The following is a 72089-nucleotide window of genomic DNA, read 5'->3' as shown; positions in this document are numbered from 1 at the left end:
GCTATTGATACTTGATCACCACCATAGGTGAGGAGCATTAAGTTATTTTATCTAAAACCAAATGTGAGTAGCATCATCATCATCATCATCATCATTCTGACATTTAACACCTCACACAAGGGAAACAGTTCCAGCCATTGTATTAGAGAGATTAGTGTGACACATGTTCAATAATGTCGCACGGCCCTCAAATTATGTAATAAAAATTGTATCCATTGATAGGAAATATATTTCAGGATCCTAATGAAGAAAGTTATTGACTTGGTTAAGGAATTGTCACAAAGCACATCAGTTATGTTTCTTTTGAAAATGATCTATATATTTTATTCTACATTGATCTAAGATCTAATCAACAGGCAGAAACCGGTATCCATTATCAGAGAAAAACCAAAGGCGTTTGCAGTCCAGCTGTACACCAAACCTCCAGAGAGCCACACCGGTTACTGCTTCCCCGAGGTGCGTAAAACCCCCCTTCTCTGTCTGCTTAGTTTTGTGCCTGAATTATCTCGGGTCAGAAGAGAGCTCAGGGGCTGCAGAGGGCTTAGGATAAGTCAGAGTGACAATTAGCGGAATGACACATCTTGACATGTCAGACCTCCAAACAGCCACCAATGAATCATAGGAGCTTGTCCAGAAATAGCTGCCCCGGCCTCAGCAACAGAACAGCCAAACACCCGCGTTGACTCCATTTTCGCACGCCCCAACTCGGAACATTATCATTGGGTCGTCTGTGTTCCTAGTAGTGGACAATTACAGTATGTTGAATGGTCCTGTACTGTTGCTCTGAAGGAATGTGCAGTTCGTACTCCACAGCTCTTTGGGAAGAGCACGCCTCAAACCCCTCTGGTGTGTAAGTACCCTACTGATGTGAGCCAAGTGGAAATGACCACTGTATATTATTCACAGTACTAGACTACAAACAAAGGGCTCTACCCAAGGGTGAACAATTGGGCCAGATCTGAAAAGGTGGCCCCCAACTCCACAAAACAAGGCACCACACATCAGAAAAGAAAAGAAATATTATATCTGATGACGTTGTTGTTGTTAGGGTTCACTATTGTTCCCTCTGCTGTGTTCCACATTTTTTTTCGTGTACGAGGCTGCGGTAAAGGACCAGCAACAGGTTTGTGTGAATGCATAAAATTCAAGGCAGATCCCACAGGCGGCCGTCACGCTGCGAGTGTGCCACTGTGTTTTGACTGGCGGAAGTAAACAAGGAAGGAGGGTAAGATTATTTTAAGATTGTTACAGTATTTGTCCATGGGGCTTTATTCAAATCAGTTTGTGGAAGGCAAGCTGTCTCCAAGGTCCCCAAAGGCAAAATGTGAGGCTCTCATTCATGAGAAGGTCTGAATCAAGGGGATGAATTACAGCAGACAAAGGTTACCTAAACAAAAAAGAAAAAACATTTTATGGACACATTAACTCTTTAAAGGAGACATATGATTCTTTTCCAGTTTTTCCCTTTCCTCTCCTGTTATATGTGTCCTCTCCCCGACAGGAAACACTGCTCCTGAACCTCCTAAAACGCCTCAGCTGTTGTCCGGCCAGTTATAGTCGGGTACGCCCCCCAAACACAACCAGGTAAAGCTAAAGCAAAAGCAAAAGCGGAGGCCGACATTTCCTACATGCGCTGGAAGCGATTGACCAATCACAACAGAGTGGGCCAGCTGGCCAATCAGAACAGACTGGATTTCAACTGGAGTGGGGCCTTAAAGAGACAGGAGCTAAAACCAAGCGTTTCCGACAGAGGGGGAAAGAGAAGCTGCAGGAATGGACATGTCTGAGGAAATGGATGTGTTTACTGAACATTAGAGCATGTAAACATTTTCAAGTAATAATCCAAATTAAAATGATCACCTGAATATGAGAATAAAATGTCTCCTTTAACTCATATTTTAAGTACCCCTACATCTACAAAACGCATTATTTACATGAAACGATCTAGTGTGGCTGAATATATTGATAGCTTGTATATTTTAAATGCCATCCATATCCATGAAGGTTCTGGCGCGATGCCAGCCGACCAGGGTCCCGGTGCCTGTGTGGGTTTTCTTCGGGTACTCTGGTGTCCTACCACAGTCCAAAGACTTGCAACGTAGGTTAACAGGCAACTTTAAATTACGTAGGTGTGAGTTTGAATGATTGTTTGTCTCTGTATGTCAGCGCAGTCATACACCGGCGACCTGGCCAAGTGAGAACCCCGCCTCTTAACAGCTGGCTCCGAAAAACTGAAATATCTTTTACCAAAGTAAAAAGTGTGGTCAGGTGCATCTGGTTTGCTTTTATTACTCTTGCGAAGTGTGTAGAACTTAATCTCAGTGAAAGTCCAGTCAGTAAGACTGTCTTTTTGCGCATGGCTTCTAAGTCACACCCACTATCTCTCAACTCACCAGCTCAATCTTGTCTTCATCTAATCGCGACCTGACAAACTTGCCAACCGCACATAAACTGCCAGCTCTCTCTTTCTGCTGTCATTCAGTTGTCTTTCGGACACGTTAACATTTAAAGACCCACCTTCACTACCTCAACGTTGAACACCATCGTTCCATCTGAGCAGAAGTCTTCCTCTCCTGAAGACGTCCAAATCTCAAGCTTCATTCCTCATCATCATCAGCACCGGTGTCTCAAGGCCCCGGGGGGATTTTCCTTCACCTTATTCATTGGACCCCTTCTCATGGTGATTTACTTCCTGCCTATTCTAGTCTGTTCCTCCTGTTCGCAATAGATTTATTTTTACTTACATTTTCACATTCTCTTTTATTCCTCAGGTCTCACTCGGTTGAACTTAATTGAACTGATTGGACAAAGTTGAGTAAGGCAAACACCACCCAGATATGTACTGCATGTCAGTACGCAATACGTACGAGTCCTACAGACCCCCCAGTAGACCACTGTGATGACATTATGGTGGTGCACAGATCAGAGCAAGGGTATAAAACCATTTCCACAGCTCTTATTGCTCCCCAGAGCACAACAGCCTCAATAATTGTGAAATGGAAGAAGTTTGGAACCAGCAGGACTCTTCCTTAAGTTGGCCAATTTGGCAACTCCGAAAGCATTGAGGAAAACATTGCTTTCGTCTAATGAGACAAAAAAAATTTGTGCAGAGCTCCACATAGTATATTTGGTGATCACCGGCCCCTGCTCGTCACCTTGTTGATACAGTGCAGTGAGACGTGGCGATGGCGGCTTCATGCTACGGGTCTGATTCTCAGCGGCAGAGATGGGGAGAGAACACAGAGAGTTCCTTGACGAAAACCTCCGGATTGACTTAAATTGAGCAGAACCTCCGTGAAGAGACGCTTCCCGCGGAACTTGAGAGGATCTGCGAAGAAGAATGTGTTAAACAGCACTCACCGCCATATGGAAACAAATCATTTGTTACCAATAGGAATTTATGTCAACTTTTACTAATCCATACACAGTATATATATTTATTTTTCGAGACTATTTATTTCTAATTTATTCTAGCTCCGTGGGTGTGTTTTTATTTGGCCTTGTGTTACTGCAATGATCTAATTATCTTGCAGGGAAATGGAAATCATTTTTTTCATACATGGATGGATGGGGGGTAGATGGATTATTAGATGGATAGGCAGATATATTACATACATGAATTCATAGAGACTTGCACCAGACATCACACACGCGCACACACACACACACTCACACACACACACACACACACACAGAGTCATTAATTTGTTTGCAATCCAGAAACGCACATAAATCTGACTCATTAGGCATCATTTCCCATCATTGGCTGTACGCCTCCTCAGAGACACAGGCATGATATTGATCACAGCTTTTCTGATGGACGACTGAAAGATAAACTGGATGGATCCCAGTCGGCCCCTTGAACATATATAGAGATGACCAATAGATGATCTTCAGCTCATGCGCTCGAAACAATATGTCGGCACATGGTTTGACGGAGGAACAGTGTGAGTGTTGTGTTGGGATCCACCTTTTGAGAACATGAGGCCATCGTTCTAGATCTCTGAAAGTGCTTTCAAAGTTTTGTCCAATCAGGATCCTGTTCACGCCCGGCCAAGGCGGAAGTGACAGTATTCCAACTGGGAATTAATCACATTCCCCAGAGCTGCCGCAGATAGCGTGTTGATTGTTGGATAAAGGCTTGTGGAGGGATGGTAATGAGATGGTTTATTTTTTCATTAAATAACTGAAAGAGAATCATTATAACAGTTTGTGATCAGTGTCTTTATGCGAGAGAGATTTTCAGTCAACAAGTGTAATTTAGAAATAATTTGACAATTTGCTTTATTATGCGTGTGGACCACTGGAAACTGTTCCCATCCAGGGGGCAGTAACTACTGTGTCATCATAAGTATAATTATCTCTGGCTGTCTCTAAAATAGTAATAAATACTTTTTTAACAGTCAAGCAGAAAAATAGAAAGGGACGAACCATAACCACATACTTCTGACCTTGTATATTTCATCTCTCTTGTTCAATTTTTTTTGGTGAAAATGCAAAAACAATGTAACATGGGAAATCTTGTTGCTCACACCAGCCAGTCCATCTGTTAGAGAACTAATCACAGATATTGTTGCGGTGCGAGTGCTAATGCTATTTGTAACAACAATTCAATCTCCCTTAATTAAACTCATTTGTGCTATGTGTTACTCAGTTGGCAGAACTCTTTCCTGCAAAGATGCCGAAGGATTTAAACCTTCTTTTCTTTTTTTATTACGTCTAATTGGCACTAACAGAAATCTAACAATAAGAAGATGACAAGAACTAAGGGAAAACTAACACAGGGAATTACTTGTCAGAACAAAACAATTATCTGCACACTTTGTCACAATACAAAACGACTGTAATGCCGTCTTGAGAGTATGTGCGCTCATCATATTTACATTGCAAAAGGACACTTCATGGGAACCACGATACTGTGCATGAACAGTTCAAATTCAGTTCAAATCATAAAGTGCAACTAAACCAAATGACAACTGCGTCATTTTCATCCACATCCACACCTTCAGAGAGGTTTGAACCAGTTTACAGTAGTCTGAATTTATGACTTTGATCTTTGTGCAAAAAAATATGCAGGGTTGCTGGTCATTTTTCAGCCCAGGGAGTAAATGTGGCTACTCCCTCTTGTTGTACAGCACTAAATTGATTTCCTGGACTGGAAGGAAATGGGGCCTACTGGTAATTTAAAAGTGATATTTCTCTTTTTCTTTTTTTTACAGGAATCCTTGGCCTCATTAAAATCTCACACGGCAGGTAAGAGGGAGCATTATCTGAGAGGACAGCCAAGTGGTTCTCACTGCAATGCTGAGCAGAAATTCAAGCTTTTCACAATACAGGAAGCAGGTCCCTTTTCTCACAGTATCATTTATGCAATGAATGATATCTAGTAATTGGTGCGAACATCTTGGTTCACATTGTGTTTTCTGCAGGAAGCGAGAGCAGCAGAGCTCCCTGCTGAATCTTTTTTTTCTTTTTTCTTCTTTCCCAAGCAGTCTGCAGGCAAGATGAGAAGGAGTCTCGTGAAGAGGTTAAGCCATTGTTAATTCCACAATGCGTAATCATTCTCCTAAAATAACAGGGGAACCAGCCATCCTGGAACAGTCGCCAATGGAAAGATTAACTGGATTAGCACCAGACGATGCGGCCGAGCGGTGATTGCTGTCGGTCGGAATCACGTCAGTGTGGAAAACTCGCTCGGAGTCCGTGTTTGTTAAGCATGCAAATCTCTGCTGATGTGGGAACTTGAATGTAAACAATGTCGGCGACAGAAGGACAAGGGCATTTCATATCCGCAAAGCAAACACGTTTGTGATTATTCGAGACAGATTTGATCCACAAATGAGATACTCTGATTAGACAAGGACGAGGAAGTCTTCATCTTTCTACTCCCCCCCCTTCAGCATTGTTTCCCAACCATGATCGAGGAGAGGAAGCCGAAATAATAGATTCTGTGGGAATATGGCTTGATTTTTTTTTTTTTTTTTTGAAGCTCACTGTAAATCTTAGCCAGGAAAGCCACTGTGGGCTTGTTATGGTTGCTTCTTATGAATAACTGTGGGGGTCCTGCAGCCTTAATAACACCTCTAACACAGTATCCTCTCTCCCCATCGGTCAGTCATCTCCACGCAGAGGGACACAACGCAGCCATACCCTAGGGTGTCTATGAATAGGGATGTTTATAACTGTGTGAGATGATTTGTCACTCCGCAGCACAACCTGTGTCCTGCAGGAAGCCAAATAATGATTTTAACTGCCCGTCTAAAAGATGGATCTCCCCAATCCACCCCACCTTTCTTCCCACTGAAAGGTGCCGACTAATTTACAGCAGGGCCCCCGCGATGGGCGCGTCGCGCTCGGGAATGAACGATCTGGCCTCGGACAAAAAAGGGGTAATTTCCTCTTAATGTAGTGCCGTAAACATTTATCATCGCGCTGAGCTGACGGCATATTGACACCATGCTGCAAGTGTTCTCTGGAATCTGCAGAGGTTTTTGATTTTTTCGCCTCTGATTAGCGATGTGACCTACGATCACCACCCACCACGCTCGTTTCACCACTAGCTGCAGCGTCAACTACTGGTTTGGGAGGTGCTATGAAAAAAACCTAAGATAAACTTAAATTAAGATAAGCTCGAATTATTGCCACCAGGGTACAGAGGGGAAAAATGGAATTTGATACAATGACAGGGGGAAATACAAGCAGAAGCCAAAGAATTGAATGAGGCTTGATGCAAGACTATCAAATTACATAATGTAATTATGCTGACAACCCGGCTTGTGTCGGCACTCTGGGACGTGTGATATTTCAGTGATTTGGGGATAGGACTGTTCATTAAGCTCAGGGAGAAGTAATCCATTAACTTGCTCACACTGAGGGGCGGCATTTGCACATGAGCATTACTGTATATATGTGCTGAAAACAAAGAAAAAAGCTTTAAAGAATTATAAATTGCAAGACAGAGACAAAGCAAAGGACAGTAAGGGGGAGTAGGGGTTTCGTCACTTATGCACTAAGCAGCTGAAAGGGTCTCTTTGTAGACCTGCGGCAGCTGTACACAATAGGAGCGATAATACATCACACATAGCACCAGCTCCCATTGCGAACTCGTGTAGGCTGCTAATAAATCATGGCTCTATCTCTGCATGTCTTTTACCATAATGTATGAAAGAGTTGCTTTTTCCTAACGCTGCATTAATTCATGTTTGGCCACTGGAGGCACAGAAGAAGAAAAAAACTCTACGTATTGCGCTCAATGTGTTAGCGAACAATTGCCTGCGTATACATCAACGTGGCAGGGAGGAACATTAGCATTGATCCGGAGTCATGTTTCTGTCCGACGTTCACTCTCCTCTCTTGGTCCGGAGACGAATATCCGGCCCTTTATCTGCTTCACCAGCTCGTCGCCGACTAGGTTGCCACTCAGGTATCCTACAGTGTCTTTTCCAGAGCTTGTTTTTTGGAAACATTTTGCCTGCGGCTGGTTACAGTGTCAATCTGACAGGTAAACTAGAACCATATGTGCAGTAGCAATTTCAGTCGTATCACCAGGTCATTTCAATCTTTAGAAGAATTTTGATAATTGTGGGTGACCAGAATAGACATAACAAAATGTCACAACTTGATGTCTTGTAAATAGTAATGCACCAGTCCAATATGCGGCATCAGTAACTAACCCTAACCCTAAAAGGCTTTTGCCTGCATATGATTGACCATAATTATTATTAGTTTTCTCGTCATCTTCATTTGAAAAGCAAAATAATCTTATTAACCCAATATCATTTTTTAAAATTTAAAAACAATGGTGTATGAGCACTTCTAGTTCATACATGCTCTGTAGTTATTGCTTCATGTTACTTTATATATAAAAGAATGATCTCAATCTGTGTCAATCAGTAGGGTTTCGTAATTTCAAATTGATCCCTTTGTTAAAAAACAAAGGCCCTTGTTTATGGCCAAAACCTTCAGTTCAGGTATTAGAATTGGTATTGTGAGAGGAAAAAAATGGGATTAACGCATCTACTATACTTTGTATGGATGAATTGGAAAAAATCCATTTAAATCTGTGCCCAGCGTTGCTGTTGTGTTGTGAAAATCCACTGCAGGATTTTCTCGTCTCACTTTAAGGCCAAACATTCATCAAGAGAGCCAAGAGGAGGCCGGCTTCCCTTGTGGTTGTTGACAAGTCTGAAGCATATTAAATCCAGTGGCGGCGGAAGATCAATACGCACTGAAAGTGTTGACACTTGTCCACTGGGGTGGTGCGGTGTAGGCGGGCATTTGCATTACTCTGAGGTGGACGACCTGTGCCAGAGTTAAAGTTCACCGCCTGAGATTGGGGTGGATCAATCTTTGTTCCGTCAATCACAATGAGACTCAAATGAGCAATTTTAAGCAGAGTGTGTCGGCTGACCTGGCCCTTATTATCTTTTAGCGGGGATTCCTGATGCGGCTGACATCTGCAATTAACTTGTCTCTCTTGTAAAATCAAAACGATTCCTGCCGTAACAGATCGTTTGGCTGCTGTTTAACGGTTTCTGTAAATCCAGCCTTGGTCTACAACGACGTGTATTTCAATGAACTATCATGATTGTAATTTGGCTCAGAATTTTCAGTATTTTTGGAGGAGGACAGCAAATAAGCAAAGTCAGGATGCATTTTGGTATATTTTATTCAGTCATAACACCCAGTCATGTTTTTTTGCTTTGTACAATATGGTTGAAAGGGGTTCCAAAAAAATTACCATAAAATAGTAAACAAAATAAATCTACCCTGCTCCATCATCCTTACCTTGACCTATAAAGGCCCCTATTTTGTGAATCAGCTCTTTTGTATAAGCAATGGGAAACAAGTCAAGGTAATGTTTGACCAATATATATATTAAGGGTCGATAACTGATATTTGAAACCCATATTTGTCTGCAGGAAAAAGACGTAAAAAAGGCGTCAACATTTTGAATAACACAAACTGTAAACACAAAATGTTGTGAAATGCCTTACAGCATATGTTTAATTGACAGAACCTTTTTAACATGACCTTAACGAAAAAGTGCAGGGCGCATTATTTTGAAGTTGAACATACAAACAACGATGGATGGGATATTGCCAAAAGTAGCACATTTTATAATGAAATTATCTTGGGCTGATACCGATAACTCTAAATTTGCTAATTTTCAGCGCCAATAATCAGCCAGGCCGATTATTGGTCGAATCCTAATATGAATATACAGTATGTGAATGTTGCCACAAACACATAACATAGCCAAAATCAAGAAGATACGTTATAAAATGTTAAAATTTAATTTACCGCTATTTCCCCCCAACTTTATCTCCACTTTTTGATGATTTAGTCAAATATTAAGCGCTAAGATTTTCAGATACTTAATAATCAACCAGGCCGATAATTGGTCGAATCCTAATATAAATATACAGTATATGAATGTTGCCACAAACACATAACATAGCCAAAATCAAGAAGATACGTTATTAAGTGTTAACATTTAATTTACCACTATTTCCCCCAAATCTTTATCTCCACTTTTTGATGAATTAGTCAAATATTCAGCGCTATGATTTTCAGATACTTAACAGTACTGAAGATTTTCAAATAGTATTTTGGTGGAAATGTGTTTTTTTTAAATCATAAAACAAATGAAGAAATTTACATTTATGAAACATCTTACAAAATGACACATTAACAAAGCCTCATCAATATTTAATTAATAATTTTGGCCCGTCTTCCTCTTTGTATAAAGCTGATATTTGACACCTCATTAAAGTAATTAATATCCTATCATTATTTTAGGGTATATGCTGGGTCTTTTATCAGATTATTAGCAGAGGTTCAGCACTCCCAAATAGTATCGTCCCTGAGGTCTGATAAGAAAGTCATTAAACCCTCCATAGCTCATAAGTCATTGTGGAAAACTACAGAATGTGCAATTGACAAAAAAAAACAACCACAATCCTGCAAATTAGGTGACAGGAAGTAAAGCAGACTGTGAAATCCAATAAATATTTATTACTTCACTTGGGAAGTGCTCAGGATATGAAGTAGTGTTCCTTAAAGTCTTCACTGGAGAGATTAAAAGGATGGTTACAGAGAAGGGAGTGAGGTTATAGTGATAAGAATGATGAAGATAATGATGATGGGGTAATAATTACGATGATAATGAAAATGATCATGAGGAGGATGACCTTTCATACACATCTGTTTAATGTGATGCATAACCTTTTCACAGATTTATCTATTGAATGGGCTACCAAAAGAATACATGTGAACAGTTTGAATGTATTGCAAAAGGCTCATCCATAATTAAATTTGTGTTAATGCTGTATTAAGAAGACTTATAGTGATTGGTAAGAGGCTGTAATGGTCGCCTTGAAGAAAACCACACTGTAAGAGAAATAAAAGTTTTTGATCTAAAGTTCTGCAATCAGTATTAAACTTAGCACGCTGATGTGATTTTAATTACGCAAAGAACAGTCGAGGCCGAAAGAAAGGCCACTATTCTTTTGTCATAAACCAAGATGTCGGACAAACAACGGAGAGAAAGTGTCAACCTGCTGGTGGCAGGAGGGGGAACAACTCAGTAACGTTGATATGAGCTGACAATAAGTCCGTTAACCATTTTGTTTTACTTTTCTAGTCATTTGTTGTTCAATGCTTCCCCATTATTTTCGATGCAGACACCCAGATGTTACCAGACTCTGGCACTGTCTGATGACTTCACCATTCTTAATCCTATACCTCGAAAATGTCAAATAGCACAAACAGCCATCAGTGAGAAAAAAAAACTTTTTGAATCTCAAAAAACGAATGAATAAACCGTAATTCAGAAAACAGTATGAAAAACATGTCTTCAGACAGTTAGTTTGATCATGTTTTCTTCACATCACCGCCTGTCCTCCATTGGACAGCCACGACGGCAGTGCGCCGTCTGCAACAAAACGTTGTAAATTAAATGAAGTCATTAACTTAATTGCCAGAAATCTATGTCGCTATTAAGTTGCCACTCTGTAAGAGTAATCATTTGCATCTTATCCACTTAATTGCCTGGTGCGGAACGCCACAAACACGGCGGCCCTCTCGTCTTATCTCCCCATTGAACTGTTTCTTTCTCCTCACCTTCAACGACACATCATTAGAACACCGTTTCATTTAAGAGACCTTCACACAGCAAGCTTCCTGTTCTTGTGTATTCATCCCAGATAAAACCAGCTTTCACAATCCGACCCTCTCAAAACGGTAGTTAGCTTGTGTTTTTCAAAAGTTATTTTAGGCCGCAGGATTTCAGAGACTCGCTCATTGGGCCAGTTGTGAGTCTGTCTCTTTGTGACAACAAAAGATGTCTGTGAAATTTATCATTACCATTTTACCGTGGCGTCCATGTTAATTCCTTCTGGTAGATTTGATGTAAAAACATTTTAGAAAGATTTTCGTCGTTCAGAAGGTATGTCATAGTGACTCACAAATAAATACAGTAACATAGGTATTTTTTTGTATTTGCGATCAATAGCTGTAATGAATGGATGCACTGTTTTGGGATGAGGAACAGGCTTTTCACTGAGTTTTTTGATGTGGTTGGACAACATGTTGTAAAGTTCTTCTCATGCACCCCCCTGCCGCCTCTATGCAGAAAATATAGCTCAAGGTCAGAAATGTGAATTAGGCTGCTTGAGTAGTTTGAGAATTTATGAGCGTTGGATGTATTTTGACATGTTTCCCAGCGCTAACTCCTGGTCTCCACTGAAATGGAAATGTCAAACACTTAAAAGCCTCAATGATATTAAAAGTTCCGCGAAGAATACCTTTGAGCCAAATCCCGCCACGATCGGCAAAACTAAACTTGTCTTTTAAGAATCATCACCAGAACTGCAGTCAAACTGACTTCTCAATTCCTTTTGACGACACTTTGCTGCGTATCATACCAGAGACCATAATATATTAACAGATGCCTCTGGCACTGTTTTGTCCACCTTGTTGCTCTTCATGCTGTCCCCACCATCTGTAGGGGAAAAGGAAAATCCTTCATGAAAAACCCTAACCCTAATCCCAAAGTTGATGAATCCCATCTCTATAGATTTCTGAATCAATGTGTCTCTGTCAGGTTGTACAGTTTGGGCGTTTCTCTGCTCTGAAAGCGTGAAAGCACCCCTGTGCTTAGGCATCATGTCTCCCGAACCCCGGTCCAGCCGAGAGGAACCAGATTAAAGTGGATGTCAGCATGCCTCCGTGATGATGGATGGGCCTCACTAGAGAGATGATGGATGACCAGGGTGGCCACGCTTGTTTCATATCATGCAAAATGAGTTACTATGGCAGTACTGCTGCTCCAGTGACCTCTGGTTGGCCCGTGTCAAAACAGCAAAGTCAGCCATGACTTTGGCAGCCTGCTGGATGGCAGATACAGCCAGTCAGTCCAGATATACACTCATGTTTGACTAAAGAAAGATTTTTGCTAAAGTATTAAATATGAGTTAATTTTTTTCTCGAGCTTCTAAAACATGCACCGACTCGTAATTGATTGCGGCCTAATGTTTGTTTTTTCTTCTCAACACAAAACTCCAATAAGTTGTGCTAATTAAACACAGAGGAAGTAATTAAAAAGCCCCACTATCAGCAGCAGACAGGCTGTCTCGCTGAGACGTGTGATAAATATGAAGGAAGAGACTTTTATTTCCGTTTCAAAGTCTTTTTGAGGCTCTCGTCACAATAAAATTGCATTCCTGCATTCCAGCCTGGGAAAATGATCGTGGAAATACACTGAACAGTGTAATTAGAGTTTTTGTGAATAAAAGATATTTTTAAAATTAATTCCCCTTTTTATTTTACACTAAAAGGCTCGACAGCTTGCATCTCCATTCCAGTAATGCAGTTCATTATGTGAGACTTTCATCTGACGAAACAAAAAAATCTCAGCTTAACCCTAGCCAGCTCTTAAAATCAACCTGCAGATGCTGTGACTTTTATTCCAACTTTGTGTTTTTGTGTAGGAAATGGTCTGTTTGCCACCTCATCATTTTTTATGATTACGTATTGTCCCTTTAGTACCTAAAGTGAAAGAGGACTTAGTTATTTTTGGTCTCAAACTGCCTTTAGTGACGCTAACCAATGATGTGCTCTTTGGACATATGCTTCCTGGACAGGTCTGTTATTATTTATAAGTTTAACTTTTAAGCGCTTGGTGATTAGATGTAGAACTTGGAAATAGCACAGGCTTTTAAAAATGAACCGTTATCTATTAAAAATACATTTTAACATTTTTTCTTCTTCAATTCCTTTTGAGTTTTTAACACTGGCCTCTGCTACGGTAACGGCCCATTTTCATTTAAACAACCCAGGGGATCAATGAACGAAGATGAACTTGGTCTCACGTTGGAGAGGCATGAAGATGTTTGAAATGTATTTAATCACCTCTTTACACATTTGAGGAGTTTTGTGTGATTTAACAGCTGTGCCATATTTAAAAGTTATAGACAATGACATTAGAGGACGCCTGAGGCAGAGGAAACCAGATGATGCACCATGAAACACACAATGAGACGTTCCCTTTCAGTTTATCCATGTGTTGTTGTTTCATTGGGCAGAGACGTGATTGTTCCCATAACCAGCTTGGCCTCAGATGGTGTCTGTGTTTCTCGGTAACCTGCTTGGAGCACAGAATTGATGGTGTTTACTCCATCTGAGAGATCCACACAATATTAGAAAAGTATAATAAAGCCCTACTTGCTTCAGACAAGTATCGTTGTATAATTAATGAATTGGCCTCCAAGCATGTGTTTTGTTGAACCCATTTGCACAAAATAATGAAATGTATGGCCTTGAAAACATGTGTTTGTTACTTCCTGTTTCACCAAAGTATAACTTGTGGTTTATTGTTCCCCTATAGATTCCATTACTTTCTCCTTTTCCGGTCCCCCTAGAAAAATGTGAAAGTGTTTATTGTGTGAAATTTTGGCAGCAGCTACTTTACAGCGAGTTCGTACTTTGTTAGCGTTACCAGCAGGCATTTATCTTCAAAATGTGCAAAGTAAAAATGGAATGTTAACTTATATGATTGCCTGGAAAGATTTTCTAAAGACTTAAAAAGACTACAAATGAAACAAACTGCAAGAATATAAAATCACTTAACGTCTAACAGGAAATATCCATTCAAGCAGCAAAACGTCCCCTGGTCCTCCACAGCAGACAACCTCCATTCAAAACAGAATTATCTGCACTTTCTAATCAAAATTCCTAGCAACTCCTTTTCTTATAGTTCATTTTGCAACGGAGTGGCTCCACTGTTTCCATGGCGAACGCCGCTGTGTCATTATCACAAAGGCATTACCCTCCAGCAATGTGAGCAGGGCGCAAGCTTGATATACAAATAAGAACTCTTCAGAGCCTGGCTCCCACTGGGCCAAGGATACATAAACAGTGTAATGTGTGGTTTTGTTTTACTTTACTGAAAAATGGAGAAAACCGGTTGCCCACTGTACCCACCTACAGCTTTGAGGGGACCAAAATACCAGACCTTGCAATTCAAATCATCGGCGTTTAAGGATTTCGCTTCAGGGATGGGGGTAGAGTTAAGGTTAAGAGTTCAGATTCAGTACTGATGGTAAAGGTTATGGCAGATTTCGGGTTCTTGCAAATAAATGTAAACGAGGATATATGTGTTTGTCACTGACTTTTTAACCTTTAAATTGAAGTGAGATCAGTTTGGACGGAATAACGATACAGTATTTTAAAGTTACCGGAAGAGATATAGTTAAGGTGTCCTTTCTGTCAGTCTAATTTAACTCATATTTGTAAGTTACTTTTGTATTTGTATCCATTAAACAAGGGAAGTCAGAGCCTGTTGTTCAGTCTCACTCTTTAACCCAACGATGGCAGACAATTGGACCACAATCCTGCATAAAATGGCCAAATGTAAAGAAACCTATAGGAGGCAGTAAAAAAAAGGGTTCAGCCCAAACAACCCTGATAATTCTGAGTAGAAAGTTCCTGAGCACAGATAGATAATGTGCATCCTTGTCAAATAGAGTCCTCGCAGGCTGGTAATGAGCATTGGACAACCAAGGTCATGACCAACTCATTTAGAATCAACGCTCCGATATATCCACATTATTTAATTTTGGTTTAAGTGTGTCAAAGAACATTCTCCGTCCCATCTCACCACATACAGAAAATTAAATAAAACCGAAGGTGAAAAGTATTTGTGCTTCACCTCCTGTCACCTGTAGAGGCGCTAATTTTGGAAACATCCAATTTGGTCGTTTTTTTAACATACACCATAGTATGTCGTATGAGTTGGAGGACCTCAGGCTGATGTGTCCTGACCAACTGTCCATATGTTACCTTTTGGGCCTGAGACTATCCTCAACCCAAGAACAACCCAAGAGGCCAGTAGCTCCCCAAAACTTTGGTACATGTTTATTGTTTTCCTCTTCAAATTGAAATTTTACATTTTATAATGAAAATACTACCGAATTCTGAACTTTGAAGTTTGGCAATAGGCTAAACAGTCAATCAACTACAACAATATTTGTCCAAGACACAGATGAAACAAAATGTCTGGCGGGGCTTAACTGATGACAACAGTTGACGGAGCAGAATTAGCCATTTTAACAACATCTGTGACCATGCAGTGTTTGGTGTCTTTAACTGAAAAAAATAAAAGCATTTTGCATTCACAAATACATTCTGTATCGAAATGGAATGTCTGGTGAATAACCTTATTAATCAGCATAAAAAGGAAATATTGAGCATCTACAAAATGTAGACCGCCAACGCAAATCATTCTGACTGAGTGTACCTGCAAAACATGCACAGTCAAATTTCCCGGAAAGATTATGATCTTACTCAAGACGCATAGAAAATAAAGTTGGGCGGTTAGCACCAGTTAGTTAGTTAGATGGATAGGGAAATTCATTTTCACAAAACTGTTCATCCCCACAAACCACGTCCCATGAAACAAACGAGAGCAAACAGAACGGCAACAATATCAAACAAGGACACCTAATGAATATAAAACAATGACAGATGAAAGCGAGATTAGTGGTGGGATGTCCTATTTGGGGTTCTATGGCTACAGGTTCTGGGTCTTTGAAGTGGGCCCTGTTGCACCTTATAGACCTGTACCTGTGTCCTATATGGCATATGGGAGTGACAGTTTAGTGGGGTCACATTTAGACTCAACGGCAACATTATGTGTTAGCTTTACAGGAGTAGAGTGTTTCGGGAAGGGTCCTTGCATATGAACTGATGCAAATATCTATCTGTGTTTGTGTCAAGAGCATGGTGGTGCTGTCCACTGACAAGATGAATGCAGACCACCCTGACAGGCTCCCTGAAAGTACGCTGAGCTACTCAAGTGCTCACGCCGCTACATCATTATTCATTCCCTGGACTGTGCTCAGAAGTTGTGTATCTAATGACAGGCTCTCAGGACGTCGAATCATCTGCAAGAACGACAGGACTGTAAATGAGCATGTGTCTGTGCGCTTGTGTTCACATTCTGCATTCAGGGGCAGTAAAAGACAAAGGGGGGGGGGGGGGGGGGGGGGTGTTTTGGAGTCTGTGGGTCGGTGGGTTTCCTTGAGACTTAAAGCAAACTACTTTGTATAGGGTGTGTGTGCCTGTGTGTACATACATGCATGTGTACTAAGGAATGCTTCAGGTTTTCAATGCTGATGGTCTGTGATCTGACAGCGTTAGAAGCTCTGTGTCAACAAAGAGCTAATTCTGGTCTTGTGATAGTGTGGTATGACTATTTTTGCAGTCAGTCTTTACCTCTAAAACCCAAGGGCAGCTCTGATCTCGAATTTCGCCAGGAACTCCAGTTCTTCCTGCCTTTTTGGTCAACAAGGTAGCAAATATAGTGTCAGTTTATCAAATTTCTTGCATGCTACCTCATATTTGAATCGTTTAATTTACTCTTTTTGCGTTGCATTAGAGATTCATTTTTTTTAAATGTACAATAAGTCGATAAGTCCTCCTTCCTCCCGATTACCCCTTCCTAATCATTACGTCACTGTATTTGTGACAAAGACCCTCCAGGCCCCTTTTCGTTTCATAGCCGCATCTGTGTATGATTTATGGCCTTAGGATGAATACCATTTTTTTCACTCAAGTTGAAATAATTTACAAAACATGCAGATGTGTCTTTGCCTCAATTTGTGCCCACCAAAGAAATTCAATGTCACTTTCTTTTGCACTGACTTCATCTGCAATGCACCGCCTCTTTAAAATACCTTAATTCATTGAATACACCTTTATACAGTCTCCTGACTGATATTGAACATTTTTGAATTATTAAAAAAAAACCCAGATATAATAAAGTCATATAAGTCAGGAGTGATTCAGTTTTTCACTGTTTTGCATTAATTGTCCTTGAGCACATTTAAGGTGAAACAATGACTACGAGGTTTTAAGTCACAAAGCAGCAGAGATGTTAATGTGTGATGTAATGTTGTTTAATTAAATACTCTGTGGACTGCTGCTGTTAGCCGGCTAGCTATGTTTATAAAACTACCCACACTATTTCCTGTAAAAAAAAATCCTTTCCTCACCATTGTTCCTTAACCCTGATGAAAAATGTCAAAAGGTCAAGGGATGATGTGGAGAATCCGTAAGGAATTAGGAAAGGAGAACTGCGGTGCAAAGAAAATCCAACAACCATAAGTTACTCACAGGAAGTAACAACGAAATAGATATCATTGAAAATGAAAACAAAACAAAGAGGACTGAAATGTTGAGCCAGGGGATTCAATCGACATTCATCAATACATTATCTTATGATGATCATATTGTGAACCATCTTAAACATGACTCCTGACTAGACAGATGTGACAGAAGAAGAAATCTATATTAAATGATTTTGAAGCTCGGACAATCACAAGAGTTACCATTGCGTATTAATCATTAACATCTGATGTCACACAGTGACAATACACAAAAATGCTTTGTTATTTGTAGTCCCATTTTTGGAAATGTGTACTTCCCCCACAGCAGACGCACGTCAATAACATCCGGCGTCGCATGATGACGTAGTATAGTGTAAGTTGAGTGGGGTTCTCTGAGCACCGCTGTCGGGTTTTCCTTAGTCCTATGAGTCCTCCTTTACACCTTTCCTTGACATCATGACGTTTTCCATTGAGGTCAAGGAATATTAATAGGAAAAGATGATAGGAAGGACAATCCGAATCCTGACGCACCTGCACACCTGCCCCGGATGGACACATCAGGTCACATCTGTTCCTCATCAACAACCTCTCAGCCAATTGCCAGATCTTCTATGGCGCCGTATGGCCTTCCTGCCGCTGTTCAGTTTGGTTTTATCTACCTGCCAGCTCAGGATTTTACCTCCTCCACATTTGGCTGAATTGCCTGCTAAAGATTAAACTGAAAGTGAATCAGGATCAATTTAGCCTTCAACATTGACATTTCTGGATATATAAAGTATAAAGGGGGTCAGTAATTCATACACTGTGCATCTGATCTGGATTGAACAAATAAAAGCTGACTCAGGGTGTGGTTCTGTTGCCTGGTTACAACTGTGGTTGGGAACTTGGATATAATATACCAACTGGGTATATTATTTCTTGTAGATCAACATAGCTGATGGTAACTAGTTTATAATCTCTGTTGGAGATTCATTAAATGAAATGTACTTAAGGTGGATAAGAGTGATCACCATATACTTTTCTGTTCTAAGTCTCCTCCTAATGACCTCATCATAATCATTACGTCACTTTACCTGAGAACCTGCAGCATTGGAATATTTTGAGTTTGCCAGCTATAATTCTTTTGCAAACACGCTCCTGCAATTTGTGCGTTAAGCAGTTGGACATTACAAATTTTCATCCATTTATGAACAGAAAGCAGGCACTCGAGTGTGTTGTTCCGGTGCAGTTGTATCAATACAATAGAGTGGAACTGTCCCTCTTGACAATACACTGGTGAATGATGCGGTTATATTTGCAGATCATTGCAGGACTGCAGCAACTTGCAACAGCAATAACCAATACTGGATTTACAGGATTTGTATTTGTCTTTTGTGTTTGTACAGCAATAAAGTCCGTCCTCTCTGTTTCGGCTGCAGCTCATACGACGTGCAGAATCAATCCAATGAGGGGGTATCAATTCTCATCCATGGCAGTGTTATTTCTATTCAGCCTTTATACTGGCATACAAATGTTGATTCCCAAATGATATATAAAAGAGAACTTGATCATGGAAGGGCTTTTGAATCAACCATAGTACGGTATTAACTTAACTTATTGTGGTTTTTATCCAGTCTTCCAATCAACAGCTGAGTCAGAAACTTGCCCAACTTGTTGCCCATTTTTATCTTCCCCCTGAGCTGCTTGGGCAAGCCTCCAAAAAAAAAAAAAAACTGGTTGTGGACAAAGTGCCAGTTCAGTGCCTGGTGTGCTGAAAGCAGCAGGGTGGAAAAGGCCCAGTCTGGCTTGGCTTGGCTCGGCTTTACTAATCTCCAAAGCGAAATTGAGGAAAGATGGCAGAAGAAGAAGAAAAGCCAACACCTGACACATTGGTAAATGTGGCTGACGGCTGGGCTCTGCTCCAGAGCTGTCAAGGCCAATAACATCCCAGGCGAGTTCCCCCACTCCTTCTCACACACATGGATGTACCCATATCCTGTCATCACCCTGCCCCTCATCAAACTGTGGACATAAAACTACCGATGCTAGGGTTTAGCCATATTGAACCTCTATGGAAGATACGGATAAGTAGAGGGAACCAGTCATCACATGCAACCTTTTTAAAAGCATTTCATCCGCCTGAAACAGATCGCACATATGAGGTGTTTCATAAAAAATACAGAATCTTGCAAAAGGGTGTCATAAAAAAGGAAACAAAAGCAGATTAGAGCTGCAATAGTTGATGATTTCAGCGTCTCAAATGAGAATATGTTAAATATGTTTGCTCCTTTATGACAGTAAACTAAATATCTTTAGTGTTTGGTCAAAAAAAACCCATCATCTTGGGGTTTGGAAAACACAATCCACATTTTTCAGTTTATGATATTTCATGCACCAAATAACTAATCGATTACTAGCAAAAAGTAATCAACATCGTTAGTCGCAGCCTTAAAGCTGCTGCTGATGACGATGGCAGTTGATTGTTAGAGTTGAGTTTGTTTTGCTAATAGAATATCTAAAATATCACCCCAGAAATATCATAAGTTTTACTTTGTCATAATGCGTCCTGTATACCCACACAAAGCTTTAATGTACTTTATCTTTTTTAAAAGATATGAGATTCCCCAAAGTAGTATAAACTTGAAATATTTCAGGTTTGATCATACCTTCAAAACAAAATACATTATGTTATATTCATATAATTTTATTGACTTTACGAAATAACTGAAATTAAATTGGAAGAGTTGAGAACGTTTCTCCGCAATTTCACAAGATGTAATTTAACTTTCAGAATGAGTCATTTGCCGGAAATCTTTTTTTTCTTCTTGCCAACAGATCAACTGCCTACATTTGTCGTCGTATTCAGATCTATGCAATACAACCTCCATTAAATGCATTAACACATCTTATATTAATAATTCATTTATTCAAAAGAATTATATTATATATAATATTGGAAACAATACCAATAACACAACTATGGCATACTAATAGTTGTAATTTGGTTATTTTGAAAGGGGAATCCTAATTTGAGGCCTCACCTCCACAATTTGTGTAAAATGTAAACTTCTATTACTTTCCGTACATTAATGTAGACATAACTTGAGAATGGAATGGTGCCAGCCGACTCGAGCACTGCAGTGTGACTCGCATATACTTGTGATTGCCACAGGGTTAACAGTCACAGTCAAATTCTCAGCTCAGCTTAAGCTGATAAAGCAATCTTTCTTGAACTATGACCCTTTCTTTGACCTTTCACGGATCCTTTCCACTGAACTCTGTGTGCTTGTGTGTCTGTGTGTGTGTGTGGCAGTACTTATAGCCAAGATGACTTTGTCAATTCGTCCTTCTACCTCTTTTCTAAAAGGGGGCTGTCTCTTGTCTAAAAACTGCAGTGTGCACTAAACATACTAATGAACGTGTCACATAACCAATCGACTTTATGGCCACCTGTAATAAATGGATTAAGGACATTTCTGCAATAGGAGATGAATATTCAACTACCCTCTGGATCGGAGAGAAAAACAACCCATTGCCGGTGCATTTCTTTATCCGTCCATGTGTGATCTATTCAGTTAAATAAGGTGGATTTAAATATCTAAGAAGAATTAAGAATTAGGTCAATATTTTTATCATAACCATCTATTCAAATGAAATTACCACCACATCGCTGCTTCTATTGGCAAATCAAATTCGATACATCGAGCAGCTCTATTTTTGTGTTTAATTAAAAACTCTTTTCTTAACAGATTTTCTTACATGGACAGTAGTCTGATCTTGCAAATTAGCACTTGTCAAACATCCCATTGTATATGTGTAATGCTGTTCAGCTCTGTAAAAGGCACTGAGGAATTCCTGAGCTAAATAATACAGTTAATGCATCAAACAGTTATTAGGGGGAGGATCGCCATTATTGCTGGACGGCCAACAGAACAGAAGTGCACGATGAGATGTGGTGAGATTTGCTGTATTTTGTGAACATTTTACATAGATACATTTAACACCATTTTGTCCATGCTAGACGGATAATGAATTGACAATGCAAACTCACAATCTGTGCGAGATCAAAAACTCCTGCCACTTGTGAAATTAAAAATCAAATATGTAACAGGTGAGCTGAGCAGACAGTTGCATTTATCACTGAACATGACAAGCAAGATAATCTCACACAAGACAAATTGTCCATGTTAGAATTCATGTTGAAAGAGCAATTGTATGTTCGATCTGGGATTTGGAACAAGAACGATGTTGCTGTGAGGTTACCGTGCACCACTGTGCCGCCCCCTTATTAAATGTGGAACGCTTGAAAAATTACGAAGAATGTTGGGAGCTATGGAGTTGGGTAAAAATATTATTTGCATGTTTATTCTGTTGTACAGAATGTGTGGAGTAGGATCTTTGCCATGAGGACTACAGAGAGAGGGATGAGATTCCCCATTTTAGGGCAGTTGGTAAAGGCTCTTCTGTTGTTCACTGGGCCTCTTGTCGAAGGATCGTTTAACATCATGGACGACATAATTGAGAAAGATGGGGCCTGGCTGAACCTTGAGGCATATGAAGGCTTAGCCATTGTCAAGTCCCACATGAAGGCAGTGGGGAAAATGGCCTCTAAAATGGAAACTAGCCCTGCATTGAGTAGCTTGTGTCTGTCTTCTCACGGCAATACCAAAATCATCTGAAGAAGATTGATAAGCAAAAGGAAGAGAAGCTGTGAAGGTCCTCTCAGGAGTTAGGGTAAGAAAATTAAAGATTAAAGATTATTTTTTTATATATCGTGTATTTATTTGTCTTTCTCTAATATAAGAAACTCACTTGTTCGATTTGATATGCACTGAACATTGAATAAAAACAAGTTAGGCAGATGGTTGATTATTTGTATGACTACAAACTGAGTTGAGCCCTGCAAAAACAGCATTGAAAGTATATAAAAGCAAACTGGCAATAGAAAAGCTGTTTGCTTAAAACGCTATTCGTCTCAAGTATTTAAATCAAGTGTAAGTCAAAGCCTTTTTACAACTTGATGGCTGTATCAGACAAAAGCATCAGTGGTTATATGTGGGATGGTGCTGAAACATTATAATTTGACTTATTTAGCAGGCATTGAGGGTCAAGGGTGTGTACACACTGTTTACCTTTTTCATATGAAAAACTATTGGAAGCAACCGAACGGTCAGATGATTTTAAATCGCAGATTCTTCCAAATTAATGAATGTAAAATCAAGTCCCAATATGGCATAGGGTTAACACACAAATGGCCCCTACAAAATGTTCAAGTTAAGCATTTATTGCCACTGCATTTTCTTGCTTTGCAATATATTGTACAGGTATTTCTATTTCTGTGGTGACTCAGTGTACAATATATGTCTCCTCGCCTCTTTGCTTGGCAGCATACAGGCCTTTTCTAAATCCTATGGCCTTTTGTAATGTTAACATCTCCACCTCTGTACCCACATCCTGGCCAAGAGCTGAATTCAGACGAAACATTGTCTGCCTATTAAAATCCCTTTCAGCTGTAGCACTATAACAAAAGGATTTTTTTTTACGTGATACGACATCCTTAGGACCTTGTTGGCTAACACGCTGCAGGGCAGGTAGATAAACCACAGCCTCTGTTTCATCAAAAACAGAATGGTGAGAGTGAAGGAACATTGGCAGAATACACTTTCTGCCTCCCAATCAACCCTCTTGCAAGTGAATGACGAAGTGGCGCAGATGGGTAGCTGTATCCCGGAGCAGAAATTGTTTCAGGCTCAGTTAGCAGTTGGCCGAATGAGCAATATAACAGGTTCAGATGGGACGAGCACAAGGATGGGCGGTTGGTACGGTGAATGTGCGTGCTGTGTAAAAGCAGAAGCTCAGGGGGTTAGTGTGCTGGTGTCAGATGCCACGACATACGCAGACATGATGGGTGCTGAAAGCAGGGCAGCTTGTTAGCACACTTGATCCTTGCCAAGGCCTTGTAAGAACAAAAAAGGGGAGGGATGGGGATTTGATAGGCAGCTCATAAGGAGGAAGTGTGTGAATTTTGTTTTTCAGCCTGTGGTTTATCATCCCAGCAGTTTTACTCTTAACCTTTACTTATTTATTTAAAAGTCCACAGAGCACGCTTGGTCCTTTCCATTAATGCCCTGCTTCTTGTTCATATTATTTGAGACACCCTCACCTGGGAGAAACAGACTTAACTTGAACTGACACTGTACACGGTCATTTAAAAGCCATGCAAGTTTCAGGTCCCTAGATTCCATGACACCAAGGTTTTTATAAATTGTTGGTTGTTCCTAAAAGTGTGATACACTTCAAACAGCAGCAGGACAAAAAAAACAACCCAGAGGAGGATGTCATCTTCCCACAGAACATTGAAATAGGAGAAGAGCCAGGCTGCCCTGATATTTGTTCAATGTAATGTTAAGCAATAGCAGATGCCTGTGTAAATGCCAAGGGTTCAGCACCTGTGAGTATATGTATATGTATAACACGATATCACATAAATATCTCAATTTAGAAATAAGGAAATGGTCACATTTTTCACAGGATGTTTCAACGTGATTGTATTCAAAAGATGTTTGTGGTTTCCTGTCAAGAAAGAGAGAAATTAAACAATGACTTCAACGTTGTTGAAGGCAATTACAGTAACTCATGTAATGCTACAATCCTTATCCAAACAGGAATAAGAATAAATAAACAGCACCCTACCAGCCTGTTACCAGCCTAACAACATTTATCTGGCTATTCGTTGTAGCCCAACATACATCTCAGAAGGATCTACATAGCAACAGCAACTCTTTGGCTTAGACATACAACCCAACATATCCGCAATAAAATATGCTTGATATTTAAGGCTAAAAGTTATTTAGGCTGTCTTAACGCATGCCAACATAGTCACCCATTGTGCTAGAATTGCATCAAATAACTACTAAATAAATAGATATCACTTGGTAACAGCATTTAATTGCCCATGAAGATGTAATTAAGACACAAAATTACGTCCACATATTTCATCATCATTGACTCACAACTGTAGGGGAGAGAAAATGTGGTCAATAGTGAATTAGATATTGATTATCCAGCTAACAAGTACACTTCTTACAGAGCAAAACGCAGCCTGACCACTATCTCAGTGGTAGCGAACTATAACTAAAGAACATGAGTGCAAGACAATTTTAATTTGCATTCAAATCTAATTTGCAAATTTTGACACTGCAAGGATGATTTCGAACCATTTACCATGTATTTTCAAGAATAGAGGCTGCGCCAATGGTTGCAACAATTTATGCCCAAAATTTTTTTTTTCTTTCTGGTTTCTTTCCACATTGTGCAGCTCAAAACATATTGAAGGTTCTCCATGGTGTTCGCTTCCATATTTTGATTTATGCAACTGGTTCAGATTTCTCTCCCACTCTGATGTCACACTTGGACTCTTTTGGGGGTAACCCTGCCTGCAATCTGAGAATCTCCCCTTTTCTGGTGAAGGGGCATGACATTTCCTACACATTTTCAAATCATTTGACGAATCACAATAGACTGGGCCAGCTGGCCAATCAGAGCAGACTGGGGTTTATCAGGTGGAGGGGCTAAAAGAAATCCAGGCATTTTAGACAGAGGGTGAAAAGAGGAGCTGCAGGAATGGGCAGTATGAGAACACTGATACCTTTTCTGAACATTAGAGCATGTAAACCTTTTCAAGTGGTAACCCCATTTTTGAGTAGTATGAACCTGAATATGAGCATAATATGTCACCTTTATAAAAAAAAATTAAAAAGTCAAGCTTACAGTCTTGAGCTGGAAGCAGACGGGCAGGCAAAAAAAAAAAAACAAGGTATCCAAACAACTGAGGTAGCAAACAGTCAAAAATTTTGATTAAAAATCAAAAACCCAAACCAAACGTCAGGGAATAAGACAGGAGCAAAAGCAGGTGAACTGAGCAGGAACAAACAGACACTCTGACTCCAACTACTGGGAGCACAGAGACAAAACAGGAAGGCAGAGATTATTGAACACAGGTGACTAGGAACAAGTGGAGACAATCACAAGGTAGGAAACAAGAAAAAGCAAAGAGACCAGTAACAAGACACAGGTGTAAAATAAGTGAGGAGACACGAAGAAAGTGAAATCGGAAATACTAAACTCAAGATTTAACAAAAACGACGGGTCAAAAAAAGGTAACTTAAAAAAACGACCAGAAGAAAACACAAAAATGAACCAGAAAACCAAAGATAAACCAAGAAGTTCCTAAAATTCGTAGAAAAAAGTCCATAAAGAAAACCCCAAAGTCTATTCAGAATTAGTCAGAGTGCTGCAATTGGTCAAAAACTCTGCATCACATCCATAATATGTAGTTTTGTAGTCTCTAAAAAAGGCGTAGTTATATAGTCACACATTCATGCTGTAGTATATGAAAAACAAATAGGCTTCTCCTTGGGTGGCATTGGAAATCACTGGGGGGAAAAGAGTACTTTGGATTTACTTGATTTGAATCTGTACATCCGTTACACGTGATCAGAATTTGGCCAGGTGAGATAATTTTCCCCTTTTTCTCAGTTCATTAAAGTCTTCATTAAAAGAACCATATTAATTCAACATACTATTTAGCAGTTTCTTTTCATTTATTGTGTAATTATCCATCCATCCATATATTATTTAATTCAATTTCATCATGTCCAGGGTACCAGATTTTCAACAACAGTTATTACAACTTGATTTCTTAATGCAAGTATTAACTAACTTTAACTTCTGACTTAATTTACAATCATTTTAATCATGTCCCTGGTACCCGAATTAAGTCTGTCGATATCATATGATGTTAAGGTAAACTTTGTTCAACTGTATTGCAGACATTGGTTCCATGTTTTCATTGTGTGCAAATACAAAATTAGCTAAAAACCTGATTTGCATTGACAAAAAAAGGCAGACTCAGGATTCTGTACTGAAACATTGTTATATTGAACCTTTTACACAACATACAGAGCAGAACACACACAATTTGTTACCTTATTTTTTGGCAATATTGCTTGAACTGCCCTGTCAGGTAATTACCATGAATAAAAACCAGAACATAAATTACGTCACAGTGAAATGGCGAGAACAAGGCCCATTGTCAGGCCTAAGAATAATCAAGGCGGCACTGACAATAGGCTATAACTGCCTCAAAACTATATCAATATATAGGACAATAAACGAGACGGGCCTACACCCTTAGTTCAAAAATACATGTGTTTCTGTGCGTGAATAAGTGTGTCTGTGTGCACACGTGTATTCCTTGCGTTGGTTTATCTATATGGGCTAGCACCTGTCTTTGAAATGCCCCGGCCCTTCACAGTTCATTGCCCCGTTCCAGCTAATTTCCCGTCCAGAGGCGTCAAAGCAGAGTTTTGATTATGCTCCGTAGCAAAGTGAAAAGACGCCCTAATTTACACTTCACTCAGGCTTCCTGCTGAGAATTATTATCTGCATTCATACTGTTACACCAAAGGTCGCACTGATTCCGTCAGTCATGTGCAGACATACACACAGAGATGTCCTTTGTCCACATTGGACACCTTTTATGGAGGACGAGTAAAGAGCAGAAATCAAAAGGCTGCCAGGTTCATAGGTATGTGTAGAATCTTTTTTCTTGGAGAATTTAATTGATATCCTATACAATCATCATTACATGTTTATAAAAGTCCAAGTTGTTATAATAATTAGAAAAATAATTTGATTATGATTATCTCAGCTCCCATGAGCAGAGATTTCTAGACTGAATTGCAAAACAACAGCTGCTGCCTGATGAGTACATGAACATGCATCATGGCACAAAGAGAATTAGACAGTTTTACCTAATGTTTGTGTCCATGTTGCATCAAATCCCAGTACGTTAAATGCAAAAATGTGTGCAGTAACATGTCACATTCTACATTTTCCATACTTTTAGCCTATAGAGGCTGCCACTTATCGTAGAGGAAAAGAGTTTTTTACTGGACCAGTAAATGTGCAGTTTAACCAAAGACTCCTCTCCATGTTAATCTCAGATATTGGTAAATGTATCACACTCTTTCTATTCTAAGCCTTATTATGTGCAAAAAAAAGATTCTTCGTGTTGTGGAAATAGCATTTTTAAGAGGAGCAGATGCTTTGAGAGAAATCATCGGCCATACTTGAGGCAAGTAAACAAAACAGGTTTTGTATTTGGTCGTCTGTGATGTCAATCCATTGAGTGAAGACAGACCAAGAACCACGTCAGATTGATACTAATTTGTGCTCCTCGCATGCTTGCAGGGTGTTTTTTGTTTGCTTGAATAATTCAGGAACATTTCCCCCTCATCTCCCTTTAAATATAATCAAGCCGGGCTGTAATTATATCCTTCAGAGGACTTTTCAACATACCTTCCAGGCACTTATCGGGAATTTGCATTTGTAATTTCTCTCTCTTCCTGCTGTGCTCTGGTGATTTGCAGAATAGCAATAAACAAAACATGTCTCCAAGTGCCTCCAACAGGAAATCAATAGGGAATCGTTCCTTTTAATCATCTGATACTTTGATTGGGGGGGGGGGCGTTTATTGTGCAAAGCTTTAGCCAGACGAAGCTTCTGCAATGGACTGTTTCAGGTTCGGCTTGCCCAAAAACCAATAATCCATCCATCAGTAGCCATTTGTCATGATGAAGTGTCCTTGAGCACGACCAGTCAACCCTCTGCTGCTCACTCCGGGTGGGTTTCCCTTCTGTGACCGGTTTCTTAACAGTCAACACATTGTGAATCTAATTCAGTCAAGTTAATGAGCAGGGGAGAACACCGACTCTGACATTGCTGTAATAATGACATTGACATAAGGAAGCCACCAGGGAGGATGTGTCTTTGAAGCCAAGTGTTCAAAGAGGACACAGTTCAAATTTTTACTGGTGAATAGAGCAAACTGTCATATTGAAGTATTTCACACGCAGGTAATTGGGGTTTAATTTTACATTGGAATTTACTTTTCTGAATTGTAGATAACTTGTGTATTATAACTGAAATGTTATCAAAGTACGTTTGAGCATGTAGACATTACTTTACACGTTATGTTCAGTGACATGGAGTCTTTTGTGTTCAAGAAGAATCTATTCAAATAACCTCATGGCCAAGTAGTTTGAACTGACTTTTCCTTTCACCCGTTTCATGAATTCAGCTAGTTACATTGTGTTAAAGGTCCAGTGTTAAGAAAGTCACCACGTGCACCATGTTGCACTACCATGTTCCTACCGTATAGCCCAGAAGAGACACAACATACACTGGCTTTAGAGAGGGCCTTTCGCATCTTTTTTGTTACGTAAAGGCCGATGTAGGTCCATGGAAAAGGGAAGGTTGAGAGGTATCCAACTTGTAGCGATCTGCAACCTCACCACTCCACGCCGCTAATTCCCGCACACTTGTCCTTTCATGTTAAGCGACGTATTGTTGGAATGCCTTGTCAGTGTCGGCTTGCAAAAACATCTTTACTGTATAGTGACAGCACAACGTCAGCGGGTTCATTCCTCTGTCACTGTCTATACTGGCTGCGTTCAGGCACAGTAATGAGTGTAAGCCACTTGTGTTTTGGCGCTGAGAGCCCGAACACACGCTGTTATGCATTAACAGCGTGAGTGAAACCTCAGCTGGTATTCGGCCAGTGTGCATAGACATTCTGCCTACAAAGCTCTTAGTGGGCCTCTTTTTTTTTCCCCCTCTAACTGGGAAAACGGTCTACTGATTTTTATTTTTAATTTTTTTATGACTTCATCGCAGAACTTTGTTTTCTTTTGAATAACAATGAAAACAATAATTTACACCTCTTGGAAAGCAGTCCCTTGGCAACAGCGTTGCTACAGCGCCAAACTGTTGAACACTACAGATTTTAATTTGGAAGGCGGAACGTTCCACAGGTTTAAACTGTGAGCAGACCAGTACAACAACACTCACTCAAGAGTAAGCCACTGGAGCAGTTTGAGTCAAAAGCTCCATTGAATCTTTTTGGAATCCACCTAAACAACCAACTATTGGTAAGTAGTCAAATTAGTTTTGAGTGCATCCCCTTAAAAAAACATAAATCTATTGTATAAAAGATATCATAACTGCAACCATATCCCTAAAGAAACCCAGATTTGCCAATATTTATAATTCCATTTGTTTTCCTTTAAAGCAAATGTTAGAAATGTCCTCAATAAACTAAATACTATGTTTAATCTGATCTGGCTCATTATCATCTCTTATTCCTCATCTTTCTCTCTGTTTCTGCTGGAATGAAATGCGCTTATTTACTTCTTGGTCCATTTCTTACCACAGCGGGCTGCATCTGATGAGTATGGAGCAGGGAGGACAGGCTGGCTAACCGCTGGGTGATGTGTGGTTTATGGATGACTTCTTCCAGACTCTCAGGGAGTCTAAGTGCAGCTCCTTAAGGGCTGAATTACCCCCTGATCCTCTAATCAATTTGGAGTGGGAGAGAAAAATTAACACAAGGCCCACTTCTATGTTCTCCAAACAAAACCGAATGCGAGAGGTTTTGGCGGTTTAAATCAAAGAAATTTGTGTACAGTATGTCCTTCTTATGCTTGACCAACCATCTGCAAAAAGGAAGAAGGGATGTGCCATTCTCAGTGAGTTTGCCCTTTTCCTAACCATTGATAATTCATCATATAAAGATACATCCATATGTGGGGTCACTGATCGCAACCTGCGGCAATTATACGCAGACACAGAAATGTGTGAACATCTTCCGTGACCTGTATAAATCTTATCCTGTGGCATATTTAAATTATGATTGTGCTATAATGAAATATTCAAATGCAGCCTACCTGCCTCCAGCAGGATGGAGCAGGTAAGTCTGTAATGATGACATTGCGGTCTGGGAGGAATAAATGGCATTCATGGGAAATGAATCAGAGTCTCCCGGACTCTCAGTGTGACAGATGAGGCCAGAAAGTGGGTCAGAACCACAGGTTGGTTGGCTGCACAACTGGGCCGAGACAAAACGCCCAGAGCAATGGATGAGTGTCTGTGCTCTTTCGAAAATTGGAGTCTCTCCGCCATTTACCACATTAGCATCACCAGTTCTTGTATTGTTGTTATTTGTGTTCAATTCGTTAAAAAAATTACCTGACCAGAGAAAAGGTGAGAGTGTGTAACAGACCCTTTTTCAAAGCGTGGATCTACAGTGTGTGAAATAAAGTGAGATCGAAAACCTGTGTGCTCTCTCAGAGGCATATGGTCAGGAAAGAATACCTGGCAGCAGAGAGTGGTCCCCCCTAGATAAACCAATATGTGGTTCATGCATTAAACATGGACTGCTCAGTTTAGATGTGCCGTCCCTGAGAGTTTAGGCTTTGAAAAAGGAACTCATTCATATTTTAATCACACTGGAGGTTCAATTAATCATTGCACAGTTTAAGGATGAAATTGATGAATATTCAGTTGCCGAGCGAAACGACTTCTGACCCCAGCTTCTTGCAATGGCTTTAATCATATTCATGCATATTGCACTTCATCTGCCGGTTGTAATCTCGGAGGGGTAGAGTCACTCAAGGTTGCTCTTTTTTTTTATTGTGGAACATGTTGGTCTTTCGTAGGATTAAAAAACATCTGAAAACAGAAGTGTGACAGCTATATTTTTGGCAATACTGACACAATGAGACGAAAGTAGAACAAAGGAACTTGGCAGGATTTTGCGTATTCATCCTGTGCTCTCTGCAGTCTGAGGACCTCAAAGCACTAGGGAGAGATGAGTGAACTCTACGAGACTTTAGAGCTTGGACAGTGAATTCTCTGGTGATGCCATACTTTTTTATTTTGACAGGTTGTTTACATACATAAGGCATTTTATACATTGCATTACATAACAGCGTGCTTACTAACTGCCCAGCAGTTAGTGATGGCAGACCTTTAGAATAAATAGGGACCGAAAATACAAGCCTCAGATTAGTTAAAGAACTAGAGCAGTCAAACAACATTATTGTTCGACCAGAGTTTATCAGGGTCACCACAAAACATAATTTAAACAACATTTAAATCGTATATTTAAAGATGACCCTGGTGAAGGCCACAAGCATACCTGTGTTGGTCTAACAAAAATTGCTCTACATACTAGTAGAGCAAAAGTGTTCAAAGAGTTTTGACCCCCCCTTTTTTGTGGATAAAACCGTATTAATAAATAAGTTTCACTTCATACTGACTTCTGACCTTGACCCCCAACCATGACAAAGTAAGCAAGGCTGTTGCAACATATGGGGTGCAACAGAAAAGTCATAAAGAAATTGATTTTACTTTTGTCCTTTACCATCTTTGGATTTGTCTTAAAAGATGTCGGAGGGCAGTCAGTTCTTACATACAGTAGATGATGACTGTATGTGTTCCCTGTCACATAACCTACAACAAAGACTTAAGTTGTTTTGTCGGTGGTTGTTTTTTTGGTTTCACAGTCTGCTCATGGAGACTGCGGAAAAACATTGAATAAGCTTACCACAAAGAGAAATATCTAGCAAGGACAAATAGCAAAAATATATGATGCGAGAGACAGATCAGACAAGTGATGGGAGAGTTAACAGTTTTTTTGAAGCAGTATTTCGAACATTCCTGGTCTCAATACTTTTTGTTGTGGAGGATCTGTCTGACATCGATACAGATGGTCAAAGGACGACTGTAGTACCATGGTACAAGGACCACGATAACTCACCATTGAGTGTGGCGGTACAATGCAGGAGAAGAATGGGACAACATTGTTGCTGTCACCACTAATAATAGTGTTAGTGTGTTAAAACCATGCAACTTCAACTCTTACCGATGTTTACTTGATGCCTTTTCATCGAATTATATTTTCTGAAGTGTGGTTTATGAAATGCTTTCCAAATTTGCAAGGTTTAGTCAAAGGTAGTAAATAAAAAAGGTCATAACTGCCTTGCTTAGAATGTCTGTTTATTTGTTCGTTCCCAAAACCATGACATTTTAGAGACACAAGGTAGGCTACTTCTCAGACAGTGATAATATTTCCAAAAGAATTGTGACAAGGCTGCCGCCAAAAGAGGGCTTTAGCAGAAAAGAGCAGAGGACAATGAAAAACATGGGACTTAAAAGTTTTTTTTCTTCTTATTGGCAAGTAAATGACAAGCTAAATAACCAGTTACATGGCAGTGATCTCCTCCAACAAAATGGATGGACATTGATCTGTCCTGTTATGGATAAATAAGGGTGGCGCTAATCTGCTTACATGCGCTATCGCCCCCGCTGATTAACCAGGAATTAAATATGCACCCGGTCATGCAGTCCTGCACAGGAACATTTTAGTGGGTTGCCTTTTTTAAGAGCCAGTGAGTATCTCCAGACAGCAATTTAGCGCTTTAGCTCCCCTGACCACGCTAGATGGGAAATTATGGTCCCAGGCCGCTGAACGCTGAAACATTAAAGGAGGATCCTCAGGGTGTCTCACTGGCTTACCACGGACCCTGAAATGCAGATGAGTCCGTATGGCCGGTCTGCAGTTTGGAGAGGTGAGGATCGTCAACCGGGACAGGATAGAGGGATAGAAAAAAAGAGAGTGGAACAAATACATAGACATTCATTCTACAGGCCCTCGTGCTCCGCACCAGATTTCCACTTGTATCTGAATTCTTTCTGCGACTGTCTTATTTCTCCTCCAGGCTGCAAACCATAGCTGCGATCATAAGAGAGAGACACTGGTCAAATATTTTTGGTTTTGGACCTTCACTTTTTCATCCTTATTTCAAGCACATTTTTGTCTCAATATGGGCTTTTGACTTTTGGGTGATCTGAGGCATCTCCAGTCAAGGCTTCCACTCAACATTGCCATTTTGCAGGAGAGGTCAAAGGGAGAAGAACTTTTATACTAGTATTACTTTTTGGCCATCCATTCTCTGTAGGAGTAACACATTAGTAACTAATTTTCTGTTAGATTGTTATTGTTGTTGTAGTCACTACTGCAGCGATTACCATACTTGCCAACCCTCCCAATTTTCCCGGAAGACTCCCGGTAATCACCAACACCTCCCACGGTCAAAATTCTCCCGCATTTCTCCAGATTTCTGACAAGATTTCACACCTTTCCCCACTTTCATAAGCGGTAGTGCAACATTAAGGATGCAAGCTGCTGTTAAATCCGAGAGAAGAAGTAGAAGAAGAAGAAGAAGGCGCGCCGAGAGAGGGAGAAACAGCGGTGAAGTTAGTTTTAAGCTGGATATTGGACGGATATTCACTTTGGTCCCAGCCGTCTATCCAACTTTAACTGAACTGTGAGATGCATATTGGCTAATGCTAGTAATGCAAAGTTTAAAATCCCAGTTATCCCCAACTTCAATTCAATACAACTAGCTAAGCACTTACCTGAAAATGTCAATTCAGTTGTCAGTGTTTGTCTCAGTATATATATGTAAAAGCTGCAAACATGGTACATTAATCAGCTTTTATTTTGTCAAATATTACACAGCGTTGTCTGCAGCAACTTTTGAAACGTGTAACCACAATTTTCAGCTGGCAATTTCCCCTACTCATGGGGTGATGGGTGTTTTTCCAACAATTCCAACAAGCAGCGAGGGTTACGATTTTTCACGTTAGTCTTGCTCTGTCTCTATACTCTGTCACTCTATCACCCAGAGGCACTCTGCACAATTTGGTGCTCTGTGGTGTAGTGCTTCTCAAAATGGAGGACCTGGTCATTTGGTCCTTTGTTCCAAAGACAAAGGAACAGACTGGAAAACTCTGATGCCCAGAATGCTTCCCTTATCACACCTGGGTGTGAACTCTCCTCCAAGCTCCAGCTGCCATTGGTCACTGTGTGCCCCAGACCCCAGGGGGTCTTCAGGCCCATAAAACCCCCAGCGCACCCATCTTTTCTCGCTCTTCCTGCCTCTAACTTCAAGGAGAAACCACTGCTCTTGGACCCTGACCTCCATGCAGGCCTGCAGAAGCAGACTGCTGCAAATTCCACAGGCAGCGACGCGAGAGCCTGCCAAAGGACCAGCCAAGGCTGGAAAGTCTGGTTTTACATCAATGGCAGACACAAAGTCTGGTCAACTGATCAAGCTCAGGAACCCAAGTAGAGTGAGTGTTGAGAATCTAACTCTGTGGAGGACACAAAAAGGACACTGAAACCACACAGCACGATTGCTGCATCTTTCTGGACACACAAACAGCATCCCAAAAGGACAATTCTTCTTCTTTTCCATGGACTTGGTAATGTAACTTGGGCATACAGCATAGCATAACGCAACATGGCTAAGTAAAGGAGTGTTTAACCTTAAAAGTGTACTGTATTGGTTTGAGTCAATCTGTTCACTTAATGTTGTTGTTATATCTATCAATAGGTTATTTTGGTGTTAGGATCCTTTGACTAACCCTCTCTTAACCTGAAACTCTTTGTCCTGCAACAAATGGCCTTATCAGAGAAGCACAGCATGTGGCCGAGTCAACACCTCTGATGCCGTCATTTTGTAGTTTCTTTGTTCACCGCCATCTTGTTTGCAGTACTTCTTAGACCTTTGACCTTTACGGCCACCTAGTCTGTGTAATCACACACACACACACAATCTCAGACTTATATATCTATTTCGTTTGTTAGATTAGATATTGTTGTTTCAACTTGTCTTTTAAATAAATGTTATAAAATATGCAGTCTGGTCTATTTAATGTTGCATAAGTGTGAGTATTGCCAACCTCTGACTGGTAGAACTCCAAATCCTTCAACCTCTGCTAACTACGAAGGTGGTGATTCTGGTGGTAATTATTAATTTATTTATCAATCAGAATTCCAAATTGATAGTTAGCATATTGTAAATGAGACTGAATCAATTGATTGGCTATCATTTCCCTTCCTTTGAAGGGTGGTGCCCCGAGGTACTTTGATATTGATTAAAGTTATTATTTAATATTAACATTTTTAATATTAATATTTTATCATTTTGATAGCCATAACTGATCTATTATATTGCTTAGACAAATGGTTCTTTCATCAATGTCCAGGCACAACAGTGGTACAGACATTATTTGGTCGTTACCCTTCAAAGTATAGAGTTTGGTACTCAACCCTCATAGTGGATGTAGTTAGTCCCCATGTATCTCCTTTCTTAGGCCATTTGCAGGGAAGATAGCCGAGTTCTCTAGTAATGTTGGAAATTGCCATTATACCTGCATGGGGATGCTGAGCCTGTCCTCCAACTTATACGACAACAATGCCGGTTTTGAAACAGCGTATTACGACGTATTCAGTGATTGGCTTGTTGCCAATGGGTTGAAAATTGATATTTGTTTGGCAACCAGCCAATTACACTCTTGTACTTTGTCTTTGGAAAAGGACAAAGAATTTGGGACCGTCAAGGTTGCTGAAAGCAGCGCAGGCATGGAGACGGCTGGAGGTACAGACCAATGAGTTGCTGAGCAGACAAACAGGAAGAGGCAACAGGTCATAAGAATCCAGTAGCTGGTGCAAAAGGGGGGAAAAAATGGTATCTTTGGAAATAGGATCAGGTAGCAGATGCACAGACGAACTGACAACGAGCTGGTGACGATGGGCTTAGCCGAACCTGGGTTCAGGTGTTTGAGTGGCAATGGAAACTCGGGCAATTACAAATAGGTGAGCAGGTAAAAATGGGGCCAGGAAGGAAGTCAAGGTGGAAGATGGAAGGTCTTGCGAAATAATGAGACAAACCATGGTGAAAAAGAAATAAACCAGGGCAAAAGGGAACTGACGGGAAGCAGGCTTGACAGACACTTCATTTTTACCGTTGTGAGACTTTTCCTTCTGTTGTTGTGTCATGAGATTTGTCTACAATATATTCTCTTTAAGCTGACAGTGTTTTATGTGTTTTTATTTTTGGTGTGCTAACTGTTAGCAGTTCCAGGGAATTTCCAAAACCTGACATTAGGTGTATATCAGTCTTGGGGTGTCATGTTCCTCTATTGGTTGTTTCTCCGATTTGCCCGATTACTGAGGGTGGCCCTGCCTTTTCGGGGCCCCCAGCTGCGGTTCTTCGTGCCTCTGACAGGGCCTGAGAGAATCACAGTGGCAGAAATTTGCCTTTTTGCCTCAGCAAAGTAGGAGCCTATCTAAAATGAAGTTCTGCAGCACAGGAGAGGATCTGCCGCCCCTGGATACTGCGACGTGTCTGCTCCAATTCCTGCACTCGACACTTGTGGCAGAATTATGTGTGTGTCTGTTTGTGTTAGCATCCGTGTGTGTCTTCACACATGCGTGGGCATGTGTACTTACACGACTACCGTTGGTGTGTGCAAGTTTGTGTTTGTGTAGGTGATGGAGAGTCAACTCCAGCAGGAAGGCAGAGGTAAATGCATCACTCTAAATAACGGTGCTTAGACTTGGCAGCAAAGGAGGGAAGGGTTGCCGAGCCTTTGGGGATAGTAGGCGGACAAATGCATCACACTCTCATACTAGGGAAGCCACAGACGGCAACCTTTTTCTTATATAAAGACAATAATGAATCAGAGTCAAGATGGATGTCAGAGAGAGCCACATCCCCTCGCCCTGCTCTAGAGCCCAGGAGGTGGTCTCCAGCTTGTGCCTTGTTTGTCTTTTGGCCCCCGCTGTAGCATGAGTCAGTGCCCTTAACATGAAGAGCAAGACATATGAAGCCAGGGCGCATACATACAAGCACACACTGACAAACACATCCACAGTGGCCTCTCCCTTGCAACACCACATCCACAGAACACAGCAGCTCCCAGAGGACCCGAGAGTCTCTGGAAGCCGCTTCTCGTTTGCAGCTGCCGCGCTGCAGAATTTCCCAGGATCAGAAGGATGAATAAAAAGAAAATCAACGTGGCTCCATGGTGTGAGGATGCAGGGCTACTTTCCCAATTACGGCAAATGCCGCTCCCAGACGGTGGTGCATTTCAGCCCTATGCTGAGCCACCTGACATCCATCACAATGCCTTTGATGTTGCCAAGTCTGATGTTTGGGGTTTGATAGCATTTCGTTGAGTCTGAGGATAGCGCTGAATCCCCTTTTTGAATCCAAACCCTTTTATTTGCTACATTTAACTCCCACTTTGAATATGTTCTTAAGATGCGAGCAAACCAATGTGTATATGTTAATATTTGAGAAATCCAACTCAAAGAGTAACCTTGAAAAGGACTCAAACTCAGGTTTTCCAAACAGATCAGAATTAGTTGTGTGCTATTAAGCTACAAAGGTGAGGATTTAATGCACTATGCTTGACAGCTGTGACACACCTGTAGCACACTGAGCGACATACAAACTTGACAACTCGACTCGGCGCTGTTCAGTTCAGATGCTAAATAAAGTAAGCTACCATTACTGGTATGTTAAGAATATGTCTCATTGCTCCTATTGGCTCAGCTGTCAGTCCAACACATACATGTTTTATTATACTTATTATTTTAGGATTTAAAAAAAAATAAAGTGTTTTTATTTCTCATAATTTATTTATTTTTTCCTCACCATTTCAGTTGACTAAAATGGCAAAACTCTGTGGTTTGGTTCTTCCTAAGTGCCTGATAAGTCTAACTCCTGCCACTCAAACTTTCATTATTCTCATCTAGACTGTGGTACTGACTTGCGTGTACTGTTGTTACCAATGCAATGTGTATGTGTATACAAGGTTAAGATTCCATGATTTCAAATCATAACCAAAACTAAAAGGTTGAAAACTGTCCTTGAAGAAATAGAAGGAAAAAAAAACATTCTCAATGATTCATTGGTGTCAGTGAAAAGGGTGTGAATTCATTTCATAGCTGATATATGGTAGTGTGCTGTTTCAGAAAAATATTGATTTCCCTAGGATTGCAAATCAGTTTTTCCGCCTTTCCAGGCTTTTAAAGCACAATATTTGATGGGGCCCACTCTAAATTGGCTCTGACAAACAACGTCTCTGGGGATTTGATTGAGTGAATAATGAAAAAAGAAAAAAAGGACACCTTTTTACAGCTTCTTTTTCGTGAAAGTCACTCTGGAAACTTTCCTTGGGAAGAGCAATCTTTAAAATTGAAATGTGCCATGGTGTCTGTGTAACAACACAGTATGAGAACAATCTCTAAGCACAGACAGAGACTAGAAGGGATGGCATCGTCTTTCTTCATAGTGCCAAAATAATTGAAAGGAGTCCCTCTGACGAGGGATCATCAAATGTTAGTTTTTTTCACATGATCTGCGAACTTTGCCAGCTTTAAAGTGGCCTTGACAGCAGCAGGGAGAACATTTCTGGGGTGTTTCTTTTTTCCATCTGCCATGCAAAAGGCAGTTCAAATGGCTGCTAAAATATGGAAAATAGTACATGTAGCGGGTTTTGCTTCAAATGCTCCCGAAGCACATCTCTCTTCAACTGCTCCCAGCTAAGAAAAACACACAAGTTTCTGGCCTAATTTCAGGTGGAGTGCGCCACAAACGAGCCCCATTCGGTTTGTGAAGCAGCCCAGATATTCCCCTTCCTCTTCCAAGTGCTCGTGTGCCACAGCGTTTGCAGCATGCTTTCAATGGCAGCATTATGGCTGCTTATAAGAGTCAATTGAAGACGCACATCAAGGCTAACTAGTGGTAATGAAGGAAGCGAAGTTGAATGGTGTTGCTTTGTGCCGCAGTGGTTTTCAAGTTGACTGGCCTCGCTGAACAATGAAGTCATCAAGTGAACATTGCACTTCACAAGAAATGTCTTTGTTGTGATTGAAGTGATTTCTACTTAGCCTGCTACTCAGTACGGGGAATATGTAACTCGATGGCATTTCAAATCCAATACGAACCACATTACAAATAAGCCTCTGTCCCCTTTTCATCCGGGAATATGAAAGACGGCTCGGAAGTAAGTGCTGATATTTTCATAATAACTGTGTCAATATTGCCTAATTGTTAACGACGGACACACAAATCCCCACTAATCCGTACAGTGTGGACAAAATCAGCAAAGCAGTTTCCCCTAAATTACTCGAAATCACATTTGATCAGAGGCGTTCTGTCGGAAACAAGCAAGGCAGCAAAGTAATAAAAAACTGACATCGATAAGAACATTGCTGAAGTGGAAGTGATATACTGTATCTCCTCACGTTTCAGAAATACAGAATCTGATGGCGCCTGCATTTGCATTCATTTTGTAATTTACTGCCCACTTGCCCAACTTGACTATCAGTCATTGTGTCCGTCATTTCATGGGCCTAACTGTGTCCCGGTGACAAGGGCGGAGGAGCGAGCAGCATTGCGGACAATAATCCGATTTTTGACAAGCGTCTGTGGGCTATAGCCACACGTCTACAAAACCTTATCGATTCAAAATGTAATGATTTTAAAACTAAATTCATGAAAATCCATGACTGTCTTCCCTCCGAAATTCCCCCCAACTCAGGCTGTGCAATGTTCCTCTTCTTCTTTTGTGGTATGTTTGCGGTTGGTTGACGACATATTAGTGCAGCACTGCCGCCGACTGGTAGGGAATGTGGAGTTAAGTCGTCAAAGCCTTCGAAAACGAGTCAGTTTTTGCCGTTGGAGCCAGCATCTGCGTCAGCGGCAACCTTGAGAAAAAGAGTTGTGCTCCCCAACTGCAGTCAGGATGATTGAGGCAGGAGATATTGAAAATATTGAGGCAGGGGAAATGTCATTGTCAGTTGATGGTAAATATTTTTGAGGATTACCATGGAATTGATTTCTTATTTAGATATTTTTCTACCACACTGCAGAAAGGTGGAGATGTCCTGGCAGCGAGATGCGGGACAGAGGCTTTTTACAGCACAGGAAACAGGCAGCGCAGAGTCGTCCACCCGTTACACCAGCAGGGAGATTAACAGAATTTCTTTTTGTGGCGCTCACAGCATTAAGAAATGACATTTTAAAACTCAGCGGCAGTGCGTCTTTCACTACCAACTGTTCAGAGCACATCGGGTGGATTATCCAGAGTAACCTCGCAGTGTCTAGAAAGAGATGTTGCAGCTCAATTTGGTTGGTTTTTATTTTCATAATCCACTCACTCTCAATGCTACATTAGGGTACATGTAACAGTCTGCAAAGTATGTCAGTCAAGTGCACTGACACCAGCATACCCATTAACATTTAAAGGTCCGCAGACGGTTTTGTTGTAGACGGATGCAACATAATATTAAACAGTGCTTTTAAATGAAGTGTTTTCAGCCTCAGGGATTTTCCTTTCCTCTTACGCCTTTGCTGCTGCCGTTCTCTGGCAGCAGAGATATTGCAGACCTTTTTTTGGTTCTGAACCGCAATTTTACAGTTTTATTTGTTGTGCTTTAATGAAGCACTCGTATTCCGGCCCATTCCTGTTTTTTGCAAATGAGAACGCTAAATCCAGCTTCACACGAGTGAGTGCTTCCAAAGGGATTCGCAAGGTAAAGTGTGCTGCGTCACCTTCGGGTGACCCCTTCCCCTTCCGAACCAAAACTCCTAGTGCCCTATTGATGGCACTAGGAGGATGGCGCACACACACACGCACTAGAAAGGGTGCATCTCGCGGTCAAACGTTTAGCCTTGCTGCTTATCACAGAAAAGCTTGCTTCCTTCGCCACGTACACAACTTCACACCGAATGGCGAGTTGCATCAATGGTCATACAACAAGATTCAAGCATTTGTCTCTTCATGAGAGATGATTTTAATGAAACAATTAAGTTATTTTTAAAGACCCCCCTCCAGTCAAAAAAGTGTTTTTCTTCTGTTTCTGTCCTCTAATACGTCTGATATTGACTATAGGGACTTGTATCTGACCAAATTTTGTCACTATGGAGGCGTTTTCACATTCCTCTCCTGGAGGAGGGGATTTCTGTGCACCTCTCTGAAATTCCAAGTTCAAACGAATCCAGAGGGAAAGCTAGATTTGGTACGTCACAAATGCGACAACCAATCGCTGCCGAATATACAAATGTAGGCGACAGGGCTCCAGACTTTCTTTTTTCTCCTTCCGAGGGAGCGAGTCTGCCAGTGTAGGCCAGTGTGTGTGAGTTGGGCAGGAGTCCGGGAGGGATTAGAAAACTGCGGGCGTCACGTCAGAGTTGTCAGTCGCTGTACGGCATCCAGTCTCCGGCTCCGCCGCGCGTGCGGGTCTCGCCTTCCGACTCGCCTTCCGTGTTCTCTTGCACCCGCGGTCGGCCTCCGGGCTGGCGCCGTTGCAGTTTAACGGGAACGGCGCGCTCTTTTGACCCTTTCAGTGTTATCATGAATATTAATGGTCTCAGAATTCCTCAATGAGGAAGAGAGTGGATGGTTGCCATCCCCATTTCAGAGGGTTTTTTTTTTTACTTTTTGGTGGGAAAACAATGTTAAACTAAATATTAGGCATAGCAGATTATTTTTATGTATTTTAAAACGTGCCTGGAGGGGGTCTTTAAGTAATGTTTTAAACAATGTCTGAACAGAATGCATTAGGATGTATGGGTGAAAATGATGTAAAAGATTTGAAGACCACTCTCAATTCAGTTGGTTAAATTTTGACTCCCAAAAAACAGGGAGGGAAATTAAACAAAATCTGCCTGACAACTCTGCTGCTGGACACCGGCACAGTTCCACGCGCCCCACCAACTAAACTCTTGTCTTTTCTCATAGTGTTCATGCTTTCAATTAGTTTAATCAGTGGAGCTGAGGTGACTGTCCGCTGCCCCGGCAATTAATAAGAGAGGTCTCATGAGCTGCTGCGGCAGATCCCGAGGCCGAGCTGTCCGCTCCATCTCGGCACCGGATAGAAACACAGAGCACAGACAATGATTAAGTGGCTGGGCCGTCTATGAAAGGTCGCGGCTATTCACACTGCCGCAAAAGGTCCTCCCGTAAAAGACCAACGTACCGTATCACAGAGTTACACGTGCGACTGTCGCTTGATCATCAGGCGGCTCAGCTCACGACAGCCTGAGGGTGTGTACGAAGCCACAGTGATCAGCGTTGGTTCAGTGGGTCGAGTCGTGAATTTGCATTTATGTCGACGAGCATCACAAATTTATGTTTCAAGCAAAATAGAAAAGGAATAAAAGATGAGGAAAAAATGGCAGAAGCAGGAGGAGCCGCAGAGGAGGGGCCGACAGTATCGGGATGATAACATCATAGATTCTAAACTTTAATAAAGAATTTCTCGTCTGGAAGGATATGGACGGATAAGACCTGAGCCCTGCAACTTCCTCTTCACCATGAAGACAAAGACAGACGACAGACAGACGGGAACAATCACACAGAGGGAGTTAAGCAAGGAGCGTGTTTATCTGTGTGAATATATATATATATGTATGTTCATGTGCGCGTGTGTCTATTCGCTCTTTGGAACAAGCTTCAGATACTGTAAATCCATTTTTCCCCCCCAAAATGATTGGCAGCTCGGAATGACAACAAATTATCGCACAGCCTTTTTGTTTTGATTGCAGAGTGAGAGCCCGCCGACGGTCTGTCACCGCTGCACAACAGACTGAATCCAGAACAACAGTCGTCGTGGTGAATTTGTTGATTTGGGTTTCAAATGAACAATTATTGAAACGACAGGAAGAAATTGCATTTAAAAGCATCATCATACACTGAAAAAAAAGAAGTAATTAAAATATATCAAAATGTGATTATAGTTGTGCGCACTGTTATAGTTTTCGAAGAAGTTGAAAAATATCCCGCCAACCAAAATTACAGAAAATAAAAAGTGAGCTCTTCAAATACCTAAATAAAGGTATGGTAAAAGATTTTTTTTTTAAAAAGATCAATGTGCCACACAACCTGCTGTCATTTGAGGCTTTATGCATTGATTTTTATGTTACTGTGATGGAAACTTTTTCTTTTTTTTAACTTACTGGCTTAACGTCAAAATGTCTTCTTTGGAGTATGGATGTTTTGGACACATTTGATTTTTGTGGTAAATAATCATTTCATCATCAACGTGAAAAAGCCACTTTGTGCACACACATGTTGGTTGTTTGCGGCTCTTCAGCTCGTGGCTTGTGCTCTATAGGGATGGAAACATCAGCCGAGTCCGTCTGTTGTTCCACCTCTTTGGTCCACACTGAAATACTGTGTGTCTGACTAAACGACCGATCACGTTTCTGATATCCCCTCACGGTCCACTAAAGAAAAAGCCCCAATACTTCAGTGTCTGTCTCATGTTGTCCGTAGCACCAGCAGCATGCTTGGTTCAAATGGCAATTTGAATGGACTTATAAGCTGTTGTTTTTTTCCATCAATTAATCACTTCTGAAAAACTCATTTTAACCACTGGCCACATTGATAAACAAAAACAAAGGTCTGCTTTGTCTCTAGATAACGTAGAAGATTAGAAGTATCACACTTCAGAAAGACTGTTTGGACCTTTTTCTGGAAAGAACAACAAACAGGACTGGTTGTGACCCAAGTCACAGCGGTACCTGATCCCAGCCTTATTACACCTTCATGCCGAGTCCCCAATTATCTGATCACCGGTGCCACCTCCGACCCGGCCTGTCAGCCCCCGCTTGTCATGGTTTCTACTTTTTCCTCGTCCCCAGGAAAATTATTTTAGAATTTTGTCAGCTACATGGACTCAGAAGGAGGAATATTTGATGGTGACCCGCGCCGCAATTTCACCTCACCAACGGTGACTCACTCTGGTTAATGAGGCTCTCCGTGGACAGTCTGGAAGAAGAGAAAACAGACTGCGATGTTGGGACCATGGGGCCATGGATTCCTGGGTACAGGCTGCACAGCTATATAGTCCCTGCTTTGGTGGACACAACCATAGCCCTCATCCTTTAACATGTACTTGTTTCCCAGTCAACTCAAATGAGCAGCTGGAAGCACTGAAATAAGATTATACACCATACGAAAATCATCCGACGATAAAGGGACAGTCCGTCTTTGTGAAGCGTGCAGGGAAATGTTGCTTATCTGTGCAAAAGTGCGAAATGTTCCTGCCCAAGCGCGAGGTGCTGCATCATTGCATGTGCAAACTAAGCAATCTACCTTGAAAGGTTTACAAGGTCTTTTATAGGTTGAGCAAGTGTAATGATCTGCGAGCCATGGAAGCCTTTTAAAAAAAAGACCTCGGTGGAATTCGAAAATTGCGCGTCTGTCCACATGAAATTAAACCAGCTCATTTCATACTTGTTGTATGAAGGTTTTCATCTGAAGGAGTCCCGGTGGCTCTCTGCGACACCAACCGTTAACACCGAGTTAGGGTTCGGCCACGCCCGCTGGTGTCCGGTTGCAGTTTTCAAAAATGATTTGAAGTACAGAAATGTCTTTGAAGATCTTTTTGAATTCCAGTGAAACAGAGAGCAGGAGAGGACAGAGATGAGGAAGAAAAACCCCATCCTCATGAAGAGGAGAGTTTGACCTGGTGATTGGCAGCATGTGATGATGTTGAGTGAGTGAGTGGTGAAGCGTGCGTCTGGGTTTTAGATAATACTGGGACACGGTTCTCCCTGAATCAAAGTTTGAAGGCTGTTGGTGCAGTTTTGTCGCAAGCTCAAGCTTGGGGCACTATCAGCTCAGTGCAGACGCCTACATGGTCACATTCTCACATCTGCCTGCCTTTGATGAATACCCTTTTTCACACACTAACACACACACACACACACACACACACACACAGATATCCAAATCACATGATGCAGTTAATACTATAACATTTTTTCCTATAGCTTCCTTTAAAGAAAGCATACTACATTCCCCGAAGATATTATTCAGAAATTAACGATGAATTTTGAGATCAGCGCTCTTGAAATTTTTATTTTTGCAATTCAATTGAACATAATTTTGTATAGAAAGGTTTCACTTCACTATTTAGTATTTTCAATCAAGCATAATTACTATCTATTCCAAGGCAATGATCTCTTTCCAAACTAAAGAACAAAATGCGCCAGTCGCTGTCTAATAAGACGGACCAAAATGGGTTGATCTGGTCGCCCCCTCAGCAAGAAGGTTCTGGGTTCAAATCCCGGTTCAAACCAACCAGGGCCTTTCTATGTGGAGTTTGCATGTTCTCCCACGTGTATGGGTGGGTTTTCTCCGGCTTCTCCGTCTTCCTCCCACAGTCCAAAGACATGCAGAATGGGGTTAGGTTGATTGGAGACTCTAAATTGGGCGTAGGTGTGAATGTTAGAGTGAATGGTTGTTTGTCTCTGTATGTGACCCTACGATAGGCTGGTGACCTGTCCAGGGTGAACCCTGTTAGCTGGGATTGGCTCCAGAAAAATTCACATGTTATTCCAGTTTTCCCGATAGCCAATATACAGTATTCACTGACGCAGTTTAATGATTTTCTTTGGAACGAGATCTTTCACGCCCGGCAGCAGCCTCACTTTGCGGCGTTCCTCCGCTTCCCCCCCTATCAGATCTCTCCAGGAGGCCATATCTGTCGACCCCCGGGTGACTGATCTGTATCCCATGAAAGGGGCCGCAGAATGAATGGTGTCCCCTGCTCTTTTAATGGGCGAGCGAGATCGATGGCGGCCAATCAAAGGTGGAGATAAAACAATCGCCACTCACCCGTCGATGTTGATTCAAGGTCGCCTCATTAAGGCCATGCTTCGAATTCACATCATATGATTGTTCCTTATGGCTTCTGTTGCTCTGAAATGTAAAAAAAACCCCAGATTGGTTAAACTTCTACTATGAACAGTCTCAGAACGTTCAAATTATGCCAAGCTTACTACCATCTGTGCTTCCAGTGTAGATTGTGTAGCCTGGGGCGATATCGAAATCTGTGCTGTCAAGATTTTCTTTTCTCACCAGGACCCAGTGAATAGCCTCGTTCGGCCTCTGTAGAATTCACATTTACATTTCTTCATTTGGCAGACGCTTTTATCCACAGCGACTTACGGCTGAAGAATTACGCTCATAGCAGCGTGTGCGCGCGCGTGTGTGTTTCATAGTCATTACATCAAATGGATTGCTAAGCATTTCTGAGAGCGTTTTCCCCTTAAAAGCCTGAGAGTTGGCGTCATTTAATGGCTCCACACGAGTGGTTTGATGAGCGCGCTGGCGGTGAACTGACCTCCTTCCCTGCCGCCATGAACAAGACTCCTTCCATGAAGCAGCAGCAGCAGTGGAGGAGAAGAAGCAGAAGCTGAGCGTCGGCGTTAATGCCACATTATGTCTGCGACATATCACTTTGTAACAAAAGCTGATCCATTTGAGTTTAGCAGTTTCCTTTGCACACAGATTTCTGTCTTGTTTAACGTATACCTGACCTCCTGCACAGTAGCCCTTTGAGCCAAACGGACACGATGCTTTTATCGCCGCCATCTATCGAAACTCGGGACCCCAAACGCACTAATGGAGTCAAGGGTGGCAGGTAAAGGTCTTCAGTGGGACGTTCAAAACAAGGCTACCCAACCAGGCAGGCAACGGTACGACGAGGTGGCAGGCAGAGGTATAATCAAGCAGAACTTTGAGCCAAGAACAAATATCTGAAGGGATAAATGTGAATACAATTTGACGACGGGTGAGCGGAAGCTGGGGGGTATATCTCTTGAGGGGATCACTGGATAAATGTGGGCCAGTGAATGCAGCGGTGGAATGGCCCACAGGTGAGAAGCCAGGCAGAAAAGGAGCGGCTGGGCTTGAAGTAACATGAGAGTTTGTGACGACGAAAACGTTGGATGAACTGTGAGAACCATGGCAGACTCGGCCATTTGTGGTCGCGTCTGTGTCTCTGCTTTGTCCCTCCTCCTCCTCTGTCATTACATCATGTTTGGAGAAGCGTGGAAACCAGCGGACAGTTACAATTGCATTTTTGCACTTACTCCAAATGTTGCCCATGTCCCCCACTGTCTCCTGTGACATGTGCTCTGCAAGATTTGTTTTGGAAGGGACAGATTCCTTTGTTTACTGGCAAACGTGCTTGTTTTTTTCCAATCTCGGAAAAACCGAAGAATAATATTCAGGGAAAAAGCCTGGGTTGTTTTCCATGATCAACTTTCTCTTGTGCTCAGGATGAAACCTTTCATGTTGGTGTCATCGCCTGTAGTTGCTTTCATTGACAAACTTAACTGAAATAAACTATACTGATACCAAAAATCGATATATTTATTTTTTGGTGCCACTTGTTCAAATCAAATAATGTAGAATTTAAATAAAGGCTTTTGTTTTGTTTAGAATATTGTTGTTCGCGTGCCACGCAGACAACATTTCCCTACAGTTTATTGGGATGATGAAAGACTCCAACTTTCACCTCTAGCAGGTTTCCTTCTCACGGATGTGCTGACCTGAAGAGTAAATGCCATCTTGAATCACACGGGGTCATTCCTTTGTTTTGAAAGGTCTAAGAGAGCTGAACACAAACTATCAAATATTTCACAGTTGAAAACTTTCGTTCTTTCAATAATATCTGCCTTTTGGAAAGTTTAAAAAAAAAACAACAACAACATTGTGTTTTTGACCTTACCAACTGTTTCTCAACTCTCAAAGCAAATACTGCCTTTAACACGAAAACATGAAGATACTTGAGTTTTTTCCAACATGAGGAAACTGAAACTTCATGTCAGCACTACCACACTAATTGTCTTTGTTTTTAATGATCGTGGGCAGAAGCAGCGTTGTAATGCTAGAAATCAAGGATGGTTGCTTTAAAGCTGCTGTCGGCAGGATTTGAAAAAACAACTTTTTTTCATATTTGCTGAAACTGTCGCTATATGCTGGTAGTAATATATGAGACAGATCGTCTGTGACAGACTCTGGGTCATTCAGCTCCCCCTACTGCCTTTAATGCCATTCGCCAGAATCCACCGCGCCCCAGCAAAAATGATTCAAATCACAGCCAGGGGGCGTGTCTCCGCTCTGTCAGTCATCCGGGTACGAGCGGCGCAGCGCTGCAGAACCTGTGCACAGCCTCACTGGCTCGGTCACGACCGAGCTCACGTCTTCGCAACGAGGAGCTCGCAGCGGAAGCGGAGTTAGTTCAACAAACACACCGCCGCAGAGAAACGCCAAGCATCGAAAAAACTGCCCGGCTCCGTTGCCAGAAACTGCATATGTGACAAAGACCACGAGCAAAAACGAGCTGAAAAGAAGGAAACAGATCGAGCAGATGTAAACACCAGAGCGGCTCCGCAGAAGCAACGACACGGACGGGGTTCACAAACGATAATTATCTCTGTTTCATTTATCTATTATTTTCCATGTTATTGTCGCACTCTGTGACCGTGCGCTACTGTGCTGTTCTAATCAGGCTGCTAGTTGCTAGGCCCACAGTGTTACGGCTAGCGGTTAGCGGTGTTTGTAGCATAATAGCTGAAAATATGTTCGTGTCCAAGCAGTCTAATCTGTTTTTGAGAGTTTTCCAGACGTGTGTGCGTGTCGTTGTCTGTGCTCTCGCGGCCAAATGCTCCCCCCTCTGTGTCGGACTGTTTAGTTTATAGCTTCACTATTCTATCATCAACGTAGCATCCCGTGCAATGCTAAATTCTAAATGCTAAGATGCGTGATGAATTTGTGAGGAGGAATATTTTTTCCTGGATCAGTTTCACATACTCATGTTGCTTTTCTACACAGATGCTGACTTTGCTGGGGGGGACAGCTGAGAATGGAATATTCAACACAACTACTGTATTTTATTCATGCAAAATAAAGCTTGACAATATTACATCATTGTACTTTGATACATTTTTTATGCTTTTCTTTGAGCTACTGCATCGGTAGTACTGAACCAGCGAATCTGATTACCCCAAATTAATATATTTGTAATGCCTTGAATTGATTCAAAAGGTATATTGATAGTAGTAAGTAATCTTCCCATTGTTGTATATTAATGCAATGAGAAACCAATCCCTTTCAAAATACACTTTATTGCAAAGCAAATACTGATGTTGCATAAATATTAAAATATAACTTTGAAATAAATAAATGAAATGAAAAAAATATATTGCACAGCACAGTATTTACATATAGCACAGTCTGAAGCTAAACCATCTTGGGATGAAACCAGTGCAAGCGGCAGGGACCAACTGGCTAATCACATGAAGATCATCTGTGTCTTCAGCTCCCAGGTCCTCGGATGTCGGGCCTCGTATGCGACTCCCTCTTCTCCTCGATCGACTGCTCGTCGAAGCAGCCGTGTTCACTTCCTCATCGGAGTCCAGTGTACCAGTCTCAAAGCTCTAATAATGTTATAAAACATAGATAAAAGCGTAAGTCATCTTACAAAGCAACAAATGATGTATGTGAAGATAAAGCTGTTCATTTACAGGCCTACCATGTAACACTGCAGTAGCTAACGTGCTAGCTAATGCTAGGTACGTAAACAAGCTCATATAAACTGATTTGACGGCCAACTATGTTCAAAAACGCTGACGATGTTGTTTTCACAAAAAGTCACAGGTAATAACGTGAGGCAACGATAACTATAAAAACGTCTTACAGTCTATCAATGTGGACAGTAGTCCGTGTTAGCTTCAGGTTAGCTTCTTACCGGTGGGAACGTCATGTTACGTACTTTGCCTGGCTTCGGTTGCCATGGTAGTGTGGGGGCTGGGAGGAGCTGTGGAGGCGGAACCGAAGAGCAGCGGAGAGGGAGGGGGGGGAGCAGGAGTCGTTGGATTTTGAATTCTGAGACTATGTCCACCCTTCTCTCAATCCTACCGACAGCAGCTTTAAACGTGCAATATAATGCTCATATTCAGGTTCATACTTTTAATGTGTGTTACCACTTGAAAAGGTCTCATACTGCCCATTCCTGCAGCTCCTCTTTTCACCCTCTGTCTAAAAATGCCTGGATTTTTTTGGCCCCTCCTCCCCACGAACCCCAGTCTGCTCTGATTGGCCAGCTGGCCCAGTCTGTTGTGATTGGTCAAACAATTTCAAAATGTGATGGACATGTCACGCCCCTTCACCAGAGAAGTGGAGATTCTCAGATTGCAGCCAGGGTTACCCCCAAAAGAGTCCAACTGTGACATCAGAGTGGGAGAGAATTCTGAACCAGTTGTTCAGAACCAGGCTGTAGGGTGAAGCCAGCTCACAGAAAAATGACAGGTGGGTCTTTTTTCACAATTTGTGGGCCGGCAGGCTCCACAGATACACACATGTATGTGCACGAACACTGAAAAGGTGATTTTTGCACAATATGTCACCTTTAATCAAGTAGTTCTCTTGCACAAACCACTAACCAAAGTATAGAGTTATTCAATCAGAGAACCCTCATTGTTCTAATCTATTTCTAAAATCTTTCCGATTGTCATATTTTTATTCTTAGGTCCCAGCACTTGTGCGATAAGTCATAAATAGTCTCTCTATTTTCAAAACAGCTCTGTGTGAGATCCAAATGGATACAAAGGTGTAGAACAGATCACAATTCTGCATCCTTGAAGGGAAGCATCCACGTTGTTAGTCCTCACAGTTCTCCTCCTTTGGTGACAATCATTGCTTGGGGGAATGCAGAAAGAGCCGCGGCTGAAGCCCATTCGGCAATGCTGCTTTGTCAAGGCTGTCTCCACTCTCTCAACTGATGCACAGTTCACTGCAAAACTGTCTCCACGTCAATCTCTCCCATTTCTTGTTACCCTCACTGTTGCTTTATCTCCTTTGCGCAAATTACAAGCTCGCAGGGCCGATTGTGTAATCCATTGTTCCCATTCTTTCCTATCAGCCTGTTTCTTTCCCCTTCATACCTCCCTGCTATTATTTATGATGACTATGACGTCGCAGGAATGTCAAAGTTCTCCTCGTGTAAGACCGGTGATCCGGGAACTGTGGGCTTATTCTAGTGCTGCACAAATTGTCAGTCATTTTGGCTAATGGTGAGATGACAGTAAAAAAATGTGCTAATTCATTGTCACTCAAAGTTGGAGCCATTTTAACGTTTTGTCGGAAGCGAGGGCGGCGTTTTCTTTTGGAGCTTTAAACGCACGCCCTTCTTCAACGGAGCGCCGCTAATAATGCTGTCAATGGGACAGCTGACGGATGAAGCTCAAGCCATACTGTGTGTGTGTGTGTGTGTGTGTGTGTGTGTGTTTGCACGTGCGCGTGTGTGTGCGCAGGAGTGTGTGTGCCAGAAGACAGGGTACATGTCTGTGATGGAAATGACCTAAAGCTCTCTCCCACAGCAAAGAACACAGACAGCTTGTCATTGCAGAAACCCTCATTTGTGACTTTAGATTTTTTTTTTCTTGTTTTGTGTTGCTCCGTTTCATTTGGTTTGAACCCACCGACGAGACACAGATCGAGATGAGGAAATATCCGTCAACCAAACTGGCCATGTTTATGTGTCCATAACAGTGTATGAATCATTTTGCTGTTGTTCTGAATGAGCCGTTGACACCGTCAGCCGGACGTAACCACCCCCTCCCTCGGGGCCGTGGCGACGGAGCTTTCTTTGTCCAGTGGTAATGAAAACACAAAAGTGACTCTGATTGTCTTGGACTCGTTGGACAGCTGTTAATGAGTTTGTCTTTTCTAATCCTTTTTACGAAAGGTCCACGGGAAACCTGCACGTCAGTCCCAATCACGACGTCTTCTCATCTTTTTCTTTTTTCCGTTGTTGTTGCAGAAGTTTCTCTCCCAATGCAAAGGCTCTCTCTCGTCAGCTGACAGCTGAATTTCTAATACGGCGCCACTGATTACACCCAGGAGAGAAATGCCGGCTAGCAGATTCAATAACGTTCAAACGTGATGATTATGTAACATGCCAAAAAAATTACTTTGATTTTCTACCAACAATAATCTAAAAGTAGGTGGTTTCACTGAGTGATGTATCTGCTATCTTTATTTCCCTTTTTTTCTCAAGGCATCCTAGATGGACAAGCTTGCAAATACAGGTTTTCCCCTTCCTGAATCACTCGGTAATTTCGCTTCTTTGGGACTAAATCGCAGTGGCTCCCCAGGACGGAGCACATACAAGAGAGAATACACAGACATTAAAGGAAATTGGCTCCGAGCCATTAAAAGGCAACAAATGGAACAAAAAGCACGTACAAATTGGCAAAGCACATGCAAATCAAGCCTGTTACTGCCTCTGGAGTCCCGGAGCACCTCCAGTGTATCAATTAATGCGCGTGTGTTTTTTCCTTTTTGCATGTTTTTTTCTGTGTTTGTTGCATTTATAGATTTGTAGGCACCCCCCCCAATAATGTTTGTGCTCATATACTCCTCCATGGGCTCTGTCCTCCGGGGCCACAGAACTAAATAATCCGGTCTGCATACGGACGAATCGCGCTTTCACTGTTTAGCGGAGCTGCTCATGACCGGACAAACGCAAGCTGTGAAGGGTCGTCACGGCAGAACTTCGTTTTAGGAGGTAAAAGGAAATGTTTTTTAGCGGTTTGGCCCAGAGGAACTTGACCGGCCTGCACAAAGCACTTTACCTCAACCACATCCCCACTCCTTTGGGATGTACTTGACCAGACCTTATTGCAACTTCAGTGGCCCGACCTGACACGTTCACCTGTGGCAGCAAGGGAGCAAATCCCTGCAGCCTGGTTTCCGAGACCTGGTGGAAAGCCTGAAGGAGCAGCAGATTAAACCCCTTTGGGGGTTTTTTCCGAAAGACATGAATGAATCCTATGGGAAGGGTGCACGGACAGACTGAAAATAAAAATGGAGCAATTACTTGGTAAAGTCTTATACACCGTGAAAGAAAGAAATTCAGAAACCTCTCTGGTTAGCGTTGTCTTTTCTCTCTCTCTCTCTCTCTCTCTCTCTTTCTCCGCCACACAAATGTCACGCTCCCTCCCTGAGATGTGAGTAAGTTCCATCGTGCGCCGCCATGGAGTCAGCGTGTTTACCCACACAGACGTCAAGCCGGGTTTGTCACGCGCGCAGCTCGAGGAAAACAAACCTCAGCCTCTCTACACTCGTTTGTGCCCACGGCACCGCGCTGTTCCCTCGGTCGAGTTGCTGCAAGGTGTCGTACACGTTCCTTCTCGTACGAAAAGGAATCGCCGCCCCACCGTGTGGATGTTGAATCAATGAATAGATTTGCGCAGATCTCTACATACCCGCGCGGATGTGGAACCTCGCACTTGCATTTTACAAAGTGGGATTGAAATAGAAAACCTATGAGCCAGAATCCATGCTGCTGTGCATTAGACTTGAAACAAACGCTTCTTCTTTTAAGGACCTACATTTTTTAGAACCTCAATGGACCCATGAGAGAAGAAAAGTTAATCGCCGGTTTGCTGAAGCTTTAATGTCAGTCACGCGTGTTCAAGAAGACTGGGTTCATCTCTCAGCTCTGCAGGCTGAAATGAGAGAAAGGCATCCAAGACTGTTCAGGTCAAGATCCCCATCATCAGGTCAAATTAGAACTTCTTTTCTCTTTATACAAATGCTGGAATCCAGAACTGTGGAAGTCGAAAGTGATTCCAGGCGGTAGGGCACGGAGCCTTGAAGGAAGTGACTCGTGAGCACAACTTTTTGTTTTAGCGCAGGAGAACTCTGCTGCAGCCACATCTGTTGGGTCAGCTCTTTTGTTAAACTGGAAATCCGGATCATTCTAACCAAAGGTGACTGGCCCTGCATCTGCAGCCCCGGCAATTAATGAGATGGGCCTCGGGAGTCACTGAGGCAGATCCCCGGATAGAGCTGTCCACTTCATCTTAGCCCGCGTGCGAACGTTGCGCGGCCAGACAGTGATTTAGTGCCGGGGGTTCCCGAGAAAGGTCACAGCTTCCTGTACCACACCACAGGACCTCCCGTACTGTATCCGCCAAAGAGTAATGGGGGCTGACTCTGCATGCTCCGCAGCTAACATTAACATTTTTCTTTTTTGACATGCTTTAGGATTCTTCACACTGAAGATACCTACTCCCTGCGATCCACCAACGACCCCGAGGAGTCCACGCGCACAGGGACGCAGAATACTGTCACTTTTCTTGTAAGCGGTGTGCAGTTATTTATTTTCTTTTTGCCTACAACTTTGTTTCGTGTCTTCAACAGTCTGTGTCATGGCTCACCAGATTGGTCTTTCCGCTCCACGGTTTGAACTTTTGGCTATAAGATAACTTGCCTTTGGGATTCTAGTGTTTTTCTGCTCATGCTTACTCGTCTCTCTTGTGCTTTCCAGAAACTACCTGAACTCTGGAGAAATTAAGAACCAGCCGCGCCTCAAAGCCCAGCTGCCATGCCCACGCCGCAGCCTCACTCCAGCTTGCCCCTGCTCCAGCACTCCACGCTTAGCTCTGCATATTTTGGACTGCGCAATACTTTCATTCAACTTTTGTTATTAAGATCCCTTCAACAAATTATCTGAGTTCCCTGCATTGGAGTCCAACTAGAAACTGAAACTTAAAGGTGAGCTATTTTGGTCATATTCAGGTTCATAATTTTAATTTGGGTCACCACTTGAAAAGGTTTACATTCTCTAATGTTCAGAAAAGGCATCAGTGTTCTCATAATTCCCCATTCCCGCAGCTCCTCTTTTCACCCTCTGTCTAAAGCGCCTGGATTTAATTTAGCCCCGCCTCCCGATATAAATTCCAGTCTGCTCTGATTGGCCAGCTGGCTCGGTCTCTCAACCGATTTCAAAATGTGATAGAAATGTCACGCCCCCTTCACCAGAGAAGTGGAGATTCTCAGATTGCAGGTGAGGTTACCCCCAAAAGAGTCCAACTGTGACATCACAGTGGGAGAGAAATCTGAACCAGTCGTTCAGAGTCAGGCTGTAGGGTTTAGCCAGCTCACAAAAAAACGCAGGCTGGCCTGTGGGTTTGTGGGCTGGCAGGCTCCGCAGATACACACATTTATGTGCAGAAACACTAGAAGAGTGCATAATATGACACCTTAAATGTCAGGAAAAGAATATGGCCATGTTTAAAAGAAAACAAACGTTTTGTCGCTCTGCTGCTCTACACCAACGTTACACCGATTCCTCCATTTTGCTTCTGACAGTCACAGGCCATATAGCTCCCAACCTCGCCATGACACTGGTGGCCAGAATTGATTTTAAACTTATCTTACTTGATTTTAAACTTAACTTAACAAATTATCTTTAAAGCTACGCGTGGCCTTTGTCTTCCCTACATCATTGATTTACCCGCGCCATATGAGCTTAGCTGCTGAGGATGCTACGCTCCTCAGGCGGGACCCTCCTAAGTGGTCCCACCGTCTGTCTTCTTACAAAGGCTGACCGTGCATTCTCTGTCACAGCTGTGCAACTCTCTGCCTGAGGTACTGGGGTTCGCCAAAAAATCTGTCACCTTTTAAATCACTCTGCAAATCCTACCTAAGTTTTTTTTTATTATAGTGACTACGGTGTTTATCTTGTAATTATTTATTCACGGATTCATTTCTTTTCACCTGTCTTTGACATGCTTTGATCTTACACTTTATTAAATGTAGGTCTTATCTTAATGTGGTTTTATTGATTTTTATATTGACTGTGCTCTGTTTTATTTTATTCTGTAACTGTGTTTAACTATAGTCACCTTGATTTATTGACTAAAATGTTTTTAACTAGTCACCTGATTTTACTATTGACATATTTGCTGTGCTTTTATTAAGGTTTTGTTGGGTTTCTTGAAAGGCGCCGACAAATAAAATGTATTATTATTATTATTAACTGTGTTTTAAAAAGTTATACACAAATAAATTTATTACTATTACTATATAACTATATCTTATAACACTTGTGCAGCCTGTCAGGTAAACGTCTAATACAAATCCTGGGAGATGTTTTAAAGTAAGGCGTTGGTGAATGTCATAGTTCTTTTTATTACAGTTATGTAATGTTAAAAACTCTGGCTTCACTTGAGGAAATAAACAGCACACATAGATGCTACTTTACACTATCATTAAGTTTTTTTCTGAGACTATCTTAACAAGTTCCCACCCGCTACCAGTGAGTTGCTCTCAAGACATGAGTCTATGTTTCCGTGTTAGAAAGTTCGGCAACATAACATCCCTGCCAGTGTGGCCAGCGGAAACAGAAGTGCTGAAACACCCCATCAGTCTTTAAATGTGCGCAGCTATAAAAAAAAGTTTGTGCAAAGAGTTTCAACCCAGCGCAAGTTAATTCCCGTTTAATCAACAGAAGCAATAGTGCATGTAAGCGGCTTAGTCTGGTCCAATTCACTGTGGGCCTGTTGTAGTGGGACAGATCAATGTCCCTCCGTCACGTCTGAAGGATGTTGACTTTGTTCTCCTTCACTTTTAAGTTTTGTGATTCTAGATTCTTCTTGTTTGTGGACCTGTGTTATTGGGCTCTATTTAGATGATGTCAGCATGTGGTCTAAAGTGCACGCAGAAGAAAAAAAAGGACCCTGCACCAGGTGTGTTTTGGTCTCGGTGTGTTTTGGGCATAAACCAATCACAGGACCTTCTCACCATTCCTTTCAAAAGCCCGGTGAGCTTGCACCTTGGCAGATTGCTGTTAAATGGTTAATTTGTATGGAGCCAAATCAGTGTCAATTGTACATTTAATTCAAGAATATATTTGTAAGTGAAAATTTAAATTTTGATCTTGAACTTTGAAAAATACAACAGTTTATTCAAAATAGATATGTGTCACAGTGTAGGAAAAGTTGTTTTTCTACATCAATCATTATATTCTGGAGTTGTTATTTTACTTTATTTTAATAAACTCCTGGAAATTAGATTAAAATTATGGGTAAAATACTGTGCTTCTGACTTCAGACCAGGTCACGTTTCCACCGTCTGACCACACCTTGTTTTAATCCCACATGGTTGCTCACTTGCCCGCAAGAGAACTTGGTATTCAAACCATAGCCAATGAGCGCCGGACATGAAAATGACGACTGTATTGGTTTGAAATTAGCCACATGAATTCCATTGCTTGGCGTTGCTTGTCACCACTTTCTGGCAGGTGAAAAAGATAGGGCCTATCGTGTTTTGGTGTCCGACTACAATTTTTTTGCATCCCGAATAAATAAAGTCATTGAGAGGCTGTATTTCATGTGTGAGGCTGCTGGCCTCTACAGCTTCTTTTTGTGGCCCAAATTTGATGATGACTGTGATTCATAATGTGAAACATGCAGGCACTGCTACACATAATGTAGCACTGTATTATTCCGAGACTTGATCCGTACATGGATGTTACAGTCCTGTAATGCATATCCTGCCATGAAGGACCTCTGTCATACACCCACCCCCCACCAAAAACATAACTGTGTGTTGGTTTTGTGTGCAGTGATCACACATCAGTGTGACCCCTCACACTTGATGTAATAAATTATGGAATGATTTTTTCTCTCGTGATGCACTGCAATGCGACTCTTGCATACAGCACCTCTGAGCTGCTCTTCCTAGGTGCTGATTAAATGAACGCCAATGTTTCCCCTTGTCATCAATCAAATCTTTATTAAAGATTTTCCTTTGATAGACTCCTACTTACTTACTGCCTTTGTTCCATTCCTAGGGTTCCTTGTGTGGAGGTGATAAAACGTTCAAATGTCTGGCTGCTTCTGACATATCTTTGTAGGAAAAAAAATAATTGCATTTTTTACATTCGTGCACCATAACTACCTTTATCATTAGCACGGAGCTCTATTTTTACATTCAGTTTCACGCAGCAATACACACATACACCTTGGAATCACTGATCCTATCGGGTGTTGTTTTAGCACGTGTGTTAAAACACAAAATAACTTTCTTTTAAACTTTAATTGTATTCATTATGAATTTTGCATTTATATGAATCAGTTTAATGAGCGTACATTTGTGCCACTTTATGTCAGCGGCTAGAGTTACAGCTAAATAACAATTTGAAAATAAATAATAAGTTGTGTTATTGATGTTAATATACAGTATATCATTTATAGTTTCCATGGTGACAACAAGTTTCATTCCACAACTGAAGCACTGTAGATACTCATCACCCAAGCACTTGACACCGAGACCATTTCTGAAAAACCATTTCTGAAAAACCTCCTACTGTTATTCATTAATCTGCCCTGTCATCGGATGGACAGTGTGGAAGGAAAATGATGATGTATGTTTCTGGCGTGCTCACAAATCGACCCCGCTCTATAATTCTGTAGCTCTGAAGAACATCTTATCTCTGCAGAGGACACGGAGTCATCTCTTTCCATCTGAGCCAGCAATGGATCAATAACCATCCATCCCATGACCGCTGAGCACAGTTGTACAATCCTGAGCAAACACACCTCTTCATAAAGTTGACGGCCAAGATGAAGATATGAGGCTTTTCGACGTAAATGACTGAAGACAATTAGTGTGATGTTCAGCTGAAGAAGGGGAATGAGTCTTACATTGCTCCTTGGCAGGAGAAACAAATATAATTTTATAAAAATATATATAATATAATAAGAATATTTGTTTTTCAACTTTTAGGCGGCAGTTTGATTGAGGTTTTAATTTGAACCATTTTTCCTCAGTTAGAAAAGTCAATGTTTTACACATTGATTGGTTTCCGGTACCCCCATGTCTTCTGGCATATTTATCCAAATAAATATCTGTATATTAACATTGTAAATAGCACTAAAGTATTACCAACAAAAAAAAAAGAGTTTAAAAATATTTAGCAGTGTGAAACCAATCCAGTTTAAAGGCTGTGGATGGACAATCTTTTCTGTTTCAAACATTGGCTTAACTACAATTCTTGAAAATATCAGCCACTGGTTGAAATGTTTTGGGGGTTTTTTCAGATGTAAATGAATGTGTCTGTTGTTCTCTAGAGATGGATGAGGGCAAATGTTTCACAACAGTCATTTAAAAAGGTCTTTAATTGTGATGCTTACACGTTAACGGCGCCACAGTTAACATTAAAGAGGGGTGAACGATACAATTAAATGAATCATGGGAGAATTTGTCCTATTTATCTGCTTTGTTTGTGCAGAAAAACTGCACTCGCAGACTGCCACACTGAGATTAAACACACTTGTCATTAATGTTGACACATGAGTTGTGCATGAGCGGGGCCTGTAATGTCCAAACGAGGTAAGAGGTGACCACCAAAGTGTTTAAGAAAAGTTGAGAATCATCATCATCATAGAACAGGTAATTTCCCTTGGATTTAGAAGTTGCTTTTTTTTTTCTCCCTTCACTCAAATGGAGACACATTGTTAGGCGCACAACAGTTACATTGTTCACCAAATAATGTACCCGTGCACGATTAGACGAGAACACAATGCACTGTAATGGCTGCAATTTTTAGAACTGACAGAAACATAAGCACTTAATTCATCATAACGAAAGGCGTTTGCTCACAATCCCGCCTCGCCGAACAGATGGTTCCAGGGCGCCTCGGCTGAACTAAGAACACACGTCGGTAAAACCTCAACGGAACTGCTGTGTGCGGTCCTCGCGTTAGCATTGTCACTGTCATTTCATTATTATTTTTTTAATCCACTCCAAATTAGGAAACAGAAGCATAAAAACATGTGCACCCCCTTGTTTCTGAGTGGAGCACAGCAAATGACACAGATCCTCTCAAAGGGTCCTTGTAATTCCCAAACTCTGCATGGAAGGACAAAATTATGCTGTGACGGATCAACAAATCTGGCCCCAGATGGCTCACACGAGTGAGTAATTATTGTAATCAGAACTCGCAGATTTAAAAGAGCAGATCCACGGAGTGCAAAAATGAATGGTTATTGTACGGCAGATGTTACGGAAGGATCATTTTCCAGATGCCGCGCGTGGCGGAGATGTGTACAAAGGCTAAGCGGTTTAGATTGAAGTAATAACGTATCAGGGATTTTTATGGCGTGATTCTCACGGACATTGAGTGAGGTTCTTCACATTGAAGGGACATGTCTGGCGCTGCTGAAGGTTCATCCAAAACCAACAACGAAGTGATCCCACAAATAAGTACACCCAAAGTTTGTGTGTCTAAACTTACTCCTCTGTGCCGTGGAGCTCCGCTGAAAGATAAATAAAATATATATATACACACACACACACACACATATACGTATATATGGGTAACTTCAGGGGTAACATTGTGACATCAGGGATAACTTCCTGGTTAACCCGTAATATGAGAAGTGAATATGTTCAATCCAAGGCATGTTGCCAGGGTAATTTACCCTGTATCGTAAAACTGCCACCAACTATCAACCCATCAAAAACACGTACTTTTTATCTCATTTTCCTGTCACGGTTTGACCGTGATGCCGGTGGATCCAGCTGCTCCGCCCAGTGCCGTCGCAACAACTCCGTTCACTCCAATGGACCATTTGTCCCCCCAGCAATGGCGGATCATTGAGCCTCTCTGTAGTTCAATAGATCTGAAGTCTGCATTTTGGACTTCCGTTGTGGCGACTCTCATTAGACGGCTCTGACCCCGCCCCTTCTCCTGCTAATGTGTGGTCCTGTATGTGTGCGGTGGACATGTATGGGCTATTGTAATCGAGCCCCTGGCCACGGAAAGGCGAGGACCTGACCGGGACTTCGTCGCCAGATTATTCAACCTGTATCACGGTAGTAGGCCGTCGGCCCCTAAACTGATGTTTAGTTGCATCTCTAGTGTTTCGTGTACTAATTCCACGCTTAGTTTCTTTGCCTGCAGAAGATTGGACGGGATCCATGCAGTCTCACTCTGCACCCCTCCTCCTCAGCCAAGTCAGCGCTTTCCACCTGTGCGCTTCTCTCGCCAAGCTCAGTCCGCGAGCCGTGCCGCCCGGATCACAGCTTCTCGTGTGCCATCGACTGTGCCCCGCCTGCCTCTGCTCTCTGATCTGCACATTTTGACAATAGACCTTTTCTTCCTTTTATCCCTCAAAAGCCTGTGTCTGCGTATCGCGTTCGGAAGCCAACGCCCACCGTAACATTTCCAACGCCACTGACGGAAAGAGAACCTTAATACCACTGTGCGTCCAAATCCGCGGCAACAACGAGCGTGTCCAGACGTGTGCATCGCTTTTAAGTGTCCTCTGGAAACACTTCCGTTTCGTCGCAGTCTATTTGCAGCGCTTTTTCTTAAAGGGATAGTTCAGTGATTTTGAAGTGGGGTTGTATGAGTTACTTAAGCATAGTTAACATGTTACCTTATGGAGATGGTGATCAGCAATGTCATTTAACGGAGTTTGGAGGGGAAGTGGAATAGCGTAAGTCTGAGTCCCACTGTTGCAGAGGGGACCACTGAAAAACGCCTTTTTCGCCACATTTTAAAAGGCGCCAGCAATACCTGGCCGGAGTAGGCTATGCTTGAAAAAAAAAGTGCAAACTTAAACGGCTGCCTGGTGAAAAACTGAAGCAGTGAAAAAATACATCCTTTAGCGTACAATTGAACGGATATGTGTTTTTAGGTATGCATTTAAAAACGTGGCGAAAAAGACGTTTTTCAGCGGTCCCCCTCTGCAACAGTTGGACTCAGACTTACGCTCAGACTTACGCATATTAACTCTGCATAAGTAACTGCATACAACCCCTATTCAAAATCATTGAACTGTCCCTTTAATGTGTTGTGTTGCGCTATTTGCAGCGCATTTTCTAAATGCTGTGCATGCGTGGATGTTTTCTTAATTTGCTTGTGTTTTGTCTATTTGCGTGTGTTCTCTTAAGTTGCAGAGCTGTGAGCTCTCGGGGCCACCGTATAAAACTGTCTTTGTGGCCGTGGTCAACTAATTGTTTCCCTGTATAAGCCCTTCCCAAGCACACAATCAGAAAACCCTGTCGCTGTGGGCATAAGGAGAAGCGAGGAGAGGACCACTCCGCAGGTGAAGGAGTTTAGAGACCGTCAGAACCCTCCGGGACGAACCGATGATGTTCTGTATGAAACACATATTCATCATCTTTGACAACCTCCCGTTCCAGAGGTCCTGCTTTGCGCTATTTTACCACCGGACACGTTTATGCTTTCCATCGGTGATACTGATCATGCGATCAATAACACTGTATGGTGTGCAGCTCGCAGGCTGGATGCGTCAGCAGTGTTCCCCGGACATTTACAGTAAATGTTCTCACAATCAATACTGGGTTGTTTTTTTTATGCAATTTTTAATATGGATAGTAGCAGGCCTACATACAGAACGTATATTTCACAGGATTCTCACGAGTGATTTGTGGTATTGGTTAGTATGCTATTGGCTGTTGCACACACATCCCCAATAAAGCATGAAAACATGAAGGGGATTATGTGAATCGGAAATGATTTCACAGCATCACTGTTCCGGTATTTGAGCATAACCTATTTAAACTGACAAGATTACTTTGTTTTCTCCTTAAATATTATATACTATAGATTCTAACATCTAGGCCGAAGACACATTAGGCGGTTGATTTTTTTTATGTTTAAATGGCATATTATAGTTTCCCCTGTGCTGCACATAAGACAGGCATGTGAACTACATACAATTATTTGAAACCGATTTATCAAAAGAATTGATATGATATTACCCTCTCAATAAAGGATTGGTATTGAGATGCCACCAGGATCAGAACCCCATCCATAATGGGCCTTCTTTTACTATTTGCTATGACCCACCGATCTGCCTGTGAATATGTGAACACATCGAAAGGCTTTATAAATGAGGACTACATGCCCCGTATGTGCTCTACTCAGTAATAACGATGAGAAACTGTTATGGATTTTCCTTGATTGCTTAAACACTTTTTTCCCCTCTGACGTCAGAAATTTAAAATCAATTAGCACACATTCTGAGACAGAAGCACACTGTCACAGGACGTTAAACGCTCACGGCGAGAGGCAAATATTGCCGTCAAACACCGCAACTTTTGGTCAAATGAATGTATTCTTGCACTCGCACAATACAAAATACAGCCGTCAATATATAATATAACCATCCAGCCTTACTTTCATTTGTGCCATTTGTTACAGCGTGTGCCAAAATAGCCATGCAAGCTTATCATAGCGCAAACTGCATTGTTTTCTCCCACGGTGACTTTATTAAAACCCTGCTGCCCTGCACCTGCACTTTTTTACTCTTTATTTAAGATGCCCTGTTGACACATTTTCTAATAGAGTTTCATGTTTTGCATTCTTGTCTGAAGGACTTCATGTGACTATGTAGACTCTCAAACTTGGACATTCCATATGGTTCTGCTTTTGTGCTGCAGTGCTACATTACTTGTACTTCTTACTTGCATTTGGCTTCTTTGGTCCATGTTTGGAAAGAACAGCACAGAGGTGGATGAAAACTGATGCTGAATGAAAACTTGACCCCCAAAAAACGATTTACACCTCAACAACTACCATCGTAGTACTGTTTCAACGGCACGTCAGGCATCGTGTTCCATCCATCCCTGCCTGAATCCTTTAGTCAAGTTGAGTCGCTTTCACATATTTAGCCTCAAATCACAAATTTGTCTCAAAAGGCCTTTGTCTCTTGCTTACTGTATCTGGGACCCATTACCCGGCTGCTTGTCCGTGACACCAAACAATTAAAGAAGATTAATCATTGAAGTCACTAATTAGGCAAACACTTGGTACTGTCTCTGTTTTCAGCTTCTTAAATGTTAGGATTTGACGCATTTCTGTTTTAAATCATAGCAAATTGAATATCTTTGATTTATTTTGGCATTTAATGGCCTGTACTGTCCGGTGTTTATCAAACACATCGTATATGATCATTACTTTCAGTTGACCATGATGTACTGAGCAACTGCATTTGTTCGTATCACATTGTGTTACTGATTTTTAACGGGAGAAAAATGACTACGCTGTGTTCATTAAAAGGCTATCATAGTCATTATTAACATTTTAATATTTCTGACCTTCATCTGACGTACGCAAATTACATTAGACTACTGCCATTTCAAAATGTGCCCGTTGGCAGGGGCTGATTGCATGGCATGTAATCATACTTCAAATTGTTTACACGCCGTAAGTCAAGCGACATAATTAATGATCTGATGGCGCAACGTTCCATGAAGTCGTTTCAAAGCATAGGTCCAGATTGATTGGAAAAATGCCTGTTGAGAAAAATACACTCAATTCATAGTTATAATATCTATAGTTATAGGATGATACAGAATAAGGAAAAGGTCTGGTCTTCCACTGTTAAGTCGTCACCAGAGGCGTTTATATTATATTTAAATGAATCCTTTGTCTTAAAGAAAATTAAAAGGTTCATTTTTGCGAGCATAAGAATATTTTCAGTAAAATAAGATTGTAAAGAAAATCCGTAATAACACCGATCTGGAATGGCAAAATTATGAGATACTGAAGAACCAAAACACAAAAATACAAACGTTACTTTGGAACACAAAATATGATCTGAGATCTGTAATGCAAAAGTAATGAGAAGTGACGTGTGGATTCGTCTACAAAATGTAGTCAGTTGGTTACACTGAATATTTATCTTCAAGCGCAAACAAACCTGTTTTAGAAGACAAAGGGATTATGAATGAATTCATGAACGCCCACGCCGGGTGAACCAAAAAAGTTTACACCAAACAATGTTCCATTTCTTCCATTCAACAAAAGGCTGTTATTAACTCACTATCCCCTGGGAACACACCATCCCCCGCATGGGTTACAAGCCAGCTACATCCAAGAAAAAAAGAGCAGAAAAGTGACATGTGTAGATGAAAGTGATGCAGGAGTACAGGTTGTCATATGCCGGCGTACATTGTACGTCTCTTCATTTCTTTCTCCATCCTGAAAAAACACTTGAGTTGACTGCTCCTAGCAACTGCCATCAGAGAGAAACTAGACAGCAATGGACCAGTTCTTGTGATGATCAGTGCCTCCCCCCCAGTGGCTAGTAGCATAATATGTTATATGCTGGTAAAATGCTTCCATCGGATATTTTACATTGGGTACTATTCAATAAAATCAATAAAGTATAAGTTTTAATAATAGTCAAATAGTGTAGTTCTAAGCACAATAATTAACACAACATATGCAGCAAGCCCAGCAGCTGTCGGTGCACTTAATTATTGTATTTGATATATACAAGAGCAGTGGAATTATAGTCAATTTCAATTCAATATAAAATTTGATATCCATTTTAATAAATAAAGTATATTTTTTATAGTAATTCAATAGTATAATTAGTAGTGCTGTAAATGTTAACACCTTAATCTTTGCGTTAATTGTGAAACATTTAACTCGTTAAAATCATTTTAGCTATTGGCGCATTGTGTTGCACTTCCTGTGGCAGCTGACCTATGTGACGACTCGAGGTTACGCTCCTCATCCGTTGCAGTGAAAATGCACAACATGACAGAAACAAGACCCGCGTAAAAGTCTGCGTGATGATGAGCAGGACCCAATTGAGGGTGAGGGGAAAACCAGTATTTAATAACTAAGGTAATAAAAAAAACGTGACAGACAAAATCCAACATCTCTAAAACTCAAATCCCAAACTCCAAAATATACTACAACGGCATAATAGAATTCCTGAAATTCACTTATTGCTTTTGGTTTTGGGTGTGCCACCTTTTCAGTCGCCCCCTCTGGGGGCACCACCGGCTGAGATCACCCTTATGCAATGTAACAATATAAAGGTTTGAACAAACTAATTCTGGCCATACATCTCTATGGGTCCACTGCGAAAACGTCTCCCCCTTCACCTCCACGTTAACTCTCAGTATCCAAGCAGGAGCGCTGTGCGCGTGAACCTTTTGAAAGGCACGGCAGAGACCAGAGACAGACCACGTGGAATTTCTAGCGCGTCAGGATGCGGCTCGCGGTGATTTATGACTCGCTGTGCTGGGCGAGAGCAAGTAGAGGGGACTTTAATTTTCGGCGAGCCGCATGGCGTCTGCCTTTAAACTAATTTCTGCATACTGAGGTACTTTCACTACCGCTCTTGTCATTTTTCTTAATGACTGTTGGGGGGGGGGGGCTCGGTGGGCAAGGCAAACAGCTACTGTTCAACCACAGGGCCACCACACGGAATATAATTAAGAGGAGGGGAGAGGAAGGGTCAGGCAAGAGACCTCAGCAGGTAACTGAATATTCATTGCAATCACACAATCACACAAACTGGATGATTAATTGTTGGGGCTGGGGCTGATTAAAATATGACTTGCTTCGTGGAATGCTCTGTACTTAGTCAAAGGTGGCTAAATCGAGTTTCCTTTGATTAACAGATGACAAGTCTTCTGCTCCAGCTGTGAGACACAGCCGGAGTTTTTGCAGCGATGCATGAGCAGAGGTAGGGTACTCGAGAAAACCACAACTTTGTTCTACTGACATAACAGAAATGTGTAAATCACTCGGTCTCACTCTTCGGTCATCACCAGGCCCGATCCTGGTCTATAACCGACGTGACTTGGCTGAACGCAAGGACAGTGGCCGATCGCCCCGGTCGTTGAGTCTCGGCCCAGAAGTGCAGCCAGCCAACCTGCGGCTCTGACCCACTTTCCGGCCTCATCCGTCACACTGAGAGTCCGGGAGACTCTGATCCATTTCCCACGAATCCCATTTATTCCTCCCAGGCCGTTATGTCATCATTACAGACTTACCTGCTCCATTGTGCCGGAGGCAGGCAGGCAGGCAGGCAGGCAGGCCGCATTTGAATATTTCATTATGGCACAATAATACTTTAAATATGCCATTGGATTTGATTTATACAGGTCATGGACGGTGCTCAAATATTTTTTTCTAGCCTGATCACAAAGACCTGACACGGTGATCATTAACCTGAGAAATGGCCCATGTCTCCGCCAAGAATCTCATTCAGACTTTCTCCGCAAATACAGAAAAACACCTCAACTGTGTCCTATATATCACCCGCCGATAATAACAAGGCGCTATGACACAAATGTCCTGCTCTCTATATTGGCATCCATTTCACACAGGCAGCAAATTATAAGCACCGGGGGGAATATACTTTCCTCCTTGACTCCAAGAGGGAGAGCCTGTGTTACTTTTTTCTTCCTCTCCAAATTGATTAGTGGATCAGGGGGCTAATGCAGCCCTCGAGGAGGTCGGCACAGACAGAGGCTCCCCGCATGCCCCTGAAGAAGTCATCCATAAACCACATATGTCAGCCCTGTTGCTCTCTTACTCCCCATCCCCCACCGGCAAGCCCACAATTCCATCCATGCCGCCTATTGCTCAGGTGCTTTGCGCACCCTCCCCGCAGTAATTAAAAGTAATTGGATGGTGAGGCCTTTTAGGAAAGGGGAAGAGAGGCTGTCGTCACGGCGATTCAACTGGTCTCCATCTGGCATCATGGCTGCACAGGATTCATCGGCTCACTTCAACTCCGACTCCAGGAGTTTTAGAAAGGAATTTTGAAAGTGGTCTACATCACGCACTTAAGGAGACATTTCACATTTCATTTCTCTCCTGTCTGGAACACTGCACACACTACAAGACTAGAAAAAATTTGCCGCATCACCAAAGTTTAGCCTCATGGGCTAAAATGGAGGCATGTCTGAGGCTGGCAACACGGTACGCGATAAGGATGAGCTCGTTCATCGGTTCACCGCCTGCAAATGCCAATTGTCACGTCTCCCGGAATTCCAAAGATGTATTTTCTTTGATTTTACACTTTTAAAAGCACTTTAATGATGCGTTTAACTTAAATGTGCTTAGGGTTAAAGTTAGGGTCAGGAGAAGGGTTCGTTGTCAAAACTGTACGTCAAATGACAACTTTTTTCGAACGATGTACTGTTTTTAAAAAACGAATAATCACTACAATCAAACAAATGTCCACGGCATCATTTCATTTTTCACACGTTAAATGAACGTACACTTAAATAAATGACACACTTGTATTCTATATAAAAGTGTATAAGGCATGATGTACATCATACCAGTTAAGCCAGTGTGAATGCAAAAAAACATAATTCTTCTTTTCTGTACCAGTTTATAAATCAGAGGTAGAAGTAACACATCACGGGGGATACATTTCTATAGTATTTTGTACATTTTTCTTAACCTAAGTTGGAAATTGAGGTCTAAACTGGACTGACATTGTTTAATGCCTTGGGTTTATTTCCTAATAGTGAAAAAGGCGTTGTAACCTGCAGAGGGTTTATCATAGTGTGTTCACTAAAAACTGCTGCAGCTGGGAATAGCAGTGAGAACAGTGAGAGTGAAGCAAACAGTAAAGTTGTGAAAAGGGGGAACAGTGAACTGAAATATTACATTTTCAGTGAAGTCTTGCGAATTCGTCATTATGAGCGACTCTTCATGTTCACGTTTGGCCAATCAACGCTATAAAGATACAGTAACAGCCTCAAGACCTCTCTGCTGTCCTGCTGTAATTAGGTGCCCCCCCCCCCCCCCCCGCCACTGTGAGGCCTGCCTGCATCACCAGACATCCCCATCATGTGGCTCGATGGTAATGTGCTCGTCATTACCATCGAGTGGAGGCAAACTGCTCTGTGCCTCATGAAATCACGCCCGTCTGTGCCCGCTCGCCTCCAGCGAAGAGTGCAGAGATATTAACACATGGAACCGGTCCAGGCCGCCGTACTTTTCATTATCTGCTGATTTACACACGTCCCTCTGCATTAGCCGCTCGGTACTGGCGCATAACAAGCAGAGTTACTGACTCCCAAAGAGCAATAGGCTGGGAGGACAGTGTGTGTGTGTGTGTGTGTGTGTGTGTGTGTCGACGCGCTTGTTATTAAAGAGCAATGTCACAGCTCCTGGCTATTGTGGGGAGATAGCGTGACTGTAAAGGTAGATGCAGGTGATTTGGGGTGGTTAATGACCCCGCGGTTGCATGATTAATGGAAGGGCTTTACGCAATATCTCTCCAAACTTCGTGGGCCGAGCGCGAGCGGAAAGTCTGGGCATGTCATCTTTTAAGAGCCCCCCCCCCCCGCTCAAGGTCAGCCAAGCCTGGAAGAGAGCCCGCAGAGACGACAGGGCTATTAGTGGACTTTCTTTTCCATCCTGGACCACTCGCTTACACACACGCACACACACACACACACACACACACAGCTAACTATAAACACACACGTCTCGGCACACATTTACACCAGGGACCACCCCAGCATTGCGGGGACCTCTGGGATCGCGGTAACCTGCTTTGAGGAAGCAGAACTCATATCCCTTGTTAGGCGCCGAGAGCCGGAGAATGATCGAGTGCGGGTGCGATCGGGTCGAGCAGTATCCGGGCCTCGCTCATTTACCTTACCGATATGAAACAGGCCCGATATATAGCATGAACACAACCCCGCGTGTCACACGATTGCGAGCACAACCCCTGCTCTCGTTGTTTAATCTGCTCTTTCAATCCCGGCAACCGCAGTCAAAGTGACGGCTCAAATGCTGGATTTTAAACTTCTTCGCTTTAGTAGAAAGGCCCGGATCAAGTGCTGAAACCACTTGAAGAAACAATATTTCCAACGCGCTGGCGGGAAAAGCTTAGACGACACCTTTTTGTTGGATGACATTGATCCGAGAGACTTCCCGTGGAGCATTAAGAGGAGGCAAGTGAAATAATCAAAGTGATTTGTATTCCTCCTCCTCCAGCAAGCTTCTGTACATATTTTGTCAGTTTTCTTGTCTGTCGGCGTCTCTCAGGAGCGAGTTGGTTCACAACACCTTCTCAGCAACCACCGACGCAATGGTGCAGGGAGGGTGATTATGAATGCAAATTCCCAATAAACGCCTGGTAGGTTTGTTGAAAGGTTCACCAGAGGAATTAAAAAAAACAAAAACAAAAAACATATCGTGTAGCATGATTACATTAATAAAGCAGTCAGGAATGAAAAAAAAAATCATAACTTATTCAAGCAAACAAAAGTAACTTCAGAGTGTGAGTCCACAGGGCTTTGGTCTATAAGGAGATGCAGATGTGAAATGGAGGGAATTTGGAGGACAAGTCACACTGAATGGTTCTGGCACTATTTGATGGATGGATCGAGAATACATACATAAATTAGTGTATGCAGATGACTTACTAAACTAAGTGAATTTAGGGACTTTGAGATGCAGTATTTTCCAGTTTGGGCTTGATCTGAGAATGTTTGTGACAGTAGAATCTATACTGTGGCTGTAAATGCATTTGAAATACTAGTAAATTGACATTTAATGCTGTGATTGATGTTTTCTTTTTTATTTTAAATAGGTGTTACCTTCTGATGTCTTGTAATCCAAAACACTAGCTTTAATGAGTTAAACACAAGTTATATAGCTATACTTCACATTTTTGCTGATACAAATGACATCCGCTATCTTTCAATTAAAATAAAACTTTTAATGAATAAATCATAAAAATACTTGAATAAGTAGATCCTTTGCCCAGTTGGTAAATTATTTGTCCGTGTGTGTGTGTGTGTGTGTAAGTTTGCCCTTTGGCATACGGGCAGGAATGAAGATAATGGTTCTCAGCAGCAAAACCCCAGGTGTTTATCAAGACTTTCCACTCACTTTGCTTCGGAGTGTAATCACAACTCCCCACAGATGGAAATTAACTCAAATGAGGCAGTGAACTGCAACAAGCTGCTATAATTGACAAGCTGACCTCTGGAGGTAGCAAAAGTGGAACCGAACTAAAGCCACATTCATACAGACGTGCCATTTTGCTGTTAAGAAGATCCCACCTTTGCTTGTTGACACTGAGCCAGAGAAGCCCGGTAATTTTCCATGTGAAACCATTGTGATTCCATTGGTGTTTCTCCCGCCATACTGGTTCTCCCTTTTACACAGCCATCGGTCTGGCGCAGCGACCACCTCCTCGGCTGGCTTATAGCTCGGACACGCTATGCAATTTCTTTAAAGTTGTAAGATCGCTGTACCGTTAAATACCACACGATGTGCTGTCTTGTCATCGCGAGGCTTTCAGTCATCGTGCTGTTCCCACTATGTGACTTACCGGCGACATGGGGGTCAAACACACTACACTACTCAACGAGTGTCTCTGGTCTCCAAAGTACGTTTTGTCTTGAAAAATACGCGAGAAGTGACGCGAGAAGTGACACGTGAAATGACGCGATACACACGCGAAACAGGAATTGTTTGTCACTTTCAAGATGGACGTCAGAAAGAAACAAGCCCTGCAAGTAGCCTGGGTGATGATTCGTTCCGAAACTGGGAAAAGGAAAAAGCGGAGAATATGTTGTTGGGTTACTGTGCCACAGTTCCTCCACCGGGTTTTGCTGTATGAGCGTCGACGCCATTGACCTAGTAGTCGACGCACCCGCTGCCGGTCACAGCACAGTTCACATTACAGGATTTGATCGCGCCATTGGTAGTTCACGTATAGCATTCGAATGCAGATTTGCGAGCCCCGACTTCTGATTTCTTCGCTGATTTTTCCACCGATTTTGGGTTTTTTGTCGCCGAGCTCCATAATATCTCGGTAAGCAGGAAATCGGGCTTAAAATCGACATGTGGGAACTCAGCGTTAAAGGCAGAAAAACAATTCCCCCACATTCCATGTTCATACCTTGTATACAGAGAGGCGGAATGAAGGCACAATATTCACGACATGAACAGGCTGTGTGAAAGGGGCTTGAGTGTCACTAACAACATGTACTGTACTGCTGTCAAAAATCTGAGCATCTTCCCCTGTCCCCTGAAGAAGACTTTGCCAGCAGGGCAGAGCCCCAGCAGAGGAGAATCTGCTCCTGCAGTTGCTATGCAACTATCGAAGGCCCACCGAATTGATGTTCGACGCTCTTGAAATGCTAAAACTTTTCAACACGCTTATCTGAACATGGTGTCAACACAACGTTCCCATAACCAACAATAAGAAAAAGGGACGGCGCGGTTAAGAAACCTCAAGTCTCAGTCATGCAGACACA

The sequence above is a fragment of the Scophthalmus maximus genome, chromosome 7, assembly GCF_022379125.1.
Source record: "Scophthalmus maximus strain ysfricsl-2021 chromosome 7, ASM2237912v1, whole genome shotgun sequence".
Taxonomy (NCBI): Eukaryota; Metazoa; Chordata; class Actinopteri; order Pleuronectiformes; family Scophthalmidae; genus Scophthalmus; species Scophthalmus maximus.
The sequence above is the reverse complement of the archived record's forward strand: the minus strand, read 5'-3'. Positions refer to the sequence as shown.